At 42.7% G+C, this 69,571-nt stretch overlaps 1 protein-coding gene across 2 annotated transcripts; it reads right to left on the bottom strand.

Annotated features, from left to right (window-relative positions):
- Positions 1-9,232: 9,232 nt before the first annotated feature.
- On the bottom strand, positions 9,233-62,042 carry LOC147885237 (uncharacterized). 2 transcript variants are annotated; one of them, XM_087397456.1, is made up of 14 exons: positions 61,689-62,042; positions 61,487-61,605; positions 61,296-61,399; positions 50,895-51,029; positions 50,483-50,552; positions 50,271-50,357; positions 16,134-16,199; positions 15,870-15,962; positions 15,722-15,778; positions 15,444-15,572; positions 11,732-11,822; positions 11,524-11,612; positions 9,738-9,919; positions 9,233-9,622 (listed from the first exon to the last, which is right to left on the bottom strand). In XM_087397456.1, exons 1-14 carry the CDS (start codon positions 61,906-61,908, stop codon positions 9,526-9,528), a joined length of 1,539 nt encoding a protein of 512 aa, XP_087253582.1. In that variant the 5' UTR covers positions 61,909-62,042; the 3' UTR covers positions 9,233-9,525. The 2 variants fall into 2 exon arrangements, with proteins under 2 accessions (XP_087253582.1, XP_087253583.1); XM_087397457.1 differs by lacking the exons at positions 9,233-9,622; positions 9,738-9,919 and adding an exon at positions 11,247-11,320.
- Between the last annotated feature and the right edge of the window lie 7,529 nt (positions 62,043-69,571).

Raw genomic sequence — 69,571 nt, 5'->3', positions numbered from 1 at the left:
TTAGGGTATGAGGTTTAGAATACAGGATTTAGGGTTTAAAGTTTGGGGTTTAAGATCTAGGATCTAGCATTATGGGTTTAAAATCTAGGGCTTAGAATCTAGGCTCTAGGGTTTAAGGTTTAAGGCTTTGGATACAAGGTATTGGGTTTATAGTTTAGGTTCTAGGAATATAGGGTTTAGGGTTTAGAGTTTAGGATTTAGGATATAGGATTTAGAGTATAGGGTTTAAAGTGCTAGGCTTAGAGTAAGGGTTTAGGGTTTATGATTTACTTTTAGGGTATAGGGTTTAAAGTTCAAGGTTTAGGGTATAGGATATAGGGTTTAGAATATAAGGATTAGGGCTTAGAATTTAGAGTTTAAAATCTACAATTGAGGATCTAGAGTTTAGATTTGAGAATCTAGGGCTTAGGACTTAATCTAGGGTTTAGAATATAAGGATTAGGGCTTAGAATTTAGAGTTTAAAATCTACAATTAAGGATCTAGAGTTTAGATTTGAGAATCTAGGGCTTCTAATGAGTAATTTACTTCTGCTTACAAAGTTTCATAAGGACATGCACATCTTTTAATTTTTGAACATACACAGTGTGTAGCACCAAAAAATTATGCCTTTGTAAGCTTAATATATGTTGTTCATGGTTGAAACTTTGCAAATAATGTTCAATGAATAAATTCCTTACGCTTTTACAATTTCTTAAGGATGATACATCATCTATATGGTTGGACATGCACATTTCTCATTTCTAAACATGCATGATGTATGGTTGCAAAAAATTGTGCATCAATATGTTTATACCATACTTCTAGGTGTACAGTGGTCAAGAAACTTTGCAAAGATCTTTGAAGAGTATGGAATTTACAATTGCAAATTTTCATAAGATTTTGACATCATTTGTATGGTGTGACATCCAGATTCTTATAATTTTAAGCATGCACTATGCAAGTAGCAAAAAATTATGCATTGGTATACTTATACCATAGGTGTATGTTGCTTATGATTACAAAATTTACAAATAAATTTCATTAAATAAAGAATGATTATTGCAAAGTTTCATAAATATGGTAGATCATTTGTATGGTGGGACATACACATCTATTCATCTCTAAAAGTGCATAGTGTATAGTTGCAAAAAATTATCGGTATGCTTATACCATACCTCTATGTGTCCAATGTTAATATGCACATTCTTCCAATTTTAAGCATGCACAATGCTTAAGTGTTACAAAATTGTATGTGTTGGTACACTTATACCATACGTGTATGTTGTTGATGCTCACAAATATTTGCTTGGTCATTTTAATGAATAATTCCATTATGCTTATGATTTAAACCTATTTAATTTAAGACCCATGCAAAGTATCATGTCCATCAGACACTATTTACATGGTTGGGCACACATATTTTCCTATTTTCCACCACATCTTATACCTGAGTATTAAGAGGACTTTTTCTTATGCTTTCTTCTTGTATAGTGGCGTGCTTGTTTAGTTCTCCTCACGCATTATTCCATGATCATTGGCTTCCTTCCTTGATGCTTCCCTTTCTCTAGCCTCCTCGATGCTTCCTTTAAACTTTTGTTTCCCCTATCATTCCTTTCTCTACCTCTTTCTGTTCGCATATAAGTCTACCGGTCAACAGAATGAATGCAAACATTTACACTAGAAATTTGTGAAAATCTTTAAAAATCTCTCTCTCTCTCTCTCTCTCTCTCTCTCTCTCTCTCTCTCTCTCACACACACACACACACACACACAGATGTATGAGATGTGAAAAATGAGAACATATGTGTGCACAACCATGTAAATGGTTTTTGATGGACATGATATTTTTCATGGGCCTTAAAGTAAATAGGTTTAAGGCATGTGCAAAGTATCATACACATTGGACAAATGCACATGCGATAGGATCACATCCATGCATATTTTTTTATACTCGTATATGGGACGTGGCTAGTAAAAAACACAAAAATATGTGTGCCCAACCATGCAAATGTTGTCTGATGGACATGATACTTTGCATGGAAGTGCATGATGGGTGGTGAAAAGCAAGGAAAAATGCATCCCTGACCATGCAAAGGATATCCAATGGTCATTATATTTTTTATGGTCCTTAAAGTAAGTGAGATTTAGGGTTTGAAACTTATCATTCCCATTGAAGACTGGCATGTTCAAATGAGGCACCCCGATGGACTTTTGAATGAGGCACCCCAAGGCGTGTATTTTGACCCTTGTGCATGGTGGTGGTAAAAAAACAAGAAAAATTTGCATCCCTGACCATGCAAAATGACATTCATAATGGAGTCGAAATGAAGACATGGGGAGGCACAACAATGAAAGGGAAAGCATAGTTTATTCAACAATAGAAGTGGCCTTAAGCAGGCAATTGATAAAATTCATGTGCCCATAGGAGAGAATGTCCAGATCCAAAAGTCACTCCACCGATTTCTCAATCAAACCCATGAATCTCTCAATCACAACTAATAGAACCTTCTAGCACCAAACTTGGTCACACTAACCCACACACAACCCTTGGTACACCTTGGTCCATCCCATTACATCAATTTTTCCTTCATACCCCCCCCACAAATTGATGACCTTACCCCAACAATAGTACATGGGAAGCTTCAGGGTCATCTTCAGAGACTCGGCATTTGGGCCAAGAAGGTAGTTCACCTACAGGTAGACATTGAGGGGGGGTGTTAGATATGCTCAATGCCCCACCCTCTTGGTAACCACCAATGGTCCAAGGTGCTCAAGTTGTAAGGCCCCCATATGAGGAGAAGCCATGTGTGAGCCCGAGACATTGGATGGATCCTGACTTGCATGTCAGATGAGGTCTATCAATGAGACCGTTGATTGTAGAAAGGTGATTGTGTGGGAGCCCCTTATTCTTATTAGGACCTGGGGGGTCCCAGGGGGGCCATCGGCCCCCCTGGTGGGGTTTGGGAGCAGCCCTTCTTCTTGCAGTAGAAGCATTCTCCTTGAAACTTCTTCTTGCCGCCCTTCTTCTTTTTGTCACCACTAGTAGAGGACTCACCTTTGGTGGAGGAACCACCTTTGCCTTTCGTAGTGGTAGAGAATGGAGCATCCCCATTGCTGCCTCCATCTCGAGCTTTAAGCCTCAATTCCTCCTCCATAAGTAAAGCACAGAACTCCTCAAATGACAATGGTTGGGGACTCACCTGAGTATTAAGCACTGTTACCAGTCCATCAAACCTTGGTGGACATATCCGGAGACACCGCCGAGCTAGCTCTTCGCTAGTCTTTTGTATCCCAGCACCAGCCATTTGGTCATGCACACTTTTGATTCAGGTTATGAACGCCTCCGCTGTCTCTCCTTCATTAAGCTTCTCAGCTGCGAGCTGATTCTCCAAGTTCTAGATCCTTGTTTGATTCCGCATCTCATACTGACTCTTCAATATGTTCCACGCCATAATTGCCTTAGATGTATGCTGAATCAAGGTCAAAACAATATCAGTAGTACTTGTAACTAGGGCACGCAGAGCATCTGCATTCCTGCATTTCCAAGCTCGTAGAAGATCGACATTAGGAGGTATCATACTCCCTAGATTAACTGGGTGGGGGGTTCCTTGTGGTTCTAGGTTAGTCCCCAGTACTGTCTCCAGAAGCTCATATGAATCCAGAATAGCAGTAATTTTAAACTTCCATAGAGTAGTTCGTACCATCTAGCTTGCCTTCAGTGAAGGCTGGTGAGCGAATCCTCAACGCCTAGATTGTTGGTGCAGCAGCAATTGCTGAACTCGAGCTGCTTCCTGTTGAGCCGCTTCCTATTTCCATCACTCCGTATGCTGTTGAAGCCCTCGCCTCTCTTCTATTCTTCGATCCTTAGAGCCTCCTGGGCTCTGATACCATGTTAAATTACACAGCGCAATGGAATAGAAACTAAACAAAGAATAGAGAGTACACAGCAAATTGGATAGGAACAAACTTTTCCTTCAATACTAATGTAGTGCAGATGATGGCTCTGTCCACTCGTGCGCTCCCACAGTGGAGCTTAGATGGCGATCTAAATAGATACTAGGTGAAGAGCTACTAGCTGGAAAATCTGATCTGATTTGACACACACACATAGTTTATCCATGGATTTAAATTATTTTTATTTATTAAAGTTATTAATAAGTTAAGGAAAAGTTAAACTTTTAAATGAAGATTCTTAAAAATGAAAAATTATACTAGGATTTCTACAATATAGAGTAATGTAAGAATTACATTTTTTAATTTTTGCATTATTAGTACAAAATGATAGTGTAAGTAAATAAACTCTTTATTTCAAAAGGGTAGTGTCATCTTTTGGTTTTGGAAGGATATTTTCATAAAGTAGATTTTTTCAATAGAAATGTAAGCATAAAAATGAATCGGGACCGTGCACCAGTCTATGTAAGAAGTTACGTTAATTTTCATAATTTTAGTTTTATTTGCTACTGTTTCTTATCTTTTGGTGTAGCTTATCTTTGTTACGTTTTTATAATTTTGATTTTATTCCTTCAAAACACTCTTAAAATTTCCTTTTTTTTATGTTTTTATCTATGTGTTGAAGAGTGAATTTTTCCTTAAATTTTATCCATAAACTAGTCCAAAAGTATCTATTAAAATGAATTTATATATTGACAAGTCCAAAATTAATGAAATAAGTGTTTATACAAATGTAAATGTCTAAACACGCATGTACGCATCCGCACATGCACTCACACACGTGCGCGCTCGCACACACACACGCATATACATAGACGTGCACACACACACACATACGCACACAAAAATGTAGATTTATATACAAATGTAGACGTATAAACATGCACACGTCCGCACACACACATACATATGCACATATAAATATAAATGTACATGCATACATATGTGTACACAAGCAATCTAATTGAATACTTAATGGTTCATATTCTATATTCAATGATTGCAAAACAATTACTTAAATATGTGATTTATTCTTCAACACATTACTCTTGTTTATAAAACTAACTTTTATAATCTCCTTATTTCTTTCACAAGTAAGTGTGTTTGAAACTTGAAAAAGAAGAAGTCATCAATAAACTATTGAAAGAGAGTACATGATGATGGCCCATCACCCCTCCATAGAACTAAACTAGAAACATGAAGTTGTATATATATATATATATATATATAAATTTGAGCTTAATATACAAGACATTGCATTGAATGCTTGATCTTGAACAGGTACGCTACATATGATAAGAAGTTGACCATATCAAAATGTCCATGCAAATTTTACAAATGGAGTAGGATTGATAACAATCACACAACAACTTGGTAGTACCTTAATCCCTTTTCATTAGAAACTAATTAAGAGAGGTACACATATTCGAACCATATATTAAAAAAGTGACTCAAAGTTCCTAATCAAATGAACTAGTTGAATGCACGTGACACCAATTCCAAATTTTGAATTCCACTTACAAACGTTCTCAACCAACGATATTGCAAGTCTTTACAAGGAAAAAGCATATCAGGAACTATTTAATTTACTTGCTTACAGATGCTTGATGCATTGAAGGTCAATACACTAAACAGCATTACTTGAAAGTAGCTAATGGGAAAACATGAGGATGTCGCAACAATAAGCAACACTTCTTGCCACCTTTTATTATCAAAAACTTAACACAAATGTATGTTGAAATCTATAAACTTGGTAAAATAATTCATATATGTGTGTCAAAATCTACTAACATGCTTGTGCTTTTTCTCAATCAAGAATCCATATCTAATTGCTTCTTTGTTCACATGTAGCTTGCTTTAATTAAAGGAAAACCACTAGAATCAAGGTTTTGTGGAGGTTCCTACTAGTGCTATCTCTATTGTTGCCATTAATAAAACCATCTTTGACACCGTATCTGCTTTTTCTACTCAACAAACATTTCTGCAATGTACCTGCTCAATCATCCCACTGGTTTCTACTCAGGATCAACCATTATCAATCGGAAGCTTTGTTGCTACCGCCTTTGTCAAAGTTCCAAAGCAAGGAGTCTCCCTTATTGCTGTAGACTACTACATAATCTTTGCTACAAAAACTTCTTAGAGAGTAGAAAAGTGAGCTATCACAAAGACCTCTGGCAAAGTTTTCCTGTGGCAATGAATCCGTGCAATATATATTTTGATCTTCCAAAGCCATTTTCTCCAAAGTTTGGTTAAGGTTTGGTTGGCTCCTTATTTGCTGTTGTTATATATTAAGGCCCCCTATCAAGTTACAAGGTTGCTCTTTGAACTTCTTAACGACTAGGATTCATTGGCCTTTTATTGTTTATTTTGGGACTTGCTTTCAGCCACATATTTCCAGCATGATGAATTCTAGAAGCCAAGTGTCTCCTATGCTTCATCTGCCACTTTGTTGACCTTTATAAGTGCTTTCATTAAGTAGGCACTGGTCTTGACCTTCGTGAAAGGCAAGTGCTTTCTTCCTATACTTCCACCATCATTTGAGAGGAATGCCCTCATTGCCATTCAAAGGAAGAGGTGTTGTCCTCTTGGATTGGAGGAAGTTCCGTATGTCAAGAAGACCCATGCATGTTTGTCCCGTTCATATCCATGTGCACATCACTGATCATTATGTGGGGATAAGCAAGGTATAATGCATACAGAGTTCAAGGACTTAAAACAACTTTACAGAACCATCTCAATCAATATTCTATATAGTGTGTTGTCAAACTAACACCATGTCTTCGATTATATCCAAGACCTTGTAATAAGCCTATAAACTAATAAAGGCTTCATCCATTTTATATCACCTGATGATTGTGCAATACTCTACCCATTTCATATTGAGGGGGAGTGTTGAGATTTGTACATCGGGATGATAAGAAGGTCTAAAATCTTTGGATTAGATGATGAGGATTTGGTTGCCTACTTAATGGATGGTCACATCCTTGTCTTGTGTAGATCACTCTAGCCTTCCATTTTGTGAAGGTGATAGTCAACACAGTCTCTTATGTGTTGACTCCAATTGTGTCATCCTCCATTCTCTCCCACGTTGTGATCTCCTTCCTCTCCATTGGGCACTTCCATTCTCCTTTTTTAGACTGTTATGAAGGAACTACTCATAATAGCTACATGTGAGTTCAAGGTTGAAGACCATGATGCCCAGAAGTAATTTTTGAAAATGCTAAATGCACAGATGGTGAATAAGAGAGTGAACTTGTGGATATGGTTAAGTATGTTCCCATGATGTTCAAAAAATAGAAATTCCCATTAATTAGTTCCCTGCCCCGCCTAGGTGAAAAATTAGGCTAAGATTTATGTTTGTGGGATTAAACCGTTAAGAAAGGGTCTTAGTGTCATTTATGGCTTGAAGTGGTCATGTTGTACTACAAGTGGTCCCATATGTACTTTGTGCCACGTCTCTGGGTACTTCCAAAGAGACATTCAGCAAGTATTTCAAGAGCATGTCTCCATAGGGTGCAACGGAGCATGAGATACTGAGTCCTGACATTCTGTTCGTGTAGCAGTCGAGATCGTGTTACAGTCAATGGTGGATAAAAGGCACGCAGCAAAGTTCGGAGTCTGTCGTCAAAAAGATTCGAAGAGAGATGTACGAGGCTGATTTGCCAAGATATGACCAATGCCTGAAGAACAAAAGCTACTTTGTCGGAATAGAAGCATGCTTCAAGTGAAACAAAGGAAAAAATGTGCAAAGAGGACAGCCATGAAGGATAAATGAGACCTCATGAGGTAAGATATAGGAGGTTTTGAAGCTATACTCATATCACAGATAGTGAACTACCAGCACTGCAAACGTCGTTGGCATGGTCAGATGTGAGGGTTTCACACCCAAAAAGAAAAGGAAGGGGGGGTTGGGGCCGGGGGGGGGCGCGGGGGTTGACATTCTGGCAACAAAATGAGTGTTGATTTTGTGCCAACTATTACCTCTCAAAGACTAAAACATTCGGTTAAGTCTGACAGATGGATATTCCAAGTACATTTCTTTGTATGAAGCTTCAGCTACAGATCTGGCCATGGTCGTGTTACAAAGTGCACATTATGGAAGCCAGGTCCTGCAGAGAAGAGATTGGTTAACAGGCTATGATTGCAGGGGCTAGAATATAGCCACCTGAGATGAACAAAGGAGACATGGAAGAGTAGTATACGGAGAAAGTAGGGTTTGGGAAACCCACCTGTTATTCTTGACACTAATAGTTGTAGACCCAAGTATTCAACAGTTATTACAAAACGAGTAGTTGGACAGGGGGACAACCGTCTTCTACAGCTACAAAGGATCCAGCACTGTGAAAGGAATTTATTATTTCCTAATCCTAACTAGGCTACAAGATGCACAAAGCCATGGTACTGTAACGTGTTTTGGGCAGCTTGCAACGACTGGGTCTCGTTGTGAAGCATTATTGGTAAATGAATCGGGTAAGAAAGCAACAAAGGGGATTCCTGCACCATCATTCAAGGGGACACTACAACCACCTTTGGTATAGAAGACCACCTTGTCTGGTTTCGCAATAGCTCAATATCACATACTTGGGAGTGTGGATTGAAATATAAAAGAAGTCCCTCGTAATTCTCTTGGGGCCTGAAAATTGCTGCAGGTACATGTGTTCAAAGCAAACAAAGGACAATTTGCTATCTGGTGGATTTGTGCTAGAGAAAGAGGTTGAGGTTGTATTGTCAACACGTAGGCATGGCAAGTTTTACTGATATATTAGAAACTTGCTCAGTTTTATGCACCGCTCCACTCAGTTTTTGGTACGTCTCATCAGAGATTAGATGGACCCTCTCAAGCTTTTGAGTATCAGTACACATTGTAGACAAAGATTTCAATGAGAATCCCTAATAGAATGACTCTGGATGTTACTTAAGCATCTCTGAAGGCAACTTACAAATTCTCAAACTTGGTACCGCAACAGGTACTAGAAAAACTAGAGATAATATCTAACATACTCTCGAATGCTTGCGCTTTCCAATTTGCTGAATTTCAGCGAAACAATCGGAGAATTAAAGAACCCACGATAACTCTTTTAATATATTATGTTCCTCCCTGCTGAAAATGGAGTTGCATATCTGATCTCAACTCTCACTTGCTAGCCTTATTCATTGGGACCTTAAAATCACATCATTTGCTTACAGAATCAAAGTGTAAGCTAGCACTTATGATTGTTGTTTGGCATCATCCTAGTATCCAGTAGACATACGATAGACAAGTTTAAAACATCTCTAGAATACTGTCACAATACTTCTTTTCATTGATAAATTTGAATGCATCAAAGGTGATCTGGTGATAATGCTCACCCTTAAAATATACAACCACAAGAATGTGGGAATTCACACTTCAGAAAGACTTCACTGGAGGGTTCTGAAGTGCTATGAATATGTGCTTGTTGTCTCAGTCATTGAGATTGGCAAGCGTGGGCATACATAAATTTTTTGGAAACAATGTTGATTTAAAAAATTCAAGCCTTCAACGATGCTTGATATGTTCAATTAAGTCATCCATTATTCTCACACCTTTCTTTTTGGTAAGGCAGAGAAATGTGTTAAGATTCCTCTTCACCACCTGTTACTACTGTGTTTCTGTGAACATGTGTGCAAGCATGTTCTTCTAAGTATGGCCGACTGTTCATTTCCATCAACCTGCAAGTGTAAAGATTGAACGTCAATTTCACTGTGACTCTCCACCGGGGGGGACTTCCACATTCCTTGCTCATCCAATTGATGGTTGATCAGCATAACACAAACAGAAATGTACCTGCTAATAGTTCGTTCTTTAGCAAATCCCAATTCATTGTCAACACAGAGATCTGCTTCATCATTGCGTCTTGATCGTAAGGAAGGCCTGGGTGCATCAGCAACGGTGATACATCGCTTGAAAAGCTCAACAGGATTAGCTTCTGCAGAGCAAAGAAGCCTCGTTTTGGTCTCATACATTACCTGCATGGAATCTTGAAAGGTTAAAACTCTATTCCCACAGCCTACTGTGCATAAAAAGGTTCAACTAAGTAAATAAGAGACGATGGGTGATTAACAATGAACAGCAGAGACAGTTCTTAAAGACAACTCTTAGATTACTTTATTTTTAGAAAAAATATAGGGTTGGATATTATACATAAGCATGCCTAGTCTTATATTCTCCTAGAAATGCTCATGGGCATCCAAAGAAAACAAATTGAAATGCATCCACTCCATCAAGAGTCAAGGTTTCCTCTGGAAGCTCCTCCGCTCTGCTGCAGTCCCCATCTCATTCTGCATAGGGCCTGCATGTCTAGATGCTGCTATGCATCTTCCTTGCTCACCCCATGTGGTATCTGACTGGTAATGCATGTTTATGAATACCCCAAAACCCCTTTGCAGGTAAGAAACACAGCCACAATTATAGCCTTCTCAACTATACAGAGCCCACAGACATGCAACCAGGTGTCCAGGTTGCAACATCAGTACCTTTACTGCTCCTTTTGTAATGCTAGTCAGAATCCTACAAAGAATTCTGTGTGTCTTCATAATTTGCGCATTACTCACACAAGTTAAAGAAGCCCTACCATACTAATCACATTCCTTTCAAGGCCAATCAGCCTCTTTCCAGTTAGTGCCACGACAAATAGAGAACACAAAACATACCATAAATTCCATGCATTTCAAACCTGGCATTAATTCTTACACAAAATAGCATTTTGGTCAGCAGCCAATGTTCCCCTTGATATGCTGGAATCGGGAAGGAAGATAATAGGATCATGGAAACAAGTGTTTCCCCCCCTCGCCCCCCCCCCTCAAAAAAAAACAAAAACAAAAAGAACACTCCAATCCCCTCGCACAGTCCCAAATAGAACATGTGGAATAAAGATGTCCAACAAGCTCCATACTTATTGGAGCTGGATCCTCCCATTGCCACTGGACTTAAGCATGGTGTAGGTGATGCTAGGAGATGCAAATGTAATCCCTCTGTGTGAGTCTCAATCTCTAATTTCATTTGCCTAGAGTTGTATGCTGTACACAACGGTAAAAGGGAAAGGGGTGCAATCTATATCCATAGTTCACATCCAAAATCCTCACATGACGACACAAATAAGTTAAACGATCCCAAGACTGGATTTGGAACAAGAGAAGCTAACATTCAAAGCACAATAGGTTTATTGTTAGACTACATTAACTTGCTGTAAGGTTACTGATAGTAAACCTATAAAAATCATACTTATCATGATCTTTTTAGAGTAGTAATTCTGCTCATGTTAAATTTGTACAATTGCACTGAAGTACGAAACTAACCCTTGGGCCTTATTTGACTTTGCTGACTCCAATCCTAATCTGAAAACTGTCATAGCTACAGCCTAAGAAACCCTATATGAGAAGGCCACCAAAAGATTCAGATTGATCATACAAGGCAAAGATTAGGCATACAAATAGAAGCACACAAGTAACCCTTCATTTTGTCTCGCATAAACAAAATAGCTGGCAATCCCATCCATCTGATTGTATACATAATTCTTAACTGCAGCTTCTATCAGAGCTCACATAAATGAATTACAGGAGGAGAAGCTTACATCAATGAGTGTCACAAACCGGTATGCTGCAACACGATTGTGTGATCCAAAGACAGGTATACCTTCTAGTGCCAAAGTGTGAAAATGTTCTGCATGCAAAGGTTAATAGCATCATGCCAAAATACAAATCGAGATACACACACACAAGGAATACATTTAACGCCTGTGAGGAGAGGATACTTGGAAGGAAAACAAACAAAAAACTTACTGAAAAGCCCAAAATAATCGGCTGCACCAAGTGGCATCTCACACAACTCGTGAAATTGAAAATATGCACATCCATTTGCACCAAACGGAATCTGCAACGATGATAACAATCAAACGTCCAAGAAAGAAGAGCCTTTGTCACATACCAATACTAAAAAACATAAATATCCAAGAGTAAGAGAAGCCAAGCCTCAATAAGATGGCAAGGGAACACAACAGATAACAAGGTCTAAGTCTACCCCTCCTACTGTGACACTTTGGTTAGATGTGGCAGCTACACTCACTGATTTATCTTAGTAACCATACAGAAATTTGGAGGCAGATTCTATGAACAAAAAGCCTCAATTCAGTCACAAAATCAAGAATTTCACACAAATCAGCCCAGCCCATAATTCACCAGAAGCAGAAGAAGTCCGTGTTTTACCCAGACTCCGTGTTAAAACAATTGCTAAGGTGAAACAAGACATGCAAGGGACCATGAAGGTCTCCCATCTAAATTTCTTTCATGAAAAATAATTTTTGCTGCTCTCACTGCATCGCTGTTGGTTACAATTACAGGGCATCACACTGTCCTTTTCAAAAATAAATCACTCTCTAGAAAATATTCATTTCACAATTTCCTTTCAAGCTCAATCTACATGGCCAAGACATCATGGGAAAAGTATCGACCCGGTAGAAATATCAAACATCATGGTTGCACCATCCTTTTCATCCCAACTTCACATTTTCCAATTCAAATAGGCATTGACTTCGTTCATTGAGGCTTATTCTCCATCCTTGCACGCTATTTAGTCTTGCTGTCATTTATTCCATTGAAGATGAATTTCGTTTTTTGATCTTCGTTTTTTGAAATATCTCCCTCATCTCAGCTCCACTTCTCAATCCATTCACTCGAGTGAATTCATCTCGCAACCCTCTATCATTCTAAACAAAAAGACAGATCTCCCTCATCTCTGGCTTGTCCCGTATTCCATTGAAGATGACTTTCGTTTTTTGAAATATCTCCCTCATCTCAGCTCCATTTCTCAATCCATTCACTCCATTGAATTCATCTCGCAACCGTCTATCATTCTAAATAAAAATTCTTACACTTTTGAACTTTAAGAATGAAATCGTTGTCGTCTAGTTGCTGTCCCAAGCTTCCTTGAACAAAATTTCATTTCGTTGCCGTCTCCCTCGATGGACTCCCTTTCACAGCCTTTTGAGCTAACGTATTCCTCCAGCATGCTTTATCTTCCTCCAATCAAATGACTAGAGTTTTGCACCCTCCTATGAAGATGTACCCCAACTATACATAAGATCTCAGTCTCAAACAGCTCTCCTAAAAGAGAGAGAGAAATTTTGTAGCATTTTCTGCGTCACTATCTCCCTAATTTCACATGCATCTTTTGGTATATCAGCGGCTATTATCCCCAAGATTCCACCATTTCATTCCCTCTCTATGCCATCCCGTGATTTGTGTAGCTTCCATTGCCTTGTGCGGTATCCTACCAATGTCCATCTTCTCAACTTTGTTGAGGTAAGCCATGAATCGACATAATGTCTTCCCTTCTAGAGATATCATACATGTCTCAACCAGTAATTTTGGGTAGGGTGGGTGTCTGTGGGGCATGTGCCTTAACCCCTAACTCCCCTATTAGGAAATATTTATGTAAAGTTTCTATTCTTTCCAAATAGATCCTAGAGAGTACAGCAGCCCAAGCTAGGACCTGTCAAGGATTAATGTTTGCAAAAGCATAGCGTATAGAACCATTCTCGTTTTTCAATTCCACATATGTGCCTTCCTATATTTATTTTGAAAGCTATTTAAAGCTTTCAAGCATCCTAGAATCCTCCTATCCACACATGCGTTCCATTTGTAGTTGTCCGTAAATTCCAGTACTAGATATTTATGTGTTGACTGTTTCCAAGGGTCTCCTTCAAAGATGACATAATCTGTTTCTACGTGTCCCAATCACCATTAGAAAGAGAAAGAGATGCATTCATACCTATTTATATATACCTAGATAAGTCCAGGAACATGCCCAAACTCATCCTCTAAAAACACAACATAGTGCAGTTTCAATCTCATGATAGTCACTCATAAGGTTGAAAACCAAAAACTCCATCACGCATAGCAAGGACTAGCTACTATGACATCCCCACTGACGTCATCAATGCCCAACAGTGGGTGTAGACCATGGTATAAATATATGCTCTCACACATACAAATCATTGTTCCCAGGAGTTTCAAAAACGGGGAAACAGAAACGGGTGGGAAACGATGTTTCGAAGTTTGGCACCAAAAGAAACAGTGGTAACAGAGTTTCTGTTTTTAAGGTTAATAAAATATATATTATATATGTAATTATTATTAATACATATGTCATACAACAAGGCTTGAGAGGACAACAAGGAGGAGAGGAGAGGGCAAGGCCTGAGGAGAGCAAGGAGAAGTGGGAAACAGCTGAGGAGAGCAAGGAGGAGAGGAGAGCAAGAAGAAGAGGTTGGAGAGGAGAGCAAGGAGGAGAGGAAAGGAGAGGGCAAGGGATGAGAAGAGCAAGGAGGATATGCTAGAGAGGAGAGCAAGGAGGAGGGGCAGTGGCCTGAGAGGGGGGTTGTAGGATGAGAGGAGAGCAAGAGGAGAGGCCGGAGAGGGAGAGCAAAAACTGCCCTACCTGCCGATGAGAGGAGAGCAACAGGAGAGGCTGGAGAGGGAGAGCAAAAACTGCCCTACCCGCCAATGGCGTTCTAACTTCTTACTCGGTGGTTGAGGCAGGTGTGTGTGTGTGTGCTAGTACTTTTGCTTCTATAGCTGAGCATTGGTGTCTACAAGCTCTTACATTGATGCTCTATATATACGTTTCCTTGGATAAATTCCAAAGGCACAGCAAAAGCACAAAACCACCAACAAAACAAAAAAAAATGGCATGTCCGAAAAGCTCATTCTGGTTTCGGAAATGGCGAACCGTTTCGGGTGCCTAGAAACGCCATTTTTGGGCACTATGATACAAATCCACACACCCACGCCTACTTGATCATCCATTTATACAAAGTCTTCGTACTGAGTTTCTGTCAGCACTCCGGAGGTGAAGGGCAGACTCAGATGACGAAGGCTAGCACTAAAGGAGAAGGCTATTTATTTAATTATTCATTTCATTCATTTCTTTGTTTGTTTGATTATATCAAACCTTATAATGGAGGTGTGTTTTAAGGGGCTATGTAGATTGCTCATGTAACACCTCTGAATTTTCATCAAAAGGTAAAAAGAATGAGACAACTTGTTTAGGTAACGTCCAGATGGAAAAATATTTTGGCATTTCCGGGGAAATTTTGTATGATACTTGTGATTTCCACAGCCTAAGTACAAATAAGCCATTTCTTAACTACTACATCCTGACCATCAATCTGCTGGGTTGGTTTTTTCTTAAGAAGTAAAGTTAGTGATTGAGGGCTTAAATGCTTTGCTAAAACATCAGCCTAGGTTCTAGCTAGAATTTAAGTAAGCCTCCATTCACTCAGAGCAGCATTTGACCCTTATTTTTCCATGTCAATCCAAAGCTGTAGAAGTAGTTCTAACAATAAAAACATACAAAAATTAACAACCCCTCAACTTCTATTCTTAGGAAGTATTGCAATACCTATTACCCAAATTTTGAACGTACAGCAAACTAAATCCTGGACAAAAGGATGGGAAAAGCTTAATATATCCTTTTTTTTTCTGAAACACTTACCTGAAGCTTGCGCCCCATGACAACCTCAACTGCTGCTGGTTTTGCAAGTGCAAAATCTGTTAATATTTTAAATCTATCCCTGAGCAAATCAGCTGCGCCCTCTCCACAAAAGTAAAAACCTTGTTCTGCCTGTAATATGTATCAAAAAAAATTTGTAACTGTGAACAAGCACTTCAGCATCTCCTCTAATTTGCTGGCAGTAAAATGAAGGAAAGAACCAAGCCAAAGTGAATTTTGAAAACAAATGGTTTAAAAATTGACGTGATTGGCAAACTCACCGCATTGAGCTTCCTGTAGTCTATCGAAGAGCCAATTTCGTGTACAATGCACCGTTCCTAGGAAATGGAACAAAAAGTCAACACCAAGATTAACAGGTGCTGGTCTCAGAGCCACCAAAGTCCATAATCCCATAAAACGCAAAATCACCTTTAGTAGGGCAATGAAAGGAAGGAACAAATCCCTTTGTAAGCCTCCTTCATATAGCCTATCTGGAGGCCGGTTCGAAGTTGTGACCAATACCTGAGAAATAAACTGGCTAAGCATATTAAAACAACCATGCACATCACCAAGATACTGCCTAAAGCTTGTAAAGTGGTTCCTCTGCTCACAGCTACATATGACTGAGCCCGGATGAATGAGAGATAACCAAAAGACACAAGCTTGCCACATGAATCATGAATAACATCTTACAATTCCTTTTTTGAAAAGGTGGCCAAAAAGTCGGTTCAGAATGAGTGCATCTGCAACATCAGTCACCTGTGAATGACCCCTACAACTGTGAGCTAAGCAAGTCAATCAGCAGATTAGCCACAATAGAGAATTCCCAACTTGAGATGTTAGTCCAAGAATGCTTATCATTGTGACTGAGCAAAAAAAACCCCCAAAATCAGGTTCTGGCTGAACAGAACATTCAAAAGAAAAAGCACAAAGTCTCCAAAAGCTCAGCTAAAAGCAAATTCCCCCCCAAAAAAAGGCACCATGAGAGCTGTTTAAAACAGGGTTTTTATGACTCTAGCCCCTTTATGACAGCTTTTCATGTATACGGGAACTAGTTTATCGAATCAAACAGCACAAGTTTAAAACGGAGGTTTCATTCACAACCTACTCAAAGTACCCCTGCTCGAATTGTCTTCATCCATAATTAAGTGGAGAGTTATATAAATGAGGATATATCAAATTTCATGTTCACAAATTCACACAGAACAGCGTGTTGAGGCGGTCAAACCTTCAGGGACAAAGCACAGAGTTATACCTAGATGAATCCAGGAACATCCCCAAACTCATCCTCTAAAAGCACAACATAGTGAAGTTTCAAAATCATGATAGTCACTCATAAGGTTGAAAACCATAAACTCCATCATGCATAACAGGGACTAGCTACTCAAAGTTATATATTAATTTTGTCAAGCCAACTCAAGGGTTTATAAAATTGAGATTCTGTGGAAAGGAGTAAAGCAAGCATAACATTCACACACTTTCAGAAGACATATGAGACCATAAAGTTGAATTATCACTTTTGTGAGAGAGAGAGAGAGAGAGTATATAATTATATGTTTGTGTGTACAATGTGTCTCTATGTATTTTTTTGTGTCCACTTGGCAATGCCTGTGTGTGTGCATGGCGTGCATGCATGCACGCGCGCATGTGTGTGTGTGTGTGTGTGTGTGTGTGCGTGTGTGTGTGAGAGAGAGAGAGAGAAAGAAAGAAAGAAAGAAATTTTATTAGAGTATTCGGAAGACCGATGGGTCTATGAGACTGAAAGAAAACCTGATACAAATCACAATAAGGGTGGAGCTACTGAAACAAGCATCATCACCCATGTTGAATCCTAAGTCTGATCATACATAATCAAATCAAGTACATCTGGATGTAACTATGAAAAGAAAAGGACTGGAGCGGAGCGGAATCCTCCATATGTCATGTCGCCCTAGCTGGTGCATAGCCGGAGAGAGAGAGAGAGAGAGAGAGAGAGAGAGAGAGAGAGAGAGAGAGAGAGAGAGAGAGAGTTCAAAAACCTGAGAAATCTCTTTATAATTATTTATATATTAATAATAAATTATTTTATGTAAATTATTTTATGGATTTCTAAGCGAACCCCATGAAAAATATTGAAACGTTTCTAAACGAAACCTGCAAAATGGTTTCTAAAAAGGTTTCTACAATTCATGAGTTTTCTGTGAAAATGAGTAAAAACAAGCAGAAATTCACATACTTTCAGAAGAGATATGAGACCATAAAGTTGAATTAGTCAAAAAAAGGATCACGATCATGATCTCATCCATAATGAGGGCTAGCAATGCTGTCAAAATTAGTTCTTTAAAGGACTGTAGGAACTGATGGGGAGTTATAAAATGAGAAAAGGGTCTCTCATCCTGCATGCCTATGCTCACCTTCTACATAATGCTTGGGCAAGGATAATGCTAAACTTAAGGAGCTAGAAAGTTTGCAGCCCAATATACAGCAGATTGTTCCCAAGTGTCTACCCACTAAAAAGCTGCAAGCCATTCGTTTTAAGAGCCTTAACTCTCCTGAAAAGTTCCATGTTTAACTTTCATAAATACCTTTCCTTACTCTCCCTTTACACATCTTTCTAACCCAAGTTAGGGAAAATCTTCAGATTCATGTTGTTAAATAGATTTCATCAGAGTCCAAATCCATGTTCGTCATCAGATGTGTCATCAAAAGTGTCTTCAGAAGAGGAAGAATCATCAGCATCAGTAGAAGGGCTGGAGTGCAAGACCTCTTTCTTGGGGAGGCTCCCAGAAGCATCCAGATTGGTACCAGCAACATCCAAGTGGGTTGCATCCTGAGGAACTCTATTGTACAGGCAATGGGGAATCGTCTCCAAAACCCCTTCCGCACAACCAGTGCATCTACCATCTATCCGCATCTGCTCCAGCCACACCAAGCATGAACTAACAACCCAATGAGCTGACCACAGCTCTGGTACAGAATCCAATGACAGTAGCAGGGAAGAAAGAGACTACAAACATCGTGAGCATAAAAGATCGCTCCAGAAAACCTAGACATAGTCCATAGAACGTCGTGTCGCAGCCGGTGCATGGTGATGACTTGCTCCGGTAAGACAACCATGAGCCTTGGAGAGCAGTCCAACCCAGCATGGAGCAAGAGGGGGCTTCAAATAAGGAGGAAGCCTTGACACCCAGCAACACCTCCACCACCGAAGAAACATGTATCCCCTTTACACATGATTGCCATGGTACAAGCTCAGCAATCAAAGAATCTCCTCGCTCACATGTTACAACTCCACAAGTTGAGGGATACTCGTGACCCAGCAACCTAGGAGGCTAGAGTAGAGCATCTCCAAGCTGCCAGAGGCCACACGAGAACATCTCCATGCAGCCAGAAAGTACCTAGGAGGCCACATGAGAACGTCTCCTTGCAGCCTAGAAGCCAAGAAGCTCTTGAGTCCTGCCCATGATCATCCGTACAGTGATTTCCATGCATTTCGAGGCTGTACGGATGTTTGCACGCATCCCGAGGCACACCTACAGCTGTGCGGCTATTACTGCACACACATCGGGCACATTTATTGTGTACAGATCTGTTAGCACACATTTCGATGCTGATTGCTAGCTGTACTGCTCATTTGAACGCTCACCGAGGCTCATTGCTGGCTGTACAGATCCCCCTCTCCTATCCGAGATCATTTCTACACGGGCTACTGCTCTTTTCTCTCTCCTAGCTGTCGATTTTCTCGCTTTGTGGATATGCTGCCTCTTGAAGGTGTTCCAGCCTGGAATAGAGCATCTAGGAGCTGGTTTGATGCCAACTGGAGCTGGTTCGATCCCATTTGCTGATGTCTTTCGACTCCATTGTGATTGAAGGCCTTCTGTGCACAATGGAGCTTCAATCAGAAGGCCTTCAATCACAAAAGTGTATAAACTGCCATTTTCGTAGACTCGTCGGTATCTACTATTTTCACAGGCCGGACTGTGAGTTTACAGACTGGATCTGAGCCTATAAAAGGCTACCGCAGATCCCTATTGCTGTTCCGGCCTGCAGTGGGCCTCACAGACCTGGAGATTGTGCAAGTGATTCAGCAATGGAAGGAGGAGTGGCGTCTTCACCCAGACGAGGTGCCTGTCAACATTAACGCTCTATAACCTTGACCTCCGCTACTGGCACCTAGCAGTGAAGACTTACTTCGGGGACACTGCACCTCCACCTCTGCCACTTGCCGGATCTCAACAACCCTCTTCTTGCAAAAGGAAACGACACTGACGACATTACCCTAGGGCTCCTGAATCTATCGACTTTGGGGAGCGTCTCATGTATGCAAGCTCATGAAGTGTTTGACATTCGTGCACACACAAATGAAGTAGAGCCGAGGCGAAGTATTGACCCCTAGTCAACCAAGACCTAACTCGGACAGCAGAAGGGCTTCTCCAAGCGGTGAGATTTCGGCCGACAAGGACGCCAACACGAGATAGCGGTTCAGAGAAGTTATCGGTTAGGAAATAAGAAGGCGATTAGTAGAACTACCTAGTAGAAGAGACCTCCGAGCTATATAGTAAGCCGTTGTAATGAAGCAGGGACGACCCTTGCTATTTTGTCTCGTGAGTGGTGTGTCGTCCTAGTGTAGAGTGATTGCTCCGTCTCGAGCCGAGGCGTGAGTCAACCTTGGTCTACATAGCAGGCTGTTTGTAATGAACTTGTCTCGTTAATTAATACAAGCATCTTGTTTCCTTAATTAATAAAAGCAACGTTCTTATACTTGGTGTTGAGTTATTCATGTCTGTAATGTTCGCACGCCCGCTCCTACACCCGTCTTCATATGGTTTCACCCACGCAACACAAACCCTCCCCCTCCATTAGTCTTTGACGTGATTCTGCAACCAAGCAACGTGTATATGCACGAACCTACTGCCAATCAACCATCTCACATGGAATAGAATGCAGGTGGTCATCAACGAAGCTGATGTTACTTAAGGCCATAGGAATTATTGCCAAAGCAATGAAGTTAAAGGGCCTCTACAAGACCAGTGCCATGCTAGCCTGAGACGGGAAAGATGCTTCAAGGCTATTTGCATGAGAGATTCGACCACACTGGAATCCCGTTTCCAGGTACAATGCACACATCTAGATGGTAGACCAGCTCCTATCAATCACTGGCAGCCACGAGGTCTATCAAGGCCGCATGGACAAGACAAGCAGCATTGAGATCAGTTCCCAACATTGGCCACAAGTCAGGCCACAAAACCAATCTTGCTAGTTCATTCTAACATATGCGAGCCCATGCCCACAAGATCATTAGTCCTTTCTGACCTTAATTGATGACTACAATCGGATGACATGGATCTGTATGTTGTGATAGAAGTCTCACGCCTTTAACCGCTTTTAGAAATGGAAGGCAAGAGACGGCCCGAAAAGAAAACACTTTTCAGAGATCAAGGGTAGAGATATTGCATCATCAAATTTTGATGCGTACTCCAAACGAGCCGAGTTAAACATCGATTGACGGCTCTACGACATCCTAAAAAACAGAGTAGCTGAATGGAAGAACTAGGTCATTGTCGAGATGGGATAGCACATGTTGAGGACAAAGACCTTCAATGAATGCTCTAGACAAAAGCAATCAACACTATGCATGTTATGAACCAAACCGTAACAAAGTCGGTCCATGAAAAGATGCCTATCCAAGACGTACTCCGAGAAGGTGTCACATCAAAAGGTTTTTTATCATGTTGAAACAGGACAAAATGCTCTCAACGAAACCTGCAACTCAAAATAGACGTTTTTGCCATGTTTTTTCCTTCCTAGAATTTGTGAATTCCTTCTACCTCTACCGCCTCCTCTCACCCCTAATTTCTTCTCTCGCTTGTCCTAGTTACTCTCCATCCTCTCCAGTCCGTTGGCGCTCGTTGACATTGTTCCCTCCGGCCAGTCTCTTCAGGCCATACCACAGTGTCTGTAGGCTGAGGCACCTGCTATTGCTGTCGTCACAACCATCTGGATATGATGTTATCATTAATGATATTATGATTATGTGACATTTTAGTTTGTATGGGTGTTCAGGCTCATTTTAGTAGCTCCACCCATTCAGCTTGTTTTGTATCAGGTTTCTCATAGTCTCATAGACCCATCGGTCTTCCAAAGACTTGTATACACTTTCTTTCTTTCTTTCTTTCTTTCTCTTTTTCAACTTGTTGCTACCACCTACCTCCTACTACCACTGCCTGTCAAAGCAGCCCTTGCTACCACTGACAACCCTACCCACCTGTCATGTGCACGGATTGGTATCTGACGTGTACTGGGTACACAAGACTAGCTCAGGTAGCTGGGGAGGCTTAGAGCTAGGCAGGCTTGATTCTCGGGTTGAGTGGCAAGGGTACGAACCAGTTAGGGGTCTTCGCTATTTTTGGCGCATTTGGCCCGAGTCTATATAAGGGGCCCAGAGGTTTAGCTCTCAGGGAGCCGATGGGAGCAAGTCTCGTTCCTAGGTGCTAGGTATGATCCTAGATTGAGTCGCGGACGTGTGCCTGCATCATAGCGTAGCCCAAGGCCAACAGCAAATCCCAAGCTTCACAGCACCACCTAGTGGTATGGGACACCAAGCTGGTTAGGATCTCGTTGGGAGTTCGTGCCAGTAGCTCAGCTCGTGGCTCGAAGGGGACATCTCCTGATTCGGGATCGCATCCCGTAGATGTCATGGTTGGGTGGTGAGCAACCTGCTCAGTTTCCTCACATTTGGTGTGTTCTTGTGTTTGCTTGCAGATCAGAGGTTTCAGGAGTGTTGGGGTCGTGTCAATGGGTATCAAAGCCAACTCCCAAGGTAGGAACTTCTAGACCCCGAGCTTATGATGGGAGACCAGGATATGAACTACCATGCGGAGGATGACCAAGGTCTCTACAATGATTTGATTACAAAGACAGCCTTCAGTGAATGCACCACTGCTCTCGACGAAAAGTTTGAGCTAGTTAACACGAATCAAACGGGGTTGACACAGCAACTCCAAGGGATTCAAACTACACTCACACTTTTGACTAGCACTGTTCAAGCGCTCACGCATGTGGATGCCTTGGCTTCAGTGTTAGGTCCGAATATCACTCCAGATCCTTTTCTCGGAGATCAGAAGTCTCATACCAAGGAGGTTGTGGACACTTGGTTGCACAAGTGGCAAGTACACTTCCAGTTTCACCCTTACCCAGATGACAAGAAAATACAACTTGCAGCAGGGTATATTTCAAGAAAGGCTTTATTGGTTCTCAGGTTTACCCTTCTCAGATCTTGGCCAAGGCCCAATACTTGGACAGATACGATACACACTCTGATGGCCATTTGGGCGACCATGCAGGGATCATCTCGAGCAACCTCCTCCAGGAGAGTTACTTTTCTCAGAGATTGGAGAGACTCTCCCTTCTTTGCTGAGACTTCTATAGGGTTGAGATGGCATTTTCAGCCTCAGCCTTGGTTTCTTTCTACCTCATTCCTCTGAGGTGTTTTTTATTACATGCTTAGCATGGTGTATTTCCGCATAGAGCTTGCTCTAGCGGGTTTCTTTCTTACTTAATAGAAGTCTCTTTTTTGAAAAAGGAAAAAAAAAAAAAGAAAGGCTTTATTGTGGTGGAAGGAACTCCGTTCCAAGCCTGCAACATGGATAGAATTCGAAGGGGTCTTCGGGAAAGAGTTTATGAAGAAGGAGGAAGATTACGATATAGTAGGCAAGCTCAAAGCCCTCGATATGTCCAAGCTGAATCTGACTTTTGAGGTTTATCTTCAAAGGTTTCGGGATTTGCAGACCAGAGCTACAAAGATGGATCTAGGGACCTTGTTAGATTTCTTTGTGGATGGTTTGCCTAACTCGTACAAGCTATAGATCAAGAATAATAAGTGTACCACTTTGCAAGAGGCCATGAATTACACGCGCATCTATGATGATACCATGGCCAGTGCAAAGGGAACCACAGTTGCCGACACGGGTGGGAAGAACAAGAGGAAGTTCTTCCAGTCTACCACTGGTACCGAGGAGTCGAAGTTTATAGACAACGCCTCCAAGAAACATTCGACTCAGGCGAAGAATGGTCATGCCCATTTCCTTTGTACATTGAAGCTAAAGAAAGAAGGACGTTGCTTCATATGCGAGGAGCGGGGCCACACTAGGAATGATTGTCCTAAGCGCAAGAACCAGATGCAAGCGCCGGGACCAAAGCTCCATGCGGGTCCAGGTACCAAAGCTAAGGGAGCTAATCAAGTTTCGATGACAGGTATTTCTATAAATGTCATTACCTGCCCACTTTCTTGTAATTGCACTTTTAATAATTCGTTATTTGGTTCCCGTGATCTTTTCCGAGTTTATAGAGAAGTTAGGGACCAAAGAGTTCACATTCTCTTTGACCCGGGCAGCTCTCACAACTTTGTTAATTACAAACTTGTGCAGAAGATGGGGTTGTCCATGATACCTAGCGATCACACCTACGAGGTGCAGCTTCCAACTGGGAAGCAGTTTTGGGATCGCAAGATTGAAGCACTTTCTATCCGGATTCAAGACTATACAGCTGCTCTTACGTGCTATGTCATGCACTTGGAACATGTGGACTTGTTGATCGGAATAGAGTGGTTTAAAACCCACAATATTCGGATTGGATGAAAAGAGCATATCCTTTCTTTTTTTGATAAGGACACCCAATTTTGTATTCAGTGTTATAATATTCTCTCTTCTCAGGGACCTATTGTATCTGCGATGCAGCTTCGGAATATAATAAACACTTCTCATTATAATGTATATCAGTGTGTTTTGATTCCGCTTTCTTCATTTGTTGTCTCTGTTAATAACAAAAATGATTTAAGCGTGTTTAAACACACCGTGAATTGAGAACGTTGTTGGATGATTTCATGGATGTATTCCCTACTCAACTGCCGAAAGGTTTACCTCCAAAACGGGTAGTAGACCATCGCATAGATTTAGTACCTAGGGATCAACCTATTAGTGTTCCACCTTATAGGATGAGCCAGCTTGAGGAGAATGAGTTAGCTTCACAGCTACAAGATTATCTAAATATGGGCTATATTCGCCCAAGTAAATTACCTTGGGGAGCACATGTCCTCTTAAGAAAGAAGAAAGATAATTCGTGGAGAATGTGTATAGATTATAAATGATTGAATAAAGTGACAACTAAGAATCGATACCCTCTTCCTCGTTTCGATGATTTGATAGACCGTTTGGCCGGAGCGAAGTATTTCACTAAGATTGATTTACGTACGGGTTATCACTAAATCCGTATCTATGCTAAACACATAGATAGAACCGCATTCCGAACTAGGTATGGCCACTACGAGTTTCTCTTATTACCTTTAGGCTTTTGGTTTGACCAATGCTCTTGCCACCTTCTAGCAAATGATGAATGATTTGTTCTGCGATTTTCTAAGCAAATTCGTTGTCGTGTTCTTAGATGACATCTTGGTATATACCCAAACGCTAGAGAATCACATTGGACACCTCCGGATTGTCTTAGTTATTCTAAGACAGCATAAGCTCTATGCCAAGATGAGTAAATGTGACTTCTTTATGAAGGAAATCATTTACTTAGGACACGAGATTTCTTTTGAAGGTATTAGCATTGATCTGGATCGTATCCAGAAAGTTTTAGAATGGCCTATCCCTCAGACTGTGAAACAACTTCGTTCTTTCCTAGGATTCACGGTTTTTCTACGGAAGTCTGTGTGTGATTGTTCACACATCATGGCACCCTTAACAAACATATTGAAAGGTCGTGGACGCAGGTCTACCCTACCGATCTCTTGTAATGATGCATTGAACAAGGCTTTTGAAACCTTGAAGTTAACTATCAAGGAAGCACCCGTTCTTGCATTACCGAATCCTACCCGGCCTTATGTTTAAAAGGCCGATGCAAGTGATTTTGCGATTGAGGCAGCTTTATTCCAAGGGGGCAGACCTGTAGCTTTTTAGAGTAAGAAGCTAGACGAGACCCAATATCGTCGGCCCACACTAGAAAAAGAAATCTATGCAGTAGTGTATGCTCTGAAGGTCTGGAGACACTACTTGTATGGTTCGAAGTTTCTTGTATTGACCGATCACCAGTCAATCAAGTATGTGTGTGATGGGTCTGAATTGAGGAGAAGGAAGGCTAGATGGGCAAAGTTAATGCAAGATTTTAATTTTGAAATACGTTATCAAAAGGGTTTGCTGAATAGTATGGCGGATACCTTAAGTCGAGTCAAGTTTGTAAATGCTATGTCATTTACAGAAATATCCTCAGACCTATTTCAATCCTTGAGAGGGCTTTGCGCAAATGATAGTCAATTCAGTTCTTGTTGGCACAAAGTCCAGGATGGGAGCTCCATGGTTGACCAGGACTCGGGGATTGTGCCACCTACGATACAGGCGGCGGAAGGTCAGTGGATGATTAGGAACAGCTTGCTGTTCCGGAATGGAAAGATATGTGTGTGCCAGATGTTTCGGATCTTTGATCCAAGATTCTCTGGGAGTGTCATGATGCTCCTAGTGCTAGACATCTAGGTATACATCAGACTCTGTCTCTTGTGAAGCATACCTTTTATTGGCCTAAGATGCGTGCATTTATTGAAAACTATGTGGTAGGTTGTCGGGTTTGTCATATTACTAAGGCGGAACGCCTTAGAAGTGCGGGTTTATTACAGCCATTGCAAATCCCGCGTAACAAATGGGAAAGTATTTCCATGGATTTTATTACCGGTTTGCCTCGAACGCGCAAGGGTCATGACTCCATTTGGGTCATAGTGGACCGTCTGACAAAAATGGCTAGATTCTTACCTACTAGAACAACCATCTCAGCTGTTCAGCTGGCTCACGAATTTGTGGACCGCTTGTTTAAGCTGTATGGTTTGCCGTCTGACATAGTCAGTGACAGGGACTCGAAGTTTACAAGTAGCTTCTAGACACTTGTTTTTGAGAAGTTGGAAACTACTCTAAGTATGAGTTCATCATATCATGCACAATCTGATGGCAGTACAGAGAAGGTCAACCAATTGGTTGAAGATATGCTTCGGGCATATGTTTCTAAGAGATAGTCTTCATGGGAAGATTATCTACCTATGATAGAATTTGCTTATAACAATGCAAAGCATTCCAGTACTGGTTACAGTCCTTTTATGCTTATGTACGGGTTTCAACCTAAGTCACCAATTATGGTTGGGTTAAAGGGAATCCAAAATGATGCTGCAAAGACATTCTTGCAAGACATGCAAGAAATGTTGCAGTTCGCCAAGGAGTCTATTAGAAGTGCCCAAGATCGAGACTGAGGTCCGTTCAAGATTATTAAAAGAATTGGACCAGTTGCATATAAACTAGAATTGCAGAGCCTTGTCTCTCTGTCTGGTGTAAAGTCCAAAAGGCGCTAATATAGCTCACTGCTAGAGGCCAGGAGAGTGCCGTTTGAGGTTGAGCCACTTTGCGTGAGGATTTACCCTTTCAGACCACAAGCCTTCTAGTTACCATGGCCAGTGTCATCCGATCTCTCTCTGCCCGTGTCTCTGCCCCCCGTTCTGCTTCCACCTCCACTGAAATCTCTGAATCAAGAAACACTTGGAATCTTCCAATTATTGATCCAAAAGAGGTTTACAAATTCTCTGTTTTTCAGTTCAAGGCACTCAGGCACATCAAAGTCTCAGAGGTATGTGTGAATATAGCTGATGAAGGCAACACAGGAGTTTATCTGCCTTTATTCACCCCTCCGGAGATACACTCATTTGTACATACAGGTTATCACTACATACATTATGGTTGCTTCATCTTAGCTATTAAGCCCTTGTTTCGTTCCGGAGTTAATGCCACATGTATGGTTAGCCTTGTGGATACCCGTCATCTTAATATTAAGGATGCACGTATAGGTTTAGTGCACGATTCCCTGAATAAGGAACCAATATACACAGTAGTATATCCAAATTTTAAGATGTCTCCGCATGATCCCCACTTATCCACTGCACTCAGATTATATGTACATGTTAAAGGTCTTTCTATGAAGCCCCGTTCTGTACAATGTGCTATACACATCCGCTCCATTAACTATCTTGTTTCTACCATTAACCCTATTCCCCGTAATGTCCATCCTTCCGATGAATGCGTCTTATATGGCAAGTCCAATGCGGATATAACCCGTTTTCCTTTCGATGCATTGCCCATGCCAAAAGAATGGGAAATGGATTACAAGCAAGTTATTGAAGAAACATCAGCACAGCTTTCCCGGTTCCAAATTGAAGATTCACAGTCCAAAGCAGTGATTCGACAACGCTCTGCAAATCATGGTAGAAGAGTTATGTGTCTCTCATTCCCTGCTTCATCTCGAGTCTCAATTGCTGGAATTCCAGCCACCGAAAGTGAGGCCGCTACTGAGGCGCCGCTTCCTTCCGAAAAGGTTGAGGCCGTCCAAGATTGGATTTCTTCTTCTGCTGCCTCAAGATATCCTGCAGATCCTAGTCTGCAGTACAGAAGGTCTACAGCGGTAAATCATCATCCTCAGTCGCATTCCAATTTTGAGGCTGTCACTTCTTCTGATCGAATGACACCTATGATGATGTTTAGGCCAATCCAGTGGCCAGCCGCGTCCGGTTTCCAGTCCACCTCAGATGATGGCAAGCTCAAGCCCATCCATGCACCATATGCTCTTGTAGATCAAGCAACAGATGACATGCCAGTCGAGCAGCAGCAGCTCAATTGGTGCAATTCGCACAACCTTGCAGTACAAGACTGCCTTGACGCCTGCTACGCAGCTTTGTATGATCTTCAACTCGCAGTCGGCAAGCTAGACCGCAAGCTACATCATATTTTCAATGAATTGCAAGCATCTGGTCCTGCTTCTAATGCTGATCACTCTGTGTATAGCTCTTTCCCCCCTGCATTACCTCCTCCTTCCGCCAGTCTCCCCAATCTTACTCTGCAGCCTGTACGTGCCCCTACATTTATGAGTCTTCCACTAGATTTGTTTGAAGAAGATAGTTCTTCAGATACCGAGGAAACACCTACACAATGGCTCGATCCTGCACATCCTATCATTCGAGCTTTCCGATGGACAGATCTCGATGAACAAGCCCAAGATCCAACTCAAGTTGTTCCACCTATTCCCATGATTCCTTTGGATCCTAATCTGCATTTCCCTCAAGTCAATACGGATTCCCCCATTAATCCGGTTCCTGCCCCTCAGCGAGCACCTCCAGCTGACACTCTACGTCCTATTTCCCTGAGTGTATATTTTGTCAGTTCCTCCAATCTTTCGCCTTTCCTGTATATGAACCAAGCTCCCAAACCTAAGCCCATGGAAGAGGACCCTCAGCCATCTTCCTCTGCTCCTCCACAGCAGTCTTGGCGTGGAAGAAGAACCGCCTTCTATGATTCTCCCGGTGCACAGTTCATAGGTGGCGAGTTCCAGACGCATTACACCAATGGCGATCTTAATGAGCAAGCTGATCTTCGTCAACGTCTCCAACACAAGTCTTTTCCAAGATATATTCTGAATATTGATGCAGCATCACTACAAGCGATGAAAGACATCCTCAAGATATTCTATGGGCACATGATGTCTTTGGTCACTATTTATAGATGGAATCCTCGTGATGCTGCCGTGGAGACTACAAAGGGATTCACAGGAGTTATTGCCAATTGGTGGGAATTTCTCTCTGATGAATCCAAGGAGCATATCTTCTCTAGTGTGGACGCCAATCACCAGTCTAATGCTCATGACGCTCTCATTGCGACGATCTCCAATCAGTTCTTACCGACATTCACAGATGACCGCGCCCAGACATCTAACGAATATTCGGCCCTTAAGCTCTGCGACTTGTTCCAACTTGAAGCGTACAACGTACATGTTCAGCAGTTGGTCTACCGAGCCGGTATATTCGCTGATACTTCTGCCAAAAGACACTATTTGTACGATCTTCCCCATAAATTAGGAGATGCCATAATGGCCCTAATAGAAGCTCAGACAAAGATTGTGAATATTGATAACAAGCCCACAGAAATCCAGAAGACTGTGGCTGATTTTACTTTTGCAAATCTATTTCAAATGGTCCAAGTCTATGTACGCAGGCAATGTACCGAATTCACACTCCGTAAAAAGCTCAAGAAGCTTGGACTTGTTTCTCCAGCTATTTGCCAACAGTTCGTTGGCCATCACGATTTCTGCCCTCCTACTTCTACTTCCTCTTACAGGTCTCGTTCTACTCGGCAGAAAGATAAGAGATCTTCCAAGTGCTCATGTGGAAGTTCTCAGTTCCCTAAGATTAGGAAACTCCGCTAGCGCCGCAGATATCAACGCCGTCCCCAAAGATTTCTTCGCAAACACGGTTCAGCCAGAACCGTAAAGCCTCCTCCTCTTGATGTTTTATCTGTGGCAAGAAAGGCGACCTTGCAAAGGATTGCCCACAGCAGCCACGCAACTCTCAACAGAAGCAACTCAAAGGATTCTTTGCAATGATCAATCAACCTGAGAATTGGGAAGTCGTCTCCCAGGGTGTCACAGACAAATCTTTGTTCGAATGCTCCGAGTCTTACACACCACAATGCTTTCATTGCTAGTTGCGGAAAAGTTTTATTTCTCCAGCTCTCCTGATGATTTTCCCGCATACAGTTACATGAAATTCCCTCTCCAGCTCTTCTGATGATTTCCCCGCATACAGTTACATGAACTTCCCTCAGCATCATCACTCTCGGGTGGAAATCGAAATCACGTCAACTTCTGATGATGATGACGGACCAGAAGATATTGGTGACTATCTTCAACCACCTTCATTGAGGCATAATCGTCTCCGAGGTCGTGGCAAAGAATTTCAGCGCCGCATCCGCACCAGTGACCTTGAAACTTCCGAGGAGCTATCCGACTTTTCCAAGTTCTCCCGAGTATCCAAATCAACTGCACAGCGTCCTTCTCCTGTAAGCCCATATTCCGGTCCCTCAATCTTTAGACCACCACATAGTGTCTATGAGTCCACTAGTTTCCTGCCTCCACCTTTTTGGCAAACACCTGTGCATACTTTGTCAGCCCCTCCCCCTCCTGTTGCTAAAACAACTCCTGCTGGTCCTTCTTGTTTTGAGCAATTTGAAAGCCTTAGCATTAGTATTGATGGCCTTAAAACCCATCTCAAACTAATCACAGATAATTGCCAAAAACTACAAGGTTCTATTGAGTCACTTGATAGAAAAGTCATTGAGCATATGTCCCAATGTTCTCTATATACCTCCACTTCTGAGAACCGCCCATCTGTCTTTTCCTTCCATGATTTTTTTCAGCAACCTGCTCCCCCTGTCAAGAATCCGATGAAAACATGGCTTATCCAAATTCTGCTCAAACCTCCAAGTGTTGTCCCTTATTCTCTTATTGCCCTTGTAGATACAGGGTCAAGGTTTAACGTATGTAAATATCATGCTCTTCCTACCTATTGCTGGGAACCCTTAGCTTCCCATGACCAAATGAAGGGTTCTACGATGGGTGGTGGAATAGTCACTTGCAAACAGTTTGCCTCTCGCATCCCAATTTCTATACAGAACCACACCACTGAGATTGATTTCTATCAACTTGAATCACAAGGTGTGGATATTGTTATTGGAACAGATTTCCTCAACAGACATTTGGCCTTTGGTCTTCAACAGATCAGATGGCTCTTACAATTGGTGGAATCCTTGTCCACGTTCTTGCACAAGAGAAGCTCAAAAAGGTACTAAAGCCGTTTGAAGATGATTTAGAAATTGTAAATAATTGTACACCAACCTCTTCTCCCTTTTGTGATCCACCTGTAGAATTTATGGAGACTCCTTTAGCCTCTCCTCTGCCCTGCTATAGCTGAATTCAGTCCAAGACCTGATGCTCAAGCTCCATTGTCCGGAACAGAGGTTTATGATTATATTCAAGGATTAATTCAAGCTGATGAACAAAAGAGCCTGCGGTGAAGTGCCCACACTTTGCATATGTGCTACTCACTACAACAAATGCACGACAAGTTTGTATCAGATTGCAGTAGTGAATCACCGCTGGCTTTCAAACAGGTATTTCAGCACCAGGTTGCTCTCCCACTGAAGGAAGGGTCTAAGCCCTACAAAGAGAGCCCTTACGGTTTCACCCAGAAAGATTGCCTCCTGTGCAATCAGGAGATTTCAGAACTCCTTGAGATAGGCCTCATTTCCGAATCTAGGTCCAAATGGGCAGCTGCAGCTTTCTATGTGAATTAACATTCTGAGCAGAAGCACGGCAAGAAGAGATTAGTCATCAATTATAAACCACTTAACAAATGTTTGATATCTCTTTCTCAACCCATTCCCAACAAGGAATATTTGATGCAAAAGATCACTGGCGCCAAGGTATTTTCAAAATTTGATTTGAAAGCTAGGTTTTGGCAAATTGGTCTTCTTTCTTCTGACCGACATAAAACAGGGTTCATAGTTCCTCAGAATTTCTATGAATGGAATGTCTTACCCTTTGGCCTGAAGACTACCCCTGTAGAATTCCAAAAATTTATGGACTCCATTTTCAGTCCATACCATTCATTTTGCTTAGTATATATAGATGATATTCTAGTGTACAGCAAAGATGAAGCTTCCCATTTGAAACATCTATAGGTTGTATATGATCCCCTTAAATCTAAAGGGTTGGCTCTATGAGCAAAGAAAATTATGGTTGGCCAGCCAACCATCGACTTCCTAGGAGTCCAAATCTATAAAGGAGCGCTACAGATGCAAGATCATGTTTTGAAGGCCCTCCTTGCCTTCCCTGACGAAATCAAGGACCGAACACAATTGCAACGCTTTCTTGGTTTTTTAAACCAAATTTCTCCTTTCTATGAACAGCTCGCCAGAGACCGCTATCAGCTCCAACTCTGTCTAAGCAAAGGAGGTCCCACTTGGGGTCCTGCTCAAACTGCTGCTGTCCAACATATCAAAGAGAAAGTGCAACAATTACCCAGTCTCACAATTCCCTCTGCGAATGCCAACCTCATCATCGAAACCGATGCCTCCGATCAATTTTGGGCTGCCATTCTACTAGAGAAAACTCCTTCGCAAGAGGTCATTTGCGCATTCTGTTCAGGCATGTTTCAAGGTGTTGAACTCAATTATCATTCAATTGAAAAAGAGATCCTTGCTGTAAAACGTGCTATCCAAAAGCTGAAACTCTTCATCTTGAACAAGGAGTTTACGGTCCGAACAGATAACCATAATTTCAAAACTTTCTGCACCCGACGGATCGATAAGCAGATCGGCCGAGGACGTCTTGCTCGTCGGCAAGAATTCTTCACAATGTACGACTTCTCGGTCGAATGGAAAAAAGGGAGTACCAATTCTATCCCGGATATGCTTTCAAGAGAAGGTGCTCTTTACTGGGCCCAACACAACCATGGATTACTCTTGCCCACAAACAATGGTCATCATGATTGCAACTGTCTTTGAAAAGATAAGACCTTCATCATGATTCTTGTAATATATATATATATATTCTCCGGTGATTAGACACTGCCTGTAGTTCCAGGTAAGACCTTCACCTTTATGTCTTATCACTGTACTAAGATTCTGTGGTGATTAGACACTGCCTGACGTCCCAGGTAAGACCTTCACCTTTATGTCTTATCACTGTACTAAGATTCTCTGGTGAATAGACACTGCCTATAGTCCCAGGTAAAACCTTCACCTTTACGTCTTGTCACCCTATGGTACTCCACTAAGTTAGTGCACTCCAGCTCAAAAGGTGCTACCTACCACATGGGATACTGACAGCTACCTGGAAGCCACTCACTCTCCCCTATATAATGGCTTCTATGGCTCATTTGCGAGGTAGAGTCTGCCTGATTTGCGAGGCAGAGTCTGCTTGAGCCTTCAGTCTGTCTCCAAGCTTGTATCCTCTTGCTCCCTAATACATTCAAGCTTCCAAGTCTCCTTGCCCCTCTTCTTTGTTTTACATGCCTTCTCCATATTTCTTGCTTCCTTCTGCAGACATCCCCTTTTGCATAACCTACTAGTTATTTTACGCTTCTAGCCCTTCTTCTCGCACGTATCACACCTCTCCCGTTACTCCATACCCCGTTTATGTTTGTTTCATTCACGCTTCTTCTCCTAGCTTCCAGTTCTCCCTTCCTCTTGGTATCATCCTAGGATCTCGTACCTGGTCTGCCTAAAGTTCACTTCACTCCGCTTCGCTTTCAGTTCCGAGTTCCGCTATTCGGGTTCCTTTTCGCTTTCAGATCCAAGTTCCGCCACTGTTCGGGTTCCTTTTCGCTTTCAGTTCTGAGTTTCGCCGTTCGGGTTTTGATCCTGTCTCCATTGGTAAGTCCAAAAGGCACTAATCGAGCTCCCCGCTAGAGGCCAGGAGAGTGCCGTTTGAGGTTGAGCCACTCTACGTGAGGATTTACCCTTTCAGACCACAAGCCTTCTAGTTACCATGGCCAGTATCATCCGACCTCTCTCTGCCTGTGTCTCTACCCCATGTTCTGCTTCCACCTCCACCGAAATCTCTGAATCAAGGAACACTTGGAATCTTCCAATTATTGATCCAGAAGAGGTTTACAAATTCTCTGTTTTCAGTTCAAGCCACTCAGGCACATCAAAGTCTCAGAGGTATGTGTGAATATAGCTGATGAAGACAACACATGAGTTTCTCTGCCTTTATTCACCCCTCAGGAGATACACTCATTTGTACATACAGGTTATCACTACATACATTATGGTTGTTTCGTCTTAGCTATTGAGCCCTTGTTTCGTTCCGGAGTTAATGCCACATGTATGGTTAGCCTTGTGGATACCCGTCATCTTAATATTAAGGATGCACGTATAGGTTTAGTGCACGGTTCCCTGAATAAGGAACCAGTATACACAGTAGTATATCCAAATTTTAAGACGTCTCTGCATGATCCCCACTTGTCCACTGCACTCAGGTTATATGTACAGGTTAAAGGTCTTTCTATGAAGCCCCATTTTGAACACTATGCTATACACATCCACTCCATTAACTATCTTGTTTCTACCATTAACCCAATTCCCCGTAATGTCCATCCTTCCGATTGAAGAAACATCAGCACAGCTTCCCCGGTTCCAGATTGAAGATTCACAGTCCAAAGCAGTGATTCGACAACGCTCTGCAGATCATGGTAGAAGAGTTATGCGTCTCTCATTCCCTACTTCATCTCGAGTCTCAATTGCTGAAATTCCAGCCACTGACAGTGAGTTCGCCACTGAGGCGCCGCTTCCTCCCAAAAAGGTTGAGGCCGTCCAAGATTGGATTTCTTCCTCTGCTGCCTCAAGATATTCTGCAGATGCTAGTCTACACTACAGAAGGTCTACAGCGGTAAATCATCATCCACAGTCGCATTCCAATTTTAAGGCTATCACTTATTCTGATCGAATGCCCATAGAATATCTTGAGGATGTCTTTCATCGCTTGTGGTGATGCTGCATCAATATTCAGATAATATCCTGGAAAAGACTTGTGTTGGACACGTTGACGAAGATCAGCTTGCTCATTAAGATCGCCATCGGTGTAATGCGTCTGAAACTCGCCACGTATGAACTGTGCACCGGGAGAATCATAGAACGCGGTTCTTCTTCCACGCCAAGACTGTTGTTGTGGAGGAGCAGAGGAAGATGGCTGAGGGTCCTCTTCCATGGGCTCAGGTTTGGGAGCCTGGTTCATATACAGGAAAGGCGAAAGATTGGAGGAACTGATAGAATATACACTCGAAAAAATAGAGCACGGTTTCTACGATGGGTGGTGGAATAGTCGCTTGGAAACAGTTCACCTCTCGCATCCCGATTTCTATTCAGAACCACACCACTGAGATTGATTTCTATCAACTTGAATCACAGGGTGTGGATATTGTTATTGGAACAGATTTCCTCAACAGACATTTGCCCTTCGGTCTTTCAACAGGTCAGATGGCTCTTACAATTGGTATTAAACCCTGACCCTGTATCTACAAGGGCAATAAGAGAATAAGGGACAACACCTGGAGGTTTGAGCAAAATTTGGATAAGCCATGTTGTCATCGGATTCTTGACAGGGGGAGCAGGTTGCTGAAAAAAATCATGGAAGGAAAAGACAGATGTGTGCTTCTCAGAACTGGAGGTATATAGAGAACATTGGGACATATGCTCACTGACTTTTCTATCAAGTGACTCAATAGAACCTTGTAGTTTTTGGCAATTATCTGTGATTAGTTTGAGATGGGTTTTAAGGCCATCAATACTAATTCACACATACCTCTGAGACTTTGATGTGCCTGAGTGCCTTGAACTGAAAAGCAGAGAATTTGTAAATCTCTTCTGGATCAATGATTGAAAGATTCCAAGTGTTCCTTGATTCAGAGATTTCGGTGGAGGTGGAAGCAGAACAAGGGGCAGAGACACGGGCAGATAGAGATCAGATGATACTGGCCATGGTAACTAGAAGGCTTGTGGTCTGAAACGGTAAATCCTCACGGAGAGTGACTCAACCTCAAACGGCACTCTCCTGGCCTCTAGCGAGGAGCTCGATTAGCGCCTTTTGGACTTTACACCAGACAGAGAGACAAGACTCTGATACCAATGGAGACAGGATCAAAACCCGAAGGGCGAAACTCGGAACTGAAAGCGAAAAGAAACCCGAAAAGCGACGGAACTCGAAACTGAAAGCGAAAAGGAACCCGAACAGCGGAACTCGGAACTGAAAGCGAAACGAAGTGAAGTGAACTTTAGGCAGACCAAGTATGAGATCCTAGGATGATACCAAGAGGAAGGGAGAACTGGAAGCTAGGAGAAGAAGCGTGAATGAAACAAACATAAACGGGATATGGAGTAACGGGAGAGGTGTGATACGTGCGGGAAGAAGGGCTGGAAGCGTAAAATAACTCGTAGGTTATGCGAAAGGGAATGTCTGCAGAAGGAAGCAAAAAATATGGAGAAGGCATGTAAAACAAAGAAGAGGGGCAAGGAGACTTGGAAGCTTGAATATATGAGGGAGCAAGAGGATACAAGCTTGGAAGACAGACTGAAGGCTCAGGCACACTCTGCCTTGCAAATGAGCCATAGAAGCCATTATATAGGGGAGAATGAGTGGCTTCCAAGTGGCTGTCAGTATCTCATGTGGTAGGTAGCACCTTTTGAGCTGGAGTGCACTAACTTAGTGGAGTACCATAGGGTGACAAGACCTAAAGGTGAAGGTCTTACCTGGGACTACAGGCAGTGTCTATTCACCAGAGACTCTTAGTACAATGATAAGACATAAAGGTGAAGGTCTTACCTGGGACGTCAGGCAGTGTCTAATCACCAGAGAATCTTAGTACAGTGATAAGACATAAAGGTGAAGGTCTTACCTGGGACTACAGGCAGTGTCTAATAACCGAAGAATATATATATATATAACAAGAATCATGATGAAGGTCTTATCTTTTCAAAGACAGTGTCTAATCATCATGACCATTGTTTGTGGGCAAAAGTAATCCACGATTGTGTTGGGCCCAGTAAAGACTCAAGAGCACCTTCTCTTGAAAGCATATCCGGGATAGAATTGGTACTTCCTTTTTTCCATTCAACCAAGAAGTCGTACATTGTGAAGAATTCTTGCCCACGAGCAAGACGTCCTCGGCCGATCTGCTTATCGATCCCTCGGTTGCGGAAAGTTTTGAAATTATGGTTATCCGTTCGGACCGTAAACTCCTTGTTCAGGATGAAAAGTTTCAGCTTTTGGATAGCACGTTTTACAGCAAGGATCTCTTTTTCAATTGAATGATAATTGAGTTCAACACCTTGAAACATGCCTGAACGGAATGCGCAAATGACCTCTTGCGAAGGAGTTTTCTCTAGTAGAATGGCACCCCAAAATTGATCGGAGACATCGGTTTCGATGATGAGGTTGGCATTCGCAGAGGGAATTGTGAGACTGGGTAATTGTTGCACTTTCTCTTTGATATACTGGATAGCAGCAGTTTGAGCAGGACCCCAAGTGGGACCTCCTTTGCATAGACAGAGTTGGAGCTGATAGCGGTCTCTGCCAAGCTGTTCATAGAAAGGAGAAATATGGTTTAAAAAACCAAGAAAGCGTTGCAATTGTGTTCGGTCCCTGATTTCGTCAGGGAAGGCAAGGAGGGCCTTCAAAACATGATCTTGCATCTGTAGCGCTCCTTTATAGATTTGGACTCCTAGAAAGTCGATGGTTGGTTGGCCAACCATATATTTCTTTGCTAATAGAGCCAACCCTATAGATTTAAGGAGATCATATACAACCTGTAGATGCTTCAAATGGAAAGCTTCATCTTTGCTGTACACTAGAATATCATCTATATATACTAAGCAAAATGAATGGTATGGACTAAAATGGAGTCCATAAATTTTTGAAATTCTACAAGGGCAGTCTTCAGGCCAAAGGGTAAGACATTCCATTCATAGAAACCCTGAGGAACTACGAACCCTATTTTATGTCGATCAGAAGGAGGAAGACCAATTTGCCAAAACCCAACTTTCAAATCAAATTTTGAAAATACCTTGGCGCCAGTGATCTTTTACATCAAATAATCCTTCTTGGGAATGGGGTGAGAAAGAGATATCAAACATTTGTTCTTGATGACTAATCCCTTTTTGCCGCGCTTCTGCTCAGAATGTTTATTCACATAGAAAGCTGCAGCTGCCCATTCGGACCTAGATTCGGAAATGAGGCCTATCTCAAGGAGTTCTGAAATCTCCTGATTGCACAAGAGGCGATCTTTCTGGGTGAAACCGTAAGGGCTCTCTTTGTAGGGCTTAGACCCTTCCTTCAGTGGGAGAGCAACCTGGTGCTGAAATACCTATTTGAAAGCCAGCGGTGATTCACTACTGCAATCTGATACAAACTTGTCGCGCATTTGTTGTAGTGAGTAGCACATACGCAAAGTGTGGGCACTTCGCCGCAGGCTTTTCTGTTCATCAGCTTGAATTAATCCTTGAATATAATCATCAAGCTCTGTTCCGAACAATGGAGCTTGAGCATCAGGTCTTGGACTGAATTCAGCTGTAGCGGGCAAAGGAGAGGCTAAAGGAGTCTCCATAAATTCTGCAGGTGGATGACAAAAGGGAGAAGAGGCTGGTGTACAATTATTTACAATTTCTAAATCATCTTCAAACGGCTTTAGTACCTTTTTGAGCTTCTCTCGTGCAGGAACATGGACAAGGATTCCACCAATTGTAAGAGCCATCTGATTTGTTGAAAGACCAAAGGCCAAATGTGAGGAAATCTGTTCCAATAACAATATCCACACCTTGTGATTCAAGTTGATAGAAATCAATCTCAGTGGTGTGGTTCTGAATAGAAATCGGGATGCGAGAGGCGAACCGTTTGCAAGCGACTATTCCACCACCCATCGTAGAACCCTTCATTTGGTCATGGGAAGCTAAGGGTTCCCAGCAATAGGTAGGAAGAGCATGATATTTACATATGTTAAACCCTGACCATGTACCTACAAGGACAATAAGAGAATAAGGGACAACACCTGGAGGTTTGAGCAGAATTTAAATAAGCCATGTTTTCATCGGATTCTTGACAGGGGGAGCAGGTTGCTGAAAAAAATCATGGAAGGAAAAGACAGATGGGTTCTCAGAAGTGGAGGTATATAGAGAACATTGGAACATATGCTCACTGACTTTTCTATCAAGTGACTCAATAGAACCTTGCAGTTTTTTGCAATTATCTGTGATTAGTTTGAGATGGGTTTTAAGGCCATCAATACTAATGCTAAGGCTTTCAAATTGCTCAAAACAAGAAGGACCAGCAGGAGTTGTTTTAGCAACAGGAGGGGGAGGGGCTGACAAAGTATGCACAGCCATAAAGGTGAAGGCAGGAAACTAGTGGACTCATAGACACTATGTGGTGGTCTAAAGACTGAGGGACCGGAATATGGGCTTACAGGAGAAGGACGCTGTGCAACTGATTTGGATACTCGACAGAACCTGGAAAAGTCGGATAGCTCCTCGGAAGTTTCAAGGTCACTGGTGCGGATGTGGCGCTGAAATCCTTTGCCACGACCTCGGCCACGATTATGCCTGGATGAAGGTGGTTCAAGATAGTCACCAATATCTTCTGGTCAGTCATCATCATCAGAAGCTGACGATTTCGATTTCCACCTGAGAGTGATGATGCTGAGGGAAGTTCACGTAACTGTATGCGGGAAAATCAGGAATAAACCTTTTCCCGCAACTAGCAATGAAAGCATTGTGGTGTGTTAGACTCGAAGCATTCGAACAAAGATTCGTATGTGACACCCTGGGAGACGACTTCCCAATTCTCAGGTTGATTGATCATTGCAAAGAATCCTTTGAGCTGCTTCTGTTGAGAGTTGCGAGGCTGCTGTGGGCAATCCTTTGCAAAGTCGCCTTTCTTGCCACAGATAAAACATCCACAGGAGGAGGCTTTACAGTTATGGCTGAAATTGCGTTTGCGAAGAAATCTCTGGGGACGGCGTTGATATTTGCGGCGCCAGCGGAGTTTCCTAATCTTAGGGAGCTGAGAACTTCCACATGAGCACTTGGAAGATCTCTTATCTTTCTGCCGAGTAGAACGAGACCTGTAAGAGGAAGTAGAAGTAAGAGGGCAGAAATCGTGATGGCCAACGAACTGTTGGCAAATAGCTGGAGAAACAAGTCCAAGCTTCTCGAGCTTTTTACGCAGTGTGAATTCGATACATTGCCTGCGTATATAGACTTGGACCATTTGAAATAGATTTGCAAAAGTAAAATCAGCCACAATCTTCTCGATTTTTGTGGGCTTGTTATCAATATTCACAATCTTTGTCTGAGCTTCTAGTAGGGCCATTATGGCATCTCCTAATTTATGGGAAAGACTGTACAAATAGTGTCTTTTGGCAGAAGTATCAGCGAATATACCGGCTCGGTAGACCAACTGCTGAACATGCGCGTTGTACGCTTCAAGTTGGAACAAGTCGCAGAGCTTAAGGGCCGAATATTCGTTAGACGCCTGGGCGCGGTCATCTGTGAATGTCGGTAAGAACTGATTGGAGATCGCCGCAATGAGAGCGTCATGAGTATTAGGCTGGTGATTGGCGTCCACACTGGAGAAGATATGCTTCTTGGATTCATCAGAGAGAAATTCCCACCAATTGGCAATAACTCCTGTGAATCCCTTTGTAGTCTCCACGGCAGCATCACGAGGATTCCATCTATAAATAGTGACCAAAGACATCATGTGCCCATAGAATATCTTGAGGATGTCTTTCATCGCTTGTGATGATGCTGCATCAATATTCAAAATATATCCTGGAAAAGACTTGTGTTGGAGACATTGACGAAGATCAGCTTGCTCATTAAGATCGCCATCGGTGTAATGCGTCTGAAACTCGCCACGTATGAACTGTGCACCGGGAGAATCATAGAAGGCGGTTCTTCTTCCACGCCAAGACTGCTGTGGAGGAGCAGAGGAAGATGGCTGAGGGTCCTCTTCCATGGGCTCAGGTTTGGGAGCCTCGTTCATATACAAGAAAGGCGAAAGATTGGAGGAACTGACAGAATATACACTCGGGGAACTAGGACGCAGAGTGTCAGCTGGAGGTGCTCGCTGAGGGGCAGGATTGACTTGAGGAAAATAAAGATTAGGATCCAAAGGAATCATGGGAATAGGTGGAACAACTTCAGTTGGATCTTGGGCTTGTTCATCCTGATCTGTCCATCGGAAAGCTCGAATGATAGGATGTGCAGGATCGAGCCATTGTGCAGGTGTTTCCTCGGTATCTGAAGAACTATCTTCTTCAAACAGATCTAGTAGAAGAATCATAAATGTAGGGGCATGTACAAGTTGAAGAGTAAGATCGGGGAGACTGGCGGAAGGAGGAGGTAATGCAGGGGGGAAAGAGCTATACACAGACTGATCAGCATTAGAAGCAGGACCAGATGCTTGCAATTCATTCAAAATATGATGTAACTTGCGGTCTAGCTTGCCGACTGCGAGTTGAAGATCATACAAAGCTGAGTAGCAGGCGTTAAGACAGTCTTGTACTACAAGGTTGTGCGAATTGCACCAATTGAGCTGCTGCTGCTCGACTGGCATGTCATCTGTTGCTTGATCCACCAGAGCATATGGTGCATGGATGGACTTGAGCTTGCCATCATCTGAGGTGGACTGGAAACCGGACGCGGCTGGCCACTAGATTGGCCTAAACATCATCATAGGTGTCATTCGATCAGAAGAAGTGACAGCCTCAAAATTGGAATGCAACTGAGGATGATGATTTACCGCTGTAGACCTTCTGTACTGCAGACTAGCATCTGCAGGATATCTTGAGGCAGCAGAAGAAGAAATCCATTCGTGGACGGCCTCAACCTTTTCGGGAGGAAGCGGCACCTCAGTGGCGACCTCACTGTCGGTGGCTGGAATTCCAGCAATTGAGACTCGAGATGAAGCAAGAAATGAGAGACGCATAACTCTTCTACCATGACTTGAGGAAAATGCAGATTAGGATCCAAAGGAATCATGGGAATAAGTGGAACAACTTCAGTTGGATCTTGGGCTTGTTCATCTGATTTGTCCATCGGAAGGCTCGAATGATAGGATGTGCAGGATCGAGCCATTGTGCAGGTGTTTCCTCGGTATCTGAAGAACTATCTTCTTCAAACAAATCTAGTGGAAGAATCATAAATGTAGGGGCATGTACAGGCTGAAGAGTAAGACCGGGGGGACTGGCGGAAGGAGCAGGTAATGCAAGGGAGAAAGAGCTATACACAGACTGATCAGCATTAGAAGCAAGACCAGATGCTTGCAATTCATTCAAAATATGATATACCTTGCGGTCTAGCTTGCCGACTACGAGTTGAAGATCATACAAAGTTGAGTAGCAAGCATCAAGGCAGTCTTGTACTGCAAGGTTATGCGAATCGCACCTGTAGGATCGATAGGCAAAGAGAGAGTGCAGGTTGCAAAGAGTCGATGAGTTAGCCGTCACGTCAAATCTTTGCCTATCGATCCTACAATGGTATCAGAGCAGGAGTTGACTCGTCTCCTGCTTCTCGTACTCGCACCAGCTCCCTTCAGCCTATAAGCTCCTCCATTTGTACAGTCCGTACGACAGTACCGACGACCGTACTCAGCCTGCACACAGGACGTACCTCCGTACAGAAAGTTCACATACCAGCTCTGTACTATGCTCCGTACTACGCCGCACATCTCTCCTTCTTCGTGAGATGATAAGTTGGATGGCACCAACTATCCGATGTGGTCTTATCTCATGAAAGTTGAAACATATTCTTGTTGCAAAGCATTTGTGGAATATTGTTTCTGGGGCTGATTTGAGGCCAGCCAATGCTACAGTGGTTGCCTCTACTGCTGGTCCTTCTGCAGGGGGTACTCCTCCTGATGCCTCTTCCTCTAGCACTCTTGCTGCTGCTCTTCCAACTCAAGAACAGTCAAGATGGGATGCAAGAGATGCAAATGCACATTCATGCATTACTTTATCATGCAAGAGAATCATTATTCCACACATCCGGTCTTGCAGGACAGCAAAGGATGCTTGGGATAAATTGGCTTCTCTCTATTAGATTCGCAATGAAGCTCGTGTTGCATATTTGAGAAGGCAATTACAGGAAGTCAGTATGAATGAAGGTGACTCTATGGATGCATACCTAACAAAGGTCAAGGACCTCATGGAACAGCTTGCCAACATTGATGAGGTGGTGCCAAATTCACAGCTTGTCAGTACCACATTGAATGGACTGCCAGATACATATCAAGGGTTTGCTACAACCCTTCGATTAGTGGCCATGGGTAATCCAGACCACTATTCTTTTGATCAGCTAGTTACTTTGCTTTTGCAGGAAGAGCAAAGTAGAGCTAATAGACAAGCCATTATTCCTGATCATGCATTTGCTTCACAGTAGACAGAAAGAGGCACGGCTTCCAAGCCTATGGGCAAGCCAAAATCTGCGCATAGCAGCTGCAATTCCTCCCATGCATCTAAAAATACAGCAGATAAGTCAAAGAAGAAAAGATGCAACTATTGTCGCAAGCCTGGACATGACATTTCAGAATGCAAGAAGCGCATTGCTTCACAAAAAAAGAAAGCAGGATTGACAATTAATGCCTCTCATGCTATTGAATCCCATGTGCCAGAAGATGCTTCACATGCACATGCTCTTCAGGATGATTGGGCATGGGCTGTCCATTGCTCATTTGATCCCTCCAAAGCTGATGCATTCTTTACTGCTAATGATGCTCAGTCCTGGTACTTTGATAGTGGTGCTTCCAAGCATGTCACATCTTGCAGACAGTTGTTTCATTCTTTAGCTGATGCACCTCGAGGGGGGACTGTTACATGTGCTAATAATGCTTCATATGCTGTAAAAGGAGTTGGAGATGTGCAGCTCACATCCATTTCAAGCCATCCTGTCACTCTGACAAATGTTCTTTTTGTGCCAGGCATTGAAGTCAACTTGATTTCAATTTCAGCAATTGCTACTTCAGGTTTCAGAGTGATTTTTGATGGCTACAGATGTCTAGTTTATGATCTTCCTGATGACAATGCCATAGTTCTCACTCGCACTTTGCACAAAGGGATTTATCACCTTGATCATCATTCAGCTGCACTTTCTATTGAAGCATTGGCTATTTCAGATTCACAGCTTGCTAAAGGTCATCTCTGGCATGAGAGAATGGGCCATCTCAATTATAGAGCTCTTGCAAAGCTACATTCACAGCAGATGGCCAATGATGTACCTCAGACTCCCACAGAACCTGTGTGTGAGGGTTGTCTTTTGGGTAAGATGCATCGATTTCATTTTCAAAAGAATTATTCAAGATTTGACGTGATGGCTAACTCATCGACTCTTTGCAACCTGCACTCTCTCTTTGCCTATCGATCCTACAGCACCAATTGAGCTGCTGCTGCTCGACTGGCATGTCATCTGTTGCTTGATCCACCAGAGCATATGGTGCATGGATGGACTTGAGCTTGCCATCATCTGAGGTGGATTGAAAACCGGACGCGGCTGGCCACTAAATTGGCCTAAACATCATCATAGGTGTCATTCGATCAGAAGAAGTGACAGCCTTAAAATTGGAATGCGACTGTGGATGATGATTTACCGCTATAGACCTTCTGTATTGCAGACTAGCATCTGCAGGATATCTTGAGGCAGCAGAAGAAGAAATCCAATCCTGGACGGCCTCAACCTTTTCGAGAGGAAGCAGCGCCTCAGTGGCGACCTCACTGTCGGTGGCTGGAATTCCAGCAATTGAGACTCGAGATGAAGCAGGGAATGAGAGACGCATAACTCTTCTACCATGATCTATAGAGCATCGTAGAATCACTGCTTTGGACTGTGAATCTTCAATCTGGAACCGGGAAAGCTGTGCTGATGTTTCTTCAAGAACTTGCTTGTAATCCATTTCCCATTCTTCTGGGAAAGCCATGGAAAAGAGCCAACATTTGGCACCATTGTCGGGAAGACTAGCGTCTCAAGTAATGAGTAAACATACGCAAGTATGTGTAAAAAATAAACTACTTTGAACTTTCATGAACATATCACTCAAGAGCTAGGAGAGCTAAAATTTTTTCAACTCAAGTAAAAAAATAAAAAAATAATTCTTAGCTGAAACTGTTCGCTACCGGTTTAGGAAAATGCATGGTTTCTGGAAAAACAACACCTTAAGGAATAAATCAGACCATGTGATGGTTGTCAGAGAGTAGAGCTTGAAATTTTGAACATTTCTCCTTTTTACAGAAGCCATAACCCAAAAGAAAAATTAAAACCACCTCCCTAGTCAACCATGGACAAATTCAAAGGTACACATGTGTTTGACTAAATCCACAGCCCCCCCTCCTTCCCTATAAAAGAGCACCTATCCCAATTGTGTTCGGTCCCTAATTTCCTCAAGGAAGGCAAGGAGGGCCTTCAAAACATGATCTTGCATCTGTAGCGCTCCTTTATAGATTTGGACTCCTAGGAAGTCGATGGTTGGTTGGCCAACCATAATTTTCTTTGCTGATAGAGCCAACCCTTTAGATTTAAGGAGATCATATACAACCTGTAGATGCTTCAAATGGGAAGCTTCATCTTTGTTGTACACTAGAATATCATCTATATAATGAATGGTATGGACTGAAAATGGAGTCCATAAATTTTTGGAATTCTACAGGGGCAGTCTTCAGGCCAAAGGGTAAAACATTCCATTCATAGAAACCCTGAGGAACTACGAACCCTGTTTTATGTCGGTCAGCAGGAAGAAGACCAATTTGCCAAAACCCAGCTTTCAAATCAAATTTTGAAAATACCTTGGCGCCAGATCAAATATTCCTTGTTGGGAATGGGGTGAGAAAGAGATATCAAACATTTGTTATTGATGACTAATCTCTTTTTGCCGCGCTTCTGCTCAAAATGTTTATTCACATAGAAAGCCGCAGCTGCCCATTCAGACCTAGATTCGGAAATGAGGCCCATCTCAAGGAGTTCTGATATCTCCTGATTGCACAGGAGGCGATCTTTCTGGGTGAAACCGTATGGGCTCTCTTTGTAGGGCTTAGACCCTTCCTTCAGTGGGAGAGCAACCTGGTGCTGAAATACCTGTTTGAAAGCCAGCGGTGATTCACTACTACAATCTGATACAAACTTGTCGCGCATTTGTTGTAGTGAGTAGCACATATGCAAAGTGTGGGCACTTCGCCGCAGGCTTTTTTGTTCATCAGCTTGAATTAATCCTTGAATATAATCATCAAGCTTTGTTCCGGACAATGGAGCTTGAGCATCAGTTCTTGGACTGAATTCAGCTGTAGCGGGCAAAGGAGAGGCTAAAGGAGTCTCCATAAATTCTGCAGGTGGATCACAAACGGGAGAAGAGGCTGGTGTACAATTATTTACAATTTCTAAATCATCTTCAAACGGCTTTAGTACCTTTTTGAGCTTCTCTCGTGCAGGAACATGGACAAGGATTCCACCAATTGTAAGAGCCATCTGATCTGCTGAAAGACCAAAGGCCAAATGTCTGTTGAGGAAATCTGTTCCAATAACAATATCCACACCTTGTGATTCAAGTTGATAGAAATCAATCTCAGTGGTATGGTTCTGAATAGAAATCGGGATGCGAGAGGCGAACCGTTTGCAAGCGACTATTCCACCACCCATCGTAGAACCCTTCATTTGGTCATGGGAAGCTAAGGGTTCCCAGCAATAGGTAGAAAGAGCATGATATTTACATATGTTAAACCCTGACCCTGTATCTACAAGGGCAATAAGAGAATAAGGGACAACACCTGGAGGTATGAGCGGAATTTGGATAAGCCATGTTTTCATCGGATTCTTGACAGGGGGAGCAGGTTGCTGAAAAAAATCATGGAAGGAAAAGACAGATGGGCGGTTCTCAGAAGTGGAGGTATATAGAGAACATTGGGACATATGCTCAATGACTTTTCTATCGAGTAGAACGAGACCTGTAAGAGGAAGTAGAAGTAAGAGGACAGAAATTGTGATGGCCAACGAACTGTTGACAAATAGCTGGAGAAACAAGTCCAAGCTTCTTGAGCTTTTTATGCAGTGTGAATTCGGTACATTGCCTACGTACATAGACTTGGACCATTTGAAATAGATTTGCAGAAGTAAAATCAGCCACAGTCTTCTGGATTTCTATGGACTTATTATCAATATTCACAATCTTGGTCTGAGCTTCTATTAGGGCCATTATGGCATCTCCTAATTTATGGGGAAGACTGTACAAATAGTGTCTTTTGACAGAAGTATCAGCGAATATACCAGCTCGGTAGACCAACTGCTGAACGTGCGTGTTGTACGCTTCAAGTTGGAACAAGTCGCAAAGCTTAAGGGCCAAATATTCGTTAGACGCCTGGGCGCGGTCATGTGTGAATGTCGGTAAGAACTAATTAGAGATCGCCGCAATGAGAGCATCAGGAGCATTATGCTGGTGATTGGCGTCCACACTGGAGAAGATATGCTTCTTGGATTCATCAGAGAGAAATTCCCACCAATTGGCAATAACTCCTGTGAATCCCTTTGTAGTATTTCATGTCAGTAGACTGAAAGAATTATTGGGTGTGGATGATCAACCGTTCAAGATTATTAAAAGAATTGGACCAATTGCATATAAACTAGAATTGCCTCCTGATGTTAAAGTACATCTAGTATTTCATGTCAGTAGACTGAAAGAATTATTGGGTGTGGATGATCAACTTGTTTCTCCTCATGAAATAATACAATTTGACTTTTATTCCACACGAACCTGAGAGTATTCTTGCATTTCGTGAAAGACAAATTCGTAATAGAACTATCACGGAATACAAGATCAAGTGGAAGGATCATGTTGAGGAGGATGCAACATGGGAGACATTACAAAATCTCCAGAGGACATTCTCGGGTTTTTTAGCAAACTCAGGAGTGAGTTCTTAGAGGAGGGGAAGTATGTCATGTGCACGGATTGGTATCTGACGTGTACTAGGTACACAAGACTAGCTCAAGTAGCCTGGGGAGGCTTAGAGCTAGGCAGGCTTGATTCTCGAATTGAGTGGCAAGGGTACAAACCAATTAGGAGTCTTCGCTATTTTTGGCGCATTGGGCCCGAGTCTATATAAGGGACCCAGAGGTTCAGTTCTCAGGGAGCCGATGGGAGCAAGTCTCATTCCTAAGTGCTAGCTCTGATCCTGGATTGAGTCGCGAACGCGCGCCTGCATCATAACATAGCCCAAGGCCCAACAGCAGATCCCAAGCTTCACAGCGCCACCTGGTGGTATGGGACACCAGGCTGGTTAGGATCTGGTTGGGAGTTCGTGCCAGTAGCTCAGCTCGTGGCTCGGAGGGGACATCTCCTGATTCGAGATCGCATCCCATAGATGTCATGGTTGGGTGGTGAGCAGCCTGCTCAGTTCCCTCACGTTTGGTGTGTTCTTGTGTTTGCTTGCAGATCAGAGGTTTCAAGAGTGCTGGGGTCGTGTCATCACCGCCTACTTTGCAAGGTGTCTTGCGAATTTGCTCCAATTTGTGATCAAGGGAGCAACATCCAAATTTAATGTTTCCCCCAAATTTCCAAGGTCTTCTACATCATGCCTCCCATAGATCTCCCAATCAGCGTGATGTTTGGCGAGATTCAATCCTCATCAGCAAATGTAATACTTCTCGTACGAAATGTATCATCTGAAAGATTTGTGGAGAAGTGATTCGAGGAGAATAAAGCCCGGTGAAGACACACTACATATGGGAGAGATCACAATAAACACATGGCTGCACTCATGTTCCAGAAGATGTATCTCTTTCCCATGGTGGATTGCCTCAGCCGACACATGAGAGACCCATGTCCTCGAATAGCACAATATCCTTGGTATCAAACTTTTCTATAGACAAGGGACCGTTCCAGAAAGAAAACCCCATTATCCTCAATGGTGTGTCAAGACATTGGAACATTGGGAATGCTGACATCCCAGAGAAAAGTTCTAAAGGCGTCTAAAGGTCTAGAAGACACCATAAAGTGCCAACCGTAAGCTATGGTCTGATGGCTCTGGTCAAACTGATGAAGGAAGCACAGTCCTTTGAAGAAGCAAAGGATGACCCGGATTGGCAATCCACAATGAAGACGAAGATGGACTCCATTGAGAGGAACCAAAACTGGGATCTACTTCCCGTCATATGGTCATAAGGACTGAATCGATCTATAAGGTCAAATACTAGTCCAACATAAGTTCGAGAAGATACCAGGATCCTAACAGACCCAAGCATATGGGACTTGCCTTGAGCCCTCAAACCCTCAGCTCACCATGCTAAAAACTTCATTAACCAGCGGGTGTTTGAGTCAAAAAGAGCTACCTTACCTATATTAGGCATCGACTCTCAAACAAAGTTGTGCATAAGGATGTCCGAAACAGTCAAAGGCAAAAATGAAACCAAGAAGCAAAATTATTCTAACACACATGCAAACTTGGTAACTAAGGCATTTTTTAAGCATTATCCTCATTTGAGTCAATTATATGAGGATGCACTTCATCTCAGTACCTTTGAATTAATTATCCCTTGATAGTAGCAGTTCAGAGCAACTAATCTACAACAAAGGAGGGAATGTAAAACCCAACTAATTACGCTTGACTTCTCTTGTAATATATTTCATGAGTGTTATTCATTTCTTTTTACACAAGTACTGATTCAAGAGTGTTTGAGCCATTTTATGCGACAGGACCTGCATGCAGCTATTGCCCCTCCAACTCAAGGGTCCTCATCCAACATTCTACATGTATGCATGCATAGATCATCCGAATCTATGATCAGTGACCTCACTATTGTAGCTGGTATCTCCTTGTCATGGTGATGTCGACTTTTCATGGGCGAAAATACATCACCATAAGATGGCGTTAGATAAGGCCTAAGCTGGCTGCATGTGGTGTGCATACAACAGTTTAAAATTACTAGGACAAGTCCTCCACCTGGTTAGATAAGGCCTAAGCTGGCTGCATGTGGTGTGCCCAGCTTTCTAGGACATTTGTGTCTGGGATTATCCATCCTGTTCCCAATATCCAACGCCTTCAGTACGTTTTGGGAGCCTTGGCGTGTTTGAAGAGCTACAAGATTACATTTGAAACCCTTTGTGAGTGCAGAGGGTATGGCCTCTGCAATTATTTAAGTTGAGTGTTAATCTCAGGTTGAGCTTTACGTACCACACTTTGGTTTTTAAAGCCTAGTTGTCCAATCAACCCTAAGTTTGACTTAGCCTAAATAACTAGTCACTTTATGAACTTATTAACCCACAAAGACGTTTCACCACATCACACAAGGCCATGACCCCCCTTTGTTTGTACACTAATTAGGTGAGGGGTGCCTCCACCAAGATTTAACTAGAGAATTTGGGGGGGGGATAAGAGATAGTCACATTTGATTAATTACCTCAAAAGACACATACCATAAACTCATCCAAACACAATAAGACTGATTCTTTCGAAAGCTCCTCCGCCACAACTTCTAATGGATCAGACATTCCTTTCTGCCTCTGCAACTTCAAAAAACTAGTTCAGTATTCAGGAGTCAGCTACCACCCTCGAGCACCATGAAGAACCTCATGAAAATGAAATATGTAGTCATTTATGAACAAAGACATATGTATGTACTACTCACTTGCAGAGAGCTATGTATATTCAGCATAAAATCGTGAAAATGAATTCTCCTTTTCCTCCAACTTTGAGGTCTGCCAGAGTCCAAATGTTTATGTCAGCCACTTAGGAAATATGTTTTTTCAATGTGACGCAAAAACGCTTGAAAAACACAGCACCATCAGCAATAGAAATCAGCAACAAAACATCAGCTCAATAGTGATTCCCATCATCAAACCGACAACCCATAAAGTAATACTCGTCATGATGAGGTTCGTTTTAGCTTGCTTGCTTATGGCAGTTTTCCAAAAATTTCCAGGAATGAGATGCAAAGAAGGACGGAAAAGCAAAATAGAGAACAAAAGGTGAAATCTGATCTTGGTAATGATGATTGAAGAAACAACACTCATTAGTTCAGAGTTGGAAAATTTCCTTACAGCTCTTCATAAAATAAATCCATTAACATGGTCTTCCCTGTACCAACTCCACCATGGAGATAAAGCCCTCGTATAAAGGGTCTCGATGTCGATTGCCCTCTTGACATGAAGGGCAGCCAGAACCAGCTTCCCTGACTGTTGCATCCAGCATCAAGCTGTGTTAGTATGCAGTTACTAAGGCTTAAGCTTCAGCACATTGATGATCCATAAGCGCTGCTCCCGGGGAGACTAAAATGTAACACAAACAATTGTTTGACACAATGTAGCCATAGTACAAAGTTTGTAGGTAAATTGGGGAGCAAAACTTGGGCCTTCAAGATCTAGCTTTCAGCAGATACCAAGACCATTCCATCCCAAATTGACACATCATTTCAAGATTACGTATGTGCATTACTTCATCGGATTGACTGCACATTGATCAAGAGAGGGAAAGGACATAGACACGTGTGTGCCAGCACAGGATACTACATTTTTTTTGTTACTGAGCAACAAGACATCGTAAGAACACACCTCTTTATAAATCAAAACCACCACTGTACTATAGAATAAAAGAATTATTTAAATATTTTGATTTATTCTGACAATGCGACTTCACAACATAATAAGAACTGGCATCTGTGAGGATGTGGAACTTGGGAATGGTCGAAGGTATGGGAATGTTTTCTAACTCCACATCAGAAAGACGGCACAAAGCTTCGTTGAATTTTACGATACCCCTCTATAAAGAAACGATAGGGTTTGCAGTGGAGCGATCAAAAATAGACGATACTCAGACACAACTGAAGAACGGAACTCAGAAAATATAGTGCCTGTCGGTAATATGAAAAACTGAATACAAGAACCTCAAGCCGTGGTGTCTCAATGACCGTGGCTGAGGCGAATCAGAAAGATGATTCCATGTAGAGAAACGGTAGAAAAGATAGCAGCAGAGGGAGTGAAACGCAGTCCTCCGTGTAGCTCGATGATGACGAAGATGATGAAGGGCTGGAGCTGCCCTAGGAAATGGCTGAAAACAGCATGCTCTGAGGAAGGAACCTTCAGGCTATCTGAAATAGCAACATGATGAAGAAAAGGAGCGGATCTGGAGCAGCAGCTGGAGGTCCAGGGCTAGATCTGGAGGAGAGGAATAGAGGGGCACAGGATGGAGCAGGCATAATAGCCAGATCTGGAGCAGGAGAGGCTGCAGCAAAGGATGGAGGAGGTGAGGAGCAGTTGCAGGTCTTGTCCCTGAGAGTGAGGGGGTAGGGAGTCTTTTATAGGCCTGACCTAGGAGGTCGGCCAGCTGGTCGGTCAGTTCCTAGGTCAGTGGGCTGGCCAGCTGGTCGGCCAGCTGGTCGGCTAGTTCTGGGCCGGCCAGATCAGCTGGTCGGCCTGATTCTGGCCGACAGCTTGGCCCTGCTGGCTGCTGGTATGTTTGCCCCTAAATTGGGGATTGGAGTTGCTTAACACCCCCTCTCAATTGCCAATTTGGAGGCGCAGACATTGTGTGCTTGGAGCTTCGTGTAGAGATGTCGATGGTGGTGGTGGCGATCCGTGCGAAAATGCCCAAGAGATGCAAGGCAAAAAATGGAGAGAAGGTCACAAGAGGAGTGCCCTTGCAAGGGAATTGTTCACTTCCTCAAGTGCCTCAGTTACACGTATGATCAGCAGAAATAAGAACACTGTGAAGCTCGAGAGAATAAGCCACCCCCTCTCACCGCCGAAAGGTGGAGGAAAAAGCAAAGATAAAGAACAAATATCTCGTAGCAGCACTGATAATCTAGAGATGGTGGGATTCCGCCAAAGGAAGAGGTCATAGCTGAACAATGAGCCAGTGTGTGCCCGATCTTGGACCTCGGGAGAGAGGAGTCTATCCCCGCCTCCATGCATGTAGAAGATTCGAAACAACAGTCATCAAGACACATCTGAACAAAAAGGGTCCCGCCTAGGGAGAACTTGTAGATCCTAGAAGTCGATGCCGATGTATAGAGGAAGATGGAGGTAAGAAAGGGAGGGAGGGGTGGGAGTAGAAGATGGAGGTTAGAAAGGGAGGGAGGGATGGGAGTAGAAGATGGAGTTCTCTCCCATAGTGCGCAGTGGAATGAAGAGGAAACTAATATGTTCATAGGAGTGATGCTCCCTGTACCTATGGCCTTCATGAAGAAGCAGGATCTTTAGATCACCAGAGATCTGGGGTCTTTAGATCACCATGGCTCTGATACCATATAGAGAAACAATAGGGTTTGCAGTGGAGCAATCAAAAATAGACGATACTCAGACACAACTGAAGAATGGAACTTAGAAAACATAATGCCTGTCGGTAATATGAAAAACTGAATACAAGAACCTCAAGCCGTGGTGTCTCAAGGACCATGGCTGAGGCGAATCAGAAAGATGATTCCATGTTGAGAAACGGTAGAAAAGATAGCAGCAGAGGGAGCGAAACGCAGTCCTCCGTGTAGCTCGATGATGATGAAGATGATGAAAGGCTAGAGCTGCCCTAGGAAATGGCTGAAAACAGCATGCTCTGAGGAAGGAACCTTCAGGCTATCTGAAATAGCAACATGATGAAGAAAAGGAGCAGATCTGGAGCAGCAGCTGGAGGTCCACGGCTAGATCTGGAGGAGAGGAATAGAGAGGCAGAGGATGGAGCAGGCATAATAGCCAAATCTGGAGCAGGAGAGGCTGCAGCAAAGGATGGAGGAGGTGAGGAGCAGCTGCAGGTCCTGTCCCTGAGAGTGAGGGGGTAGGAAGTCTTTTATAGGCCTGACCTAGGAGGTCGGCCAGCTGGTCGGTCAGTTCCTAGGTCGGTGGGCTGGCCAACTGGTCGGCCATTTCTGGGTCGGCCAGATCAGCTGGTCGGCCTGATTCTGGCCGACAGCTTGGCCCTGCTGGCTGCTGGTATGTTTGCCCCTAAATTGGGGATTGGAGTTGCTTAACACCCTCCCCATGCCGTAAGGCTACAAATCAAGGTAAACCAGTCTGAGCTGTAACGTTCCACTTAAATGAAAATAAACTGTGGATGTCCGATGGCAATTTTTTGTGGTTGTTCACCTCTGTTTTCTCTCACTATGGTTTTCTTTTGCTAGGATCTGTGATTGTTGACTGTCCACTCTTAACTAGACATGGTAGGTATGTTGTTGTATTGACTCGTCGCCTCTGTTCATAAAAAATACTTGATTCATCAGCCTTTACAAACAGAATAGCTTAGGCGTACATTCCTACAGCAGCGGGACATCACCACAGGGAGGGGAAGTAGTCACCTCTTGAGATAGGCACCTCTTGATAGGCCCCCAACGGGCATCCGGCAGTCCCACTGCAGGCCACCGTGCGGTGTGGGCTGAGGCAAAGGGCTCACTAGGGCCCTTGCTGAGTGCTAAACTAAAAAGCCCATAGAACTCAAAACTCAAAACTAGTACGCAAAGCTAGAGAGAGAGAGAGAGCGCGCGCACTTGTGGAGAGGCATGGAGAGGGAGCTTGATGGAGAGGGAGGGAGAGGGAGAGGGAGATGGAGAGTGAGCTTGGTGGAGAGGGAGCTTGGTCTCTCTCTCTCTCTCTCAGAAGGGGCATGGAGTTGGTCCACTCTCCCAACTGATCCACTTCCATGACCAAGTCTGAATTGTGCTCTATCTGATCGAGATGCGACGACACAGAGAGACACTACTATGACAGATCAGACAGCAGCAGACATTGACAACACCACATGATGATGAGGCAGGCTGATCACTGCGACATGCATAGTTACTATCAAACGCGTTTGATTGATTTACCAAACGTTTGGAAAAAAGGCGTTTTTGCATGCACAAGTTTGAAAATTTTCAAACGTTTGAAAAAGACCCTACGTCTTAAACTATGAAGATTTCGCCTCTTTTTTCATGCCCGTTTTGACGCCCGTACCCGCGCGACAGCATCCATACCTCTTGCGTTGAAAGCAACAGCTCTACCTCCAAGGACGTGACATTTGCTACTCTCCAAGCCCTAGGGTTGCATGCTGCAGCCTGCTCTAGCTTTTAGATGCTGGCTACTAGCTACCAGCTATTTAGTAGCTAGTTAGTAGTCACTAGCCTTGACATTGATGTTTGGGGACACTATCGCTTTCAAGTTTCATATTTTGCAGCTAGCAAGTTCTAACTTGTAGGCTGTTTTTTTGAGAAAAAAGGTTTTGTATTTGACTTTGAAATTTTGTTCTCAATTTATGGGCCTAGGCCCCACGTTCCAAGCTTTGTAGTTCAACTCTTTGAGAGTCAAAACTCAAAATGTGACTGGTTTGGCAGTGGTAAGTTTGTACTTGTTTTAGGTCTAAATTTTAATGAAATTCTAGCTTGTAAGCTGTGTATTATTATTTGTAATGACAATATGTCAAAATATGCAGTATAGTATTTTTTTAATTGAAATTATGATATTAAAAAAACCCACGTTTGAAAACTCCACCTCATTTTTTCAAACTTATCAAATGTTTGGAACCTCCACACGTTTGATTGTAACTATGGCGACATGTCACGGACTTTCATGCATTCGAGTCAGCTCTAGGATACAATGGGGTAGAGGAGGAGGAGTTTGCAAAAATGCGAGCAACAAAGATCAGCGGCAAAAGACAATGCAGTACTATGGTATAATATCAAGGTGTCCACGCACACCATGGAGAGCGACCAAAGTGCACACAATCAAGGTCTAACCCATCTTCGCCCTTCTCAAAGGAGACTGTCCAAGACGAAGCGTCACTCTTGACATAGCTCTCAGATACAGAGATCGAGGAGACCACGCCCTCTGCCATAGCAGGAGATAGTCCGACAGGTGTAGATCCGGGATATCTTTGCAGCCCACCGGAGAGATACCACAGTGCTGGGTTTCCGCTACTAAGTTGAGCCTCGGCCTCTCATTTTTTAGATATGCCGTTTAGTTTTAGCATATCACTCAGCAAAAGCCTTAGCGCGCCCTTTGCTTCACCCTTCAGCAGCTTGTATGAGTTTCTTTCCATTTGCCGTGAGGCCTCCCGAGGACGTCTCTCTCTCTCTCTCTCTCTCTCTCTCTCTCTCTCTCTCTCTCTCTCTCTCTCTCTCTCTCTCTCTCACACACACACACACCCGCCCCAGTAACCAGTTCCCTCTCACCTTAGCGTAGCTCCCCACCTAGCTAGGTCCATTCCGTAGCAGTAGCCAGCAACAGCAGCAGCATCGCCAGCAAGTCCAGTAAAGGCGCGCCACCAATGACAACACTGTTCGACCACACCACCATAGCAGCAGAAGCCCGCACCTCCAACAATAGCCTCTTTAATCCTTGCCACTCCAGCTCCACCCCCAAGCCAAGTCACACCATTTCAGCCTCATCCCGCAGCAGCAAGTTCAACCTCCGGGTTGGACTGAATCCCCCCAGCCCAACTCGGGGATTAACTACAGCAAAGGGGTTTCTAGTCAATTCAGAACCATACATGGAGACGCCCAAGATGAAGGTATTTGTTCCCTCTACCCCAGCTAGTAGGTTCTCTGACTCGACTATTGCAGGCTTTGGCCCAACTCCTAGTAAGTATGCAAGAAACATATCAAAGAATGAAACCTATTTTAGATCCACAGGAGCGTGTTTATTACCTAGAGCTCAAAGTTCAAGAACTCAAGCTCTAGCTTGCAGCTCTTGAAAGAAAAGTTCATGATAAGGGAAATGGAAAGTAGGAAGTCATCGATGAGATACTACACAAATATAATGCATCTCCATCAACACCACAGCTGGTTTCTAAAGTGCAAGAAAATTGTCACCCCTCAAGTTAGATCAATGAAACGAAAGATGATTGCTGATGTAAGTGAAAGGGCAGGAAGGCAGACAGACTAACAAGTTGATTTTACGCGTGGGGGGATTACCAGATGGCTGCCTTTAGAAGACAAAACCAACTGTCTCAAGCAGAAGATACCACAAGTGGAATGAGATCCAAAAGTTACTTGCAATATCCAACCAAAGGGAACACAGATTACAAATCTCTCTCTCAGTGACACTGTCTGAAAGATCAAGTCTCAACAGTACAAGTACTGTTAGAAATGAAAATCCCACCAAAGGGTATCCTGAAGCGGAAGACTGATAGATGAGCGTTACACTACAGAATCAAACTTCTTATCTTGTGTGTACTTCACAACCATAGATGTGTGTGCAGACCAGTAAATAGACAGTGCATCCAAGACATATACAAAATCCACAATGATATATTTCTGTCCAAAACAGGACACGATACTAAAGAGACGGGAGTCCCACCAAGCCATGGTCCTCCGATCTTACCAAAGCTCTCCTACTATCTGCCTGGCAGCTCTAGATCTCTGACTCTTGAGCCCACGTGCTCCTCTGAGCTTATGTAGACTCTCTGTCTAGTGATCCCTCCAACTTACTTCCCGGATAGTCAGGGTGAGCTAAGTCTGCAGCTCTCCTCAGCCCAATTCACCTCCTACTCATAAGCCCGATTGAGGCTGCTCTGCTGCTCCTTCCTACTCTGTAAAGTGCTGCTCCAGGTGATGCCACTGGAGGTCCCAAGGCCCCCTTTTATAGGAGTTTGAGACCCCCTTTATTTCAGCCAACTGGTAGGGGTGTATTGGCCGACCCAAACAGACCCCTCCCCCAAAACCCGACTTTGCTGCTTGCTATAAGACCCCCTTGTGAGGCACGTTCCTGTAGGTTTGGCTGGCCCTGCCTGGCCACATGGCAGGCTGCCACTGGCCTTAGGCAGGCCCAACTTGATCTAGGCCCCTTCTGGCCCTCAAAACACCTGCAATTCCTTGTCTCTCGTGCTGCTAAAGATCTGCCTCTGTTCGGGTCCCTTCCAGCCTCCGGAACTGCTCCTGAACAGTCCGTACATGCTGATGTGGCATTCCGTACAGATGCTGACATCATTGCTGATGTCATCGCCTCTTTTTTTCTGGGATTTCTGTGCAGTTCTGCCTTCTCCAGGCCTGCACTTCCTCTGGACACCTTTGCCTCAGATCTGCCCTCCATGGTGGCTCTCCTTGCCAGGTGCACTCCTCTCTTTGCTGTCCACATGGCAGCCTGTTTGCTGCCCATGTGGCAGCCCCAAACTCTTTCTATTGTCCTATGGTCCACCCCCCGATGCACGGGCTCACAGGTGGATAGGTGACCAACCCTAATCCAACAAGTACCTAGTCCAAAAACTCTAAAATCTGTCTTTTTTTTGGTCTCGGACGTACCATCGAACATACATTCAAAATTTATTTGTTCATTTAGTGCACTAATATCGAACTGTACACATCATAGGCGATCGTACATGGCAACCATAGGTAAGGGGTCACTTCTTGCTAACCTGACAATACAAATCCTCAACAAAAGGCTTACAAAGACATCTAGAGGCCCTACAGGAGTTTTGCAGGGAGACAGACCTGACAATCAGCCTTGTAATACCAAGGTCGTGATTTTCGACCCACAGGCAGCAGTAATCAACACAGTTTTCCTTACTAAGGGGAGCCGGTGGAGATCATGCAGTCCTACACTTACCTAGGGGCGGTTTTCACGGGACCAGTTTTCATGATGATGCATGCAGCTAAGGCACGGCTTACGAGAGGTCAGGGAACTTTGGCCCGAGTAGAGAAACAGCGCTTTCAGGTGCACTACCACAACCCCCCCACAAAGGGATGGCTGTTTGTTACACTGGCGAGACCGAGAGCCATCTAGGGAAGTGATCTCTTCTAGTTCTTGACTTTCTTAGTATAGCACTTCATGGGCCCTAGCAAGCCCTTTGCCTCAGCCCATAGTGGCTTGTATGAGTTACTTTTCTGATTGTACCTTGTCTCATAGGCCCGTGAGGCCTCTCTCTCTCTCTCTCTCTCTCTCTCTCTCTCTCTCTCTCTCTCTCCCCCCGTGTGCAATTGTTAACATGATTCAAGACATGGGAAAAGAACACACAAAACATCCTAAAAGAAGAGTAGTAATGAAAGAGCTCGTGCAGTAAACTTTGATTTAAAAAATGGACTTGACCAAAAGAGAAAATGGCCTTCTTTAGAACTTAAACACATAATTATTTATTAGAGGACAAACGCATGGTCAAAATACAAGCTTACAAATGGTATCCAAAGTAAGAGTCAATTACGATGACATCCCTAGAGGCGGAAACTGGCCCATGGAAAACCATGAATTGAAAAGAGAGGATTTAATAAAATAAATTCTTGGTCGACATATATAATTTCTTAGTTTTTAAGATAAGCCTATTAATTAATCTTCTTTTTTATAGAACACTTCAGACTTGTAAAGCATCTCTATCATATGGTTTCTTTCATCTGTTCATCATCTCTATGGAATATGACATCCCTAGAGGTGGAAACTGGCCCATGGAAAAACATGAACTGAAAAGAGAGGATTCAATAAAATAAATTCTTGGTCGACATATATAATATCTTAGTTTTTAAAATAAGCCTACTAATTAATCTTCTTTTTTAAAAGAACACTTCAAACTTGTAAAGCATCTCTATCATATGGTTTCTTTCATCTGTTCATCGTCTCTATGGAATCTCGTTGGTCTAGGTTTGAGTTTGTTTTTAAAAAGATCTAGCCATCTCTAAGGTGACTCTAGAAAAATGCCTTTTACATTCATTCTAAACCAAATTCATTCTCAATTCCCCATGGGCATATAAACGACTGTAAATATTTTTCACCATCTTACTCAAAATTTAAAAAAACCTTGCTCAAAGAATGGTGGATCAAAACACATTTCATGCTTATCAGAAGATGGATGACATTGGATACATTGTAACAACTACAACAAATAATGTAGTTCCAAAAGATGTGTTATTTGTTGAAGATGATTGCTAGCTTGTCTGTGCATGTTTGTACTATAATATCATTGGCTTACTATTGTTGGCTTTCGTGTTAGTATTGTTCCTAATATCGTATCCCAAGCTTAAAGCTTGTTATTCTTTAGTTTTGTAAACGACCTTATATTTGAGTTTGTGTGGAGTGAAATAATGACAATGAGTTCTTGTACAAGTTGATTGGAAAAAAGACTTGTTTACATATTAGGAAAGCTCAATGCAATGTATTGCTTTAACATAGTAATGAGCTGCATCACGATATTAGATAATGCAATGTAATCAAATGCAAATTCGATATACAACAAAGAAAAGAGATTTCATATGCAAGTGAAATGAGATAGCCAATAGAAATAATGAATTTCGTTTGAAAGCCATGATGGCACAATATCACGCTCATGTACCACTCTGTTGAAGGATATTAAAATGAAGTTTTTGATATCCAAAACTTGTAGCCACATAACCTCTTTTTGACATCCATAACTTGTAGCCACACAACCTCTTTTGGAATTGCCTCCTAGACAGGTTGACAGATACATCACAAAGAACTCAATGCAATGTTCTGAAGCACGGGAAGTAATTATAGCTGCAGCAATGTTTGCTACCCTAGCATAATCCTTCATTAGAAAAAATAAATCAAGTGGCACTTAGTTCTTAAAAGGCCATCCAAAAGTGGCAATTACAGCTATTGTTACAATGTCGAATACAAGAATAATAAAAAGCATGAGGATCAGTCTCTCCTCCTCACCCTTTATTGGGCAAGCAACTGTCATGCTCTTGCTATACAAGGATGATGTGATTTTTTAACTTGCGCTCTCAAGATGAGGCATAAAAAATGATGAACACTTTAAAATATTTTTATCCACATATTTGACCCCAAAATATGAATGTGGAAAAAACAAAGATCATGTTGCTCACTCACAACCATCCCACACCCAATGCACACTCTTCTACAAGGGCAACTACGTGGAGGCTGTGGACACCTTTGAGTACCTTGGGGTTAAAGTCCCCTCTAATCACAGATGGCATAGATGGTAGAGCTATGGATACAAGCAGGATGGCACTAGTACTACGCTTTTGATAATGCATGTAGATCGGCTTAAATATGCTGTTAGGAATTACTAATGCAACTGGCTGAAGGTCTGAAAAGATTAATGCATAGGTTGTTGGGCCTTGAGGTATGGAGCGTGGCATTGTCCGAGTATACAAGGGAGCTCCTAAAGAGATTCAAGGGTGGGGAATAACAAGCCTTTGACGAAAAGAATGGGGTTCTTCTATTACTCCACTAGAGCTGTTAGGACGCTTTAGCCTGCATGGCAAAGGGTGCAAGGCCTGTCGCAAAAATAACTTTGTACTTCGAAATATATGTTGTTGCTCTTCCCTAGTCTTGAGTACGAACGTGAGCTGTTTCTTTCAAGTAAAACGTTCCGTAGGCCGAGCTTACCAAAGGAAAATGAATGTCTTTGAAAACGAGGTAGAAAAATATTATCAAGTTACTCACTGTAGTTGCAAGAATAACAGAAGTCCATTGATAATATGTAAGGTTCAGTTAAACCGATAAATAAATAATAACATAACCCTTTTCTGATGATTTGAGCAATTTGGAGGGACAAGCGACTTCAAATGTATTCACCTCCTTTCGCCGCTAGTGGAGGCCGAGCGATCGTCAAGCCCAGTGGCTGCAGCAGTGTCAACAAGCTCGTCAAAAAGAGCTTGAAGAGCTCTAAGGGCCTCCTCCTACACAATCACGACCCTTCAAACGACTACATATTTTACAAGGTTACAACATCAAAATTCAAGCAAAGCCTTAGAGCAGCAAAGAACCTGATTTTTGTCGCCCGTCATAAGATCTCCCATTGCGACTCTCCGCTCGTACTGAAACAGAGGACCGGCTTTATTGGCTTGTCCATTCGCAACCACTAGTGGTTGTATCGCGGCTGATTCTGATTACCGAGACAGCATTGAAGTGAGAACGCAAAGCCCAATGGAATCGCTAGTTGATACGAAAGTGTACGGAGACTCTGACCTGAATTGAAATCTCTGAAGCCTGACGACAGCCCATCAAGCCTGGAACTCACACGATCGTCGAGCGAAAAAAAAGTCTGCTCAGGTGAATGAGCACTTATTATTCGTTGAGGCGCGGAAGCTCTCCCAGAGGGCAATCTGTTCTGATTTTTGCACACGGCAGAGCAGCGCGCGGCAGAAAGGGAGGTGGCTACGTTAGCTCTTCGGACAGCTGCCCTCATATTTGAAAAAATTGGAGGAAGGAGATGGGGGGCACCAAAAAAAAAGAGAGAGAGAAGAGAGGCTGATGATGGGGGGGTGAGATTGTGAGAATGAAAGAGTGAAGAGAAGAATGATGGAAAGTGCCGGGAGTGTTTTAAAGCAATAAAGACTGGTTCGTGCTTGTAATATATATACGTCAACGTACGTTTCCGGAGGCGGTGCCCACGCACTCGGTCGGTAGTTTTGCTAACGTTGAAATTTTTCCACCCATCAATCGAATACCCCATAGCCTCTAGGGATTCATTTGGCCATCGCATCCCACCTCCAACGATGTCATTGGCAACCTCACCTCTGTGAAGCTACTTGGCACCTTCAAAGAAAGCTCAGGCTCCAGATTTGCAAGGAATGTCCAAATTATCGTCTCATCTATAAATATTTGTCATCATGAATCCACTACAAAGCGTCCTACATAGCGAAGATACCCTATGAGACTCAACCAAACTTGGGACCTTGTCGCAGACTCCATGAGTTCAAACGCTCCGAAGACATGCTCCATCCCTGCGCCAACATGATTGGTGCTTATGCATTGGCTTCTTGGTCTTGCTACGCTCCCCTGCTCAACCTCGGTTCGGTTATCAGGTCTATCATGTACAAAAGTGTATTTGCCAGTCACAAGTTGCTTGCTTAAAAGTAGACTGACTTTGCACTCTTATGGAGGATTGCAAGTCAATCGTAGGGATTCTGTCATGCTGAGCAGCAAGTGACTCAATAGTCCAATATCACTACTCTTTGTGAGAGTATCCTTGCAGATTTGTTCCAACACATTGTAAATCGGTTGGTAATGCGCAAAAAGATGATAGTGGATACTTGATCGGTAGTAGCAGAGTTCAATTGAAGCCTACAGGCTTGGTCTTGCATCTACAAACTCACTTATGTGTTGGGTAGCTATTCTGTTGTGTCCTTTGTTGTTGATCACGTTTACTTTTGTGTTCTCCTTGATCATGCATGTTTCAACAAGAGTTATGCCTCCGGTATCCCCAACTCCTCCTATTACTGGTCAATCAGGAATGCTAGTCCTAGGCATAAACGGTTAGCAATTGCAAAGCGATCCATGTAAGTCTCCAATCCCTCTAGAGAATTCTACTCGGTCGAAGTGTCAGGATATTGCTAGGTCATGTTTGTTGATTGGCAAATGTTCCTGCTAACGGTCACTTGGAGTAACTGTAGGTGCATCTATTGTCATGTGCAAACAGACTACCTTTAACATTGTCGATATAGTAAAGGCCTTGGCTAGGCTATCTGCTTAGACTACCAAGTATTTTGGGTGTGAGCTTGGTGCACAATCCAAATTTCATGAGAAAACATGGACAACTTTTGTGAATGGGGCACATGATACAACTAAGCCTAGAGGAACTCTTGAACTTCTCAAAAAAATTTGTGTTTAATGTTATAATTGCGAGAATCCACAGGTTGAAATAGTCATCAGTGATCACAATAGTTAGCTTATAACCTTGAAGTGTCTGACATTACTATGAGAGACAAGCTTACAACCTTTATATTAAAGAATCCTCCAGAGCAAAAGAACAAAGGTGGAAGAAAGAAATGAGAAGACAGGCAAAAGGAAGGTGAGGTTATAAACGAGGATATGAAAAGGGAGATGAAGATTGTGTTTATGTTTTTTTTTTTAAAGCATCTAATCATAAGCCAAGCGCCATTAATGAACTTAGGCTTTTTTGTCATTCTTTTAAGTGAAAATTCCCTTTGTGTCTATTGATAATGGAAGGTGGTAGCAAGTGTCAACCTTTGGAGTTTCAAGTTGAGAAAGGAGCTCATGAGAATTACACATTGGAATGCTGCATGATTGGTAGATATTGTGGAGCCACAATAAAGTCGAGGTACTTTCATCACGGTCTAACACCACCTCAATCAAACATTACAATAGAAAAGAAGGTGGTACCTGAGCAGATTGAAGATCGCGATGCATTGCCATAAGGAGAGCTCAATCTCTAACATATGTTTCAAACTCATGAATTCGATTCAAACTTGGATGAGGCATTTTATGAACTGTGAGCAATATGATCTTTTTGGCCTCTTGCTCTCGTAAAGAGATCGCTCTAATAGAAGATTAGTTGTCCTTCTCGTAGGCAATTAGAGTGGAATTGATTGGGCTCCCCTTCCTTTGCCATACTTGGCCTATGTAGATTGCAAAAAATTCTATTTATTTTTAGACCGTTAAAAAAAACATAAAATCACACGAGCTACTCTATAAAAAGTTGTCCATGATTGCATACTAGATTAATTTTTATTTATTTTTTAGGCAGAAAAAAAGTTTGTATTATATTATATCATCAGCAATATGCACAGCACAATACATGTTCTTTAGCATAGAATAGCTAGCCCCCATGGGGAGAAGTTTCTTTAACAAAATATTTCTGATAGACACTCATGAGCTTGAGGGCTTTTGAGTTTGTCACAGTAGCAGATTTAGAAGAGAGGTACATATGAATCATCTGTATGATCTGTGCCATCATTAGTAAAGTAGTCAGAGTAGTTGAAATCATCTGAATCACCAGAACTGTCATCTGTGGCAGCAGCATGGGCTTCACTGGGTGACACTGGTTCCTTCTTTACAGTTGGAGTGGAGACCTGCACATGGTCTTGTAGATCAGCATCGATTCTAAACTCGTTTGTCATCTCCGTGATTTTCCTGTGGTCCTGTGCAACCAATTGAGAAAAAGTAAGTCAGCATGCAACTCAATTTGATTAAATTGAAAATTGTTTCTTGTTATCCAAATAAACCACAGTGCATGTCCTCTGATAGGTGCCATATCTCCTGTTTTGTCTTTGAAGAGTATAGCCTTCCAATTTATTGGCTCCCCTGTTTCAAGTTGTATAATTTTCCATACCTTTCTAGCAACATGATAGGCAACAAAGAGGTGGAAGATATCTTCATCTGCATTCAAGAACATCAATTTTTGGCATTCAACAGTCTATCCAAGTTGAGGATAGTTTCAACGAAGCCTGCTCTATATTTATCACACCTAAGCCTCATCCTGTTTGGGTTTAATACAAAAATCCCATCTGACCTTGGCTATCTTGCCCCCCCAAAGAAAGGATTTGCAAATTCTAATGAACATGTGTTAATTCCTGTTCTAGAAGGGGACCAAGAAGTGAGGTAGAAAATGACAATTGGGTATATGCAATGGTTGAGAACCATTCTCCTTCCAGCTAGACTGGCCTGGAACCCTCTCCATTTCTCAATCTTGCTTTGAAATCTATTCAAGAACCAATCCCATCTCTGTTTGAAGGAAATGTCAAACCCCATGAATAATCTGAAGACAGTACCATGTTTGATTCTTTGGTATCCCATCTCCTCCAAGAAAGCCTGTTCATTCCCTTTGAGAGTTGCATACCCAGTTTTGGCATGGTTGATTTTTTATCCAAAGGCTTTACAAAAGATATCTAAGGACTCCATAGATTTTATTATATCACGAGTCTCATTTCTGAGGGTTAAATTTGTGTCATCAGCAAACTGTTGGCAAATGAGGTGTTTGCCAGAGGGTAGCTCTATGCCTTTCACATTTCCTTCTTGACTTTGGTGTTGAAGAAGCCACCCTAGAGAGCCTACAACAATTGCAAATAGTAAAGGGGTAATTAGACAACCATGTCTTATAGATCTTTTAAGGACAAATGGTTGACTCATGACACCATTGACACAGATCTTGGCTGAAGCATTGGTGAGAAGCAGTTTGATATATGAGATGAACAGAGGCCCAAGGCCCATATCAGCCAGAGTCTGAATACTCAAGTCTATCATATGCTTTATCAAAGTCAACCTTTAGAAAACATATGTCTTGCTTTGTTTCTCTAACATACTCACATCCCTCCCAGATATTAATGATGGCTTCAAGAAGATGTATGCCCTTTATGAACCCTTTTTGTTCTGGAAGTATCCACTTGTCCATTCTATTCTTTACTCTCAGAGTAAGGGCTTTAGCAAAGATCTTGTAGTTGTAATTAAGCATAATGAGTGGCCTCCAGTTTCTTAGCTCTTCCTTATCCCCCTCCTTGGGAATTAATTTGATAACTCCACCATTAATATGAGTAGGCAGATTCCCTTTATTGACACTCTCTTGCCATAACAGTAGGACATAAGGACCAACAGTGGACCAACAGTTAAGCATAATGAGTGGCCTCCAGTTTCTTAGCTCTTCCTTATCCCCCTCCTTGGGAATTAATTTGATAACTCCACCATTAATATGAGTAGGCAGATTCCCTTTGTTGACACTCTCTTGCCATAAGAGTAGGACATAAGGACCAACAGTGGACCAAATTTTTTTGTAGAATTCAATTGGCAATCCATCTTCTCCTGGTGTTTTGCCATCTGCCATTACCTTGACAACCTCAAAGAGTTCATCAATAGAGAGATGTTTTTAAAGGTATTTGTTATCATAACTGAGTACAGTGTTCTTTCTAGCATCCTTGCATAGCTCCCTGGCCTTGGTCACTTCAGCATCAACTTGTATAGTGGATGATAACAAGTTCTGAAAGTGGAGATGAATGAGATCAATATTCTCCTCAGTAGATGAAGCAAGGGAATTGTCAGCTTTTCTAAGGAGGGGAACCTCTTCATTAGATCTTTTTCTTCTAAAAAGCTTGAAGTATTCTTTGGTAGGTCTCTCAGCCTTACCAGCCCACCAATCCCTAAAGTATATTTTGGAGTCATTAAGTAAAATCTGCTCTTGAATTCTGAGTTCGTTTCTTTTCCCAACCAAGTCAGCCTAGGCTTATGGGTCCCCCTGTCTGGCTAAGCTCTCCAAGGACACAATCATGTCTTGGATACTACCCATTCTCTTGGCCCTTATTTTTGCTATATTTTTTCTAGCTTTTCTAAGTAGTCTTTGGGTTTGTTTAATAGCTATACTCCAAGAGTCACTGACTGAGATAGAATCAGTGAAGGCCATTAGCCATATTGCTTTAACCCCTTCTTGGACACTTTTAAGGTCAAAGAATTTAGGATCAGCCTTCAACCAAGAGGTGGTTTTTTGTCCTGGGCCAAAGTCACATTTGAGGAGGCCTAGCTTGTGGTCAGAGAGAAAAAGAGAAGAGAAGACCTGAGTCTGAACAAAGCTAGCCTACCTTACTAGCGCTTGAGAAGCATAGTCCTATCCACTCTAGCGTCTTTTTTGTTGGCTCCAACTTGACTCTTGGACCAAGTAAAAGTACCTTTCATCCCCATGTCCACAAGGCTTAGGTCTTCTTTCAGGTTCTCCCAAAGAGTCAGTTCACTACCTCTGATTACAGTGCCTTTACCCATCCATCTGTCAGTGGAGTTTTCCACCATGTTGAAATCCCCCACCACAAAACATTTGTTCCATGCATGCAGTAGTGATTCCCAACTGATCTTTCTATCCTGTATATTGTTAGGGGCATACAAAGAAATCACAGTGAAGGACTGACCCTGTAAATAGCATTTGAGCATAATCCATCTATGAAGTGTATCCAGTTCAACCCCTAGGATTCCATGGGAATAATTAGAGAGTATCCCAATTGCCACTCCACCCTTTCCCTCCTCATGCTAGGTGAAGAACCATTTTCTTCTCTTATCAATAGTTATAAGCCTATTCTCTAGAGAGGGTCCAGAGATTTTAACTTCTTGTAAGGTAAGAAATGTAGGGGAGAGATTATTGGCTCTCAACCAATAAGCTAACTCCTCTCCTCTGCTTGGCTCAATGAGTCCTCTGACATTGAGGGAGAGGATGGCTATTGGTTTACTACTGACATTCTTTTTAGTTCCCTTTCTGGCCCTGGGATTGGGGCTATTGATATGGGGGGAAGCACTTTTGCCTTGGGAGAGCTTTCTCTTGCTTTGCACTTGAGTAAAAGTCTTTCCTTGAACCAAAATATCCTTTTCCATGGTTGTGGCAATGTTTTGATCTTCTTCTCATTCTTCCTCACTGATCTTGGAAGAGGTCATCTCATCATCGCTATTAATGTCCTCTTCAAAGTCTTTTGACCACCCTGGCTCTATATGAGAATCCAAGTCTATATTCTGATTTTTTTAAATCCATTCTTCTATCTCACTCTTTGTCAGGGCATCAAAGGTATTGTTTAGCACTAGAGAGTCATTTAATTTCCCTTTACCTTTGTCAAAAGAGGGTATGAGCTTTGCAGGGCTTTCCTTCTAAAGAAGGGTCTTTCTAGGAGTAGTTGGGACCTTGGGGATCCATTTTTCAGATTGCTTGCTATTGTTAGGTGTAGGAGGGTCCTTGGGTTTGGCTTTGGCTCTCCTCTGTGGGTAGTTTTTAACTGCATAACTTGGTAGTCCACAGAGGAAGCAGGAATTTGGGAGATTCTTTTAGAGAAGAGGCTGCTCTCTGTATACATAGCCATTCCTATTCACCATAACCAAGGTACTGGGCAGATCCTTAGCAATGTCCATTTTGATACAAACCTGAGGGTTAGCCCTAAGATTTTCTTTCTCAACACCCACTATCTCTCCTAGCCCACTACATAGGGAGGCAATTTGGTTATAGAGAGAGGGAGGCAAGTCTGGGAGCTCAACCCACATAGGGGTAATAGTGGATCTAGGTAGATCAGGATTGAATTTCTGCTTCCACTTCTCTAGGTAGAGAGGTTGGTGATAGTCTAAAGAGTACAGTTGAGAGCCTTGGAGGCCATGCTAGGAGACTCAAAGAGGAAGACAAAGAAACCTTTCCTCAGAAACCTCACATTGGGAACATTGATGCCTTGTCTTACCCAGTTTGTTCTCACCCAACTCTCAATGAAAACTAGAGGAGGTCTGGGCCCGGGTAGAAAGCCTATCAAAGCATGGGTGCTAAGCCAATCTATAGACTCAGATAGAAGATCTTCATTAATAAAGGTGGCGATTTGCTTACCTCTTGCAGATTTTTGACTCTCACTAGCAGTAGTCTCTTTCTCTTCAATGCACTTTCTCTCATCAGGGGTGGTGATGTTGGCTGGGGCCTATGGGTCTTTCTTTTCTTCCTCGCCGCAAAGGTTCTTTTTGTTTCTTTCATGCTCTTTCCTGAGTCCCCTGTCATCCTCACTTTAGGGGTCTCTTTGACTTGCCCTTGGCACACCTCTGGCGACACTGACTCCTTCTTTACGTCCTTCATTGTCACTAGTTCTTCCCTTTCCTCTTTCCCCTCAATTAAGTTCTTGAGATCTAAGTTGGAGCTCCCTGGTTCCCTATTGGTTGGTTTTGGAGCTAGCTCATTTTTCTATGTCCTCGGCGTCTTTCCATCCTGGATTGGCAAAGCGAGAAGTAGTATCCTTTCGCGCTAAAAGGGAGAAGGATCCACCTCTAGATTTCTGAGCTGCTGCCGCGTACGATATCATGGCCCCCCCTCTCCCAGGTCAGAGAGCTGATGGGGAGTGTCCATTTTTGTCAGGTGGTGTAGGAGCATCTCAAGAAGGCAGATGCTCTATCTCACATAAGAGCCCCTGTGTCACTTTTCTGAATCGTCTGGCGGCGTTCGGATGAAATAGCATTCTTTTTGGTGAGTTCAGCAAAGGTGTCCTCGCATGTCAAGTCAGCCGACCATTTTTTGTAGGATTGAAGATTCGAATGTGATAGTCCGCCACTTCCGTTTTCATCTTCCATGTCTTCATCAAAGTTTTTTCCAAGACTTATTGCCTCAAAGTCTGGTCTAAGTGGTG

Source organism: Dipteris shenzhenensis, chromosome 26, assembly GCF_047967505.1.
Source record: "Dipteris shenzhenensis isolate YYH24624 ecotype China chromosome 26, Dip_SZ_1.0, whole genome shotgun sequence".
Lineage (NCBI taxonomy): Eukaryota > Viridiplantae > Streptophyta > Polypodiopsida > Gleicheniales > Dipteridaceae > Dipteris > Dipteris shenzhenensis.
This window is presented reverse-complemented; position numbering and strand designations above follow the sequence as displayed.

Bases quoted from the DNA above. Each gene is read 5' to 3' on its own strand.
- LOC147885237 (XM_087397456.1), bottom strand. From the start codon at position 61,908: ATGAGGGCAGCTGTCCGAAGAGCTAACGTAGCCACCTCCCTTTCTGCC. The intron at 50,553-50,894 runs GTAAGGAAATTT...GGACTCTGGCAG, and splicing joins GATTTATTTTATGAAGAGCT to ACCTCAAAGTTGGAGGAAAA. The intron at 15,779-15,869 runs GTGATTTTGCGT...TCCATTTCCTAG, and splicing joins CTTTCATTGCCCTACTAAAG to GAACGGTGCATTGTACACGA.